This window comes from Medicago sativa, chromosome 6, assembly GCF_051527215.1.
Source record: "Medicago sativa cultivar Bolivia chromosome 6, Bolivia_mono, whole genome shotgun sequence".
Classification (NCBI taxonomy): domain Eukaryota; kingdom Viridiplantae; phylum Streptophyta; class Magnoliopsida; order Fabales; family Fabaceae; genus Medicago; species Medicago sativa.
In genome coordinates this window covers 90,753,488-90,825,576 of record NC_140754.1, presented here as the reverse complement: position 1 = coordinate 90,825,576, position 72,089 = coordinate 90,753,488, and the positions used below count along the sequence as shown (strand labels likewise).

The 72,089-nt window shown below is 34.3% G+C and overlaps 2 protein-coding genes, 3 long non-coding RNA genes and 1 other non-coding gene across 11 annotated transcripts; 2 read left to right on the top strand and 4 right to left on the bottom strand.

The window, feature by feature from the left end:
• Positions 1-12,732: 12,732 nt before the first annotated feature.
• On the bottom strand, positions 12,733-14,379 carry LOC146918141 (uncharacterized). Its single transcript, XM_085722003.1, has one exon. It carries the CDS (start codon positions 14,377-14,379, stop codon positions 12,733-12,735), a length of 1,647 nt encoding a protein of 548 aa, XP_085578129.1.
• A 15,233-nt stretch (positions 14,380-29,612) lies between these two features.
• On the bottom strand, positions 29,613-34,989 carry LOC146918140 (uncharacterized). The gene is made up of 4 exons (XR_015014254.1): positions 34,137-34,989; positions 33,236-33,511; positions 30,629-30,876; positions 29,613-30,471 (listed from the first exon to the last, which is right to left on the bottom strand). It is a non-coding gene; the product is annotated as an uncharacterized LOC146918140 (long non-coding RNA).
• An 8,294-nt stretch (positions 34,990-43,283) lies between these two features.
• Positions 43,284-47,682, bottom strand: LOC146918139 (uncharacterized). The gene is made up of 3 exons (XR_015014253.1): positions 47,297-47,682; positions 46,506-46,609; positions 43,284-43,489 (listed from the first exon to the last, which is right to left on the bottom strand). It is a non-coding gene; the product is annotated as an uncharacterized LOC146918139 (long non-coding RNA).
• An 8,562-nt stretch (positions 47,683-56,244) lies between these two features.
• LOC146918138 (uncharacterized) lies at positions 56,245-59,944 on the top strand. Of its 4 annotated transcripts, XR_015016016.1 has the most exons (7): positions 56,245-56,774; positions 57,651-57,708; positions 57,888-57,937; positions 58,425-58,632; positions 58,868-59,110; positions 59,223-59,377; positions 59,505-59,944. It is a non-coding gene; the product is annotated as an uncharacterized LOC146918138 (long non-coding RNA). The 4 variants fall into 4 exon arrangements; XR_015016017.1 differs by lacking the exon at positions 57,888-57,937 and having other exon boundaries at positions 56,246-56,774; XR_015016018.1 differs by lacking the exon at positions 57,651-57,708 and having other exon boundaries at positions 56,248-56,774.
• Positions 59,945-66,311: 6,367 nt separating this feature from the next.
• On the top strand, positions 66,312-70,355 carry LOC146918136 (uncharacterized). 3 transcript variants are annotated; one of them, XM_085719802.1, is made up of 2 exons: positions 66,312-66,812; positions 67,736-70,355. In XM_085719802.1, exon 2 carries the CDS (start codon positions 67,902-67,904, stop codon positions 70,227-70,229), a length of 2,328 nt encoding a protein of 775 aa, XP_085575928.1. In that variant the 5' UTR covers positions 66,312-66,812; positions 67,736-67,901; the 3' UTR covers positions 70,230-70,355. The 3 variants fall into 3 exon arrangements, with proteins under 3 accessions (XP_085575928.1, XP_085575929.1, XP_085575930.1); XM_085719803.1 differs by having other exon boundaries at positions 67,732-70,355; XM_085719804.1 differs by having other exon boundaries at positions 66,312-66,824.
• On the bottom strand, positions 68,283-68,389 carry LOC146918137 (small nucleolar RNA R71). Its single transcript, XR_015017241.1, has one exon. It is a non-coding gene; the product is annotated as a small nucleolar RNA R71 (small nucleolar RNA).
• Positions 70,356-72,089: the final 1,734 nt, after the last annotated feature.

The following is a 72,089-nucleotide window of genomic DNA, read 5'->3' as shown; positions in this document are numbered from 1 at the left end:
CGAAATAGCTTCACCAACTCAAAGACAGGAGCTAAGGACCCTGAAATATTCTAATTGCCCACACTAATACTAATAATTTCTAATTATAAGATCACCCATAAATTTTTATTCTTTTTCTATGTATTGCCCTTTTTTATATTATCAATATAAGGTTAACAAGGCAATTTAATAGTAGTCACATACAAATTTATTACTCCAACAACTTTTATTAAATTTTATGATTTTTGTAAAAATGATATTGCAAAAAAAGAGTACAGAAATTATAAGTACAGTTTTTGTTATTAATTTTTAGTAATGTTTTAAAATATTGTCATTAGTCGGTACTTACTTCACGATAGATTATAAATGAAAAGCATTATAAATGCGTCAACTTAACTTATAATCTACCGTAAAAGTAACACCGACCAATGGCTAATGATATATAACACTAAAATGAAAGGGACAACTTCACCATATAACATGGGTCCCCATCAGCTATTATAGGAAAATATAAGTACATGTGATGATTTAAATCTAGAGTCCTACTTTATAGGAAAATACTCCTGTATGTTACTTCACATTTCTGATGTGGGACTTATGAGCTAGAGTTATGGTATACACACCTCTTCTTTCTCAGTTTCTCTCCATCAGCTATTACAAGTACAAAGCATAAGTTGTTTATCCTTTGGTACTGGATTTAATACTACAAAAATTGCTCAACTATAATTCATGTGATATACTAATACTATCGTTGATTTAATACATTGATGATATTTTATATAACAATATATTAGAACCTTGCAGAAATTGCAAAACCAATCAATGGATAAGAACCCACAACTGCTGAAATTTGAGTGACAAAAGCTTTACATTCACACAATCTAACTTACAATCTAACTTGTCAATTAATTTTTGCAACTACTGCCATTGGGAATGTTTCAAATTAGATTTTGTTGCAGTAATAGCCTCCCTAACGCTCTTCAATTGTTCATCTACAACTATATACTCGTTCAAGTTTGTTGAGTCTAATCATGTTAAGTATCATGTCGTTATATATGTTGGTTTTATATTTTGTAACTATTTGGAACAGAATGATTTTGGTAACGATGTGGAGGTAATATGGAAGGTGTTGCAAGCATGTCAGAAAGCTTCGGAAGCAGAGAATGTAATTCCTCTGGCAACTCAGGGGAATGCAGATTGTTTCAACACCTGCATGTGAAGTGAAAAGAGAGATTGTCAAGTATTGTTTCTAATTTCTTATCTTGGTCCACAAACTACATCAGAATCAAAATGCACCTATACTATGTTTCCAACTAAGGTACCATAAGAGCTTTAAGAAACTTGGCTAAACCTTAACGTCACTTAATCCAACTTTGTCTCAGATTACTTTTACACGATTCAACCTTCTCTATTTACGATCCTTTCCATTCACCGGCCTGCCATTAGCCCATACACCAACTCCTTGCCATCCAGCGCATTTGATGAGTCCTGGTCCCAAATTATTTGAGATTCTACTATTGCTCCAACATGAAGATACAAAATATCTTACTAACGTGGCCTAGATGAACAAGCAACTTTCATGATTACGATGACTATTATCTTATTGGAGTATTTTGGACAAAGTAACTTTGTAATTTTGAGGATACAAACTGTCTAACGGTTATGCCAAGTATCAAGCTGCTATATTGTATGTTAAATGAATGCCGTTATTTTGCAATTTGTTGCCAAGTTCAGATTGATCAATTATTTTTTGCAAAAGCTATCACATATCACAATTGGAGATTTAAAAAGTACTTGAAATGATGTTAATAAGCTTGTTATTCCATCTAAAATGATAAAACTGTTAAAGAAAATGCTTCATGATATCATTATTATGACACTGGAAATAGTCATTTTCATTAAAATAACAACATTATTAAATAACAATCATGACATCAATCCAATATACAGGTTAATATGCAGGAACAGATTGGATTCATTGCACTCTATGAATGTCAACTGTCAAGAAATTGAAGAATCACTGAAACATTTGGCTTGAGTTAATTGTCAGTTGTTTAGGTTTGACCAATTAGATTCTTTGCTTGAATTGATTTTTTGGAATATCAACTATGACCAAGTAAGAAGAACAGAATTGAACTGGTAAGAGCTTCTGTCAATTATGCTTACTTCTTTGCTGATGAATTCTTTATAAAGATAATTATAGTGATATTGGTTTCTTTTTAGTTATAGTGATTGTATGTGGTGTTAGTGATTGGGGTACAATATTCTTAGCATGTCTTACTTTCTTAGTTTAGCACGTACCAATATGATAATGAATTATAATATGAAGTATTTGTCACATGCCAGTTTCAGTAGAAATAAGGCATGAAATTTATAATTTTATTAAAAAAATTGTCTCATACTATAACCACCTAAATTAAGTCATTCCTTTTCCTTTTTATCTCTGGTATTGATAGTATGAGAAAAAAAATCTGGTTCTTAACACCAAATTCTTTTACTATTCTTTTGGAGTCCAAATGATATGAGTAGAGAACTAGAAAGCTCCTTTCGATCAGGCGATGCTCCAGATAGAAGGGACTTGAAGTCGTGAGATTTCTGTGGTCTTTAGTCTGCTCATTTCATTGATCTAAGGGTGGATTTTTACAGTGAAATGGTTATGATTCCTTCTTGTTTGAAAGCAGAACTCGTCTAACAGTGATCTTCTGCTGATATTGTCTTCACTGCTCGGAGCACAACACACGGTTATCCAGAACGGTCAGGGTCGGAGATTGATCCTCGACTGCTGAAGAAAATAACGTAGGAATCTGAGTAGGCAGAGTTCCATGATACAGCTTGAGTTTTGTGATGTGAAATACCAAATTAGTCTACCAGCGATGTTATAGAATACTGCTCAACTGAAATGCATTGAATTCAGCCATGCCACTGATAAATACCAAATCGGCTTATGCACGTGGCTCATATAAACCACTATTAGATGAACTCCCTTAACCTTCATTTCCTTCAATCAATAGCACATAAAAGAACTAAATGTTAGATGCAAGTTAAAACTTAGAAACTGAAATCCCTGGCCTGAAACGACATAAAAAAATCCTCTGGAAATGATAAAATTGAATCAGAGGACTACATCAGGAGTTATTGGCTGCTACTTATAACTTGCTTTCTTTCCTTTATATCATAAATTTCATATGATGTTGTCCCTTTTGATTTATGTATAATATCTACTGAATCGCACACTGCATAGTTATCAAGTGCACCCTAGAATTGGTGGACCGTTGATTTTTATAGGTAGACCAATGCTATATTGTTCAAACCATTAAATCTACGGCTATACATCTAGGAACGAGAGAGTTGAAAAACTGACAGCTTACGAACGGGAGAGATCCTGGGGGCTCTCCATTGGTTTTAAGTCAAAAGTATGGAAAATGTGGAGTTCATTGAATCTGGATGTTTTTTCTTAGGACTTGGCCATTTTAACCACTAGAAAAATCTTTTTTTCTGATAAAAATTTAATTATGTGAATTGGACTTCAAAGATACTCATAGCTTGACAACCTTTGCTAACATCGGCCACTAGAAAAGATTTGTAGATTCTTATTATTGTATGGTTTATTGATTCTTAAGATATTGAAATCACAAAAATTGATTAATTAAATTAAATTATAATCAATTTTTGGCAAAAACACTATAGAAAATATTAATATACCAAGTGGACAGCACAAGGTATTGAAAATTGCTGTTGACACATGTGCAAAAGCTGATACACACATGTAAATGACTAAAATACCCCTTCGGCAGTTAACTGCCGCAGAAGTAAACCGGCTGCAGTTAACTGCCGCAGAAACTTCTGCAGTTAACTGCAGCAGAAAATGAAAACCCAGAATTCTGCAATTAACTTCATGCTTATTCATGCTTATGCTCATGCTTATGGGTGGCTGGGAATTTTGGTTTGGTCGAAGTGATGGTTTGGGGGGATAGTGCCATCACAAACCGTCTTTACTTCATTAAAGCTTCATTTACTATAGCCGTAAACTCTCCAATTTGAAAGGCACAACTTCAATATCTAGAAAAACAAAGGCCAACCCTTTCTCAGAGCTTATCAGTCCCAGCCAGATCAACTCGTGAAGCGTTGGAACACTAGTTAATTCTAGTAAAAAAAATTGGAAAGAAAAACACTATGAAAGAACTAGTGTGTGGGTGTGACTTAAAAATGTCCCACATTGGAGGGTCACCCCAACTAGTAAGTGTTTATATATGGGTCGTGGGTAAAAAAAAAATGATATATATATATATATATATATATATATATATATATATATATATATATATACTTGAAAATGTTAAATTAATTAATTAATTAATTTAATCATTATCCGTAAGCGCTACGCGTAACAAATAAATTTGTTACGATCCGACCCGATCCAAAACGCTTATCCAGAAACTTCTGGATATATCCAATTAAGAAACAAAACGCGTTTGCTTAAGGATTAAGCAGACTTAATCCCCAATTCACTCGTTTTTTGTTACAAACTCTCCCTATAAAAGGAGAAGTTCGCCCCACTCATTCTTTACACCGAAAAGAATTTCATTGAGTTGTCGGGAATTCTTTTCTTCTCTTCTCCCTCCGACTTGCGATAGCAAGTTTCTTCTGCTTCTACTCCTTTCTGTCCCTTCGGTATTAAGAGTGTTCTTAAGACCATAGTCCCTTGGTCTTGAGTTCATAGTCCCTTCGATAATATATGATTCTTCGGAATATAGAGTACTATTAAGATCATAGTCCCTTTCGTAATACTAATGTCCCGTCGGAATTAAAGAATGATCTTAACAGTATAAATTATTTTAATAATTTTCTATTTAAGGAGAAATGGTGGTATCACCATATTTGAGTGGTCGTAGTGCCATATTGACGTTTTGGAGAAGTTAGAATGGTGGTAACACCATATTTGAGTGGTCTCAACACCATATTTGAGTGGTCTCAACACCATAATAGAATGGTAATAATACCATATTAATTTGAGTGGTCTCAGCACCATAATAGAATGGTAATAATACCATATTAATTTGAATGGTTTCAATATTAAAGAGTGATCTTAGTACCATATTTGAAGGTGTAATTCTTGAACGATTTTTCTACAGTGCAGTAGTTAATCGAACAGTTGTAGCTGGGCTTGTTTTATCCTGGAGGCGGCGTGGTTGATAGTCTACCTTGCACAATTTTGGGCAGTGCCACGAAACGTCTTAAAGAGAGCGACATGGTCGTGACTCAACCTAGTAACAACTTCGGTAGATGATAGAATTTGGAAATTCAAATTTAACAGTTTGGAAATCCAAAAACAACAATTTTCTGACGTTTCGATATGCTATGTCTACCGAAGAAGTTACTTATTGAGGTTAAGTTGTCCCTAAACACATTAAGGATAAATCAAGCTATAGATTTACATCTTTCGACTGAAACGATGAAGTGATTGTTGTTTCAATCAACAACACTAAAAATTTATTTGATGAAAACAATAATTTGTTACAAAACAAATTATTAGTTACAGAACCAAACAAGTTTTGATTGTTACAAAACATGAGAAATACATTTGGAGCTCATAATGCGAGTGTCGCGTATTTTTTGTTACAAAAACAGTAACAAGATAAAATAATTTAGTTTCATTTGTTACAAAAATAGTAACAAAGAATGGAAAATGATAAAGTTTTATTTTTATATAAAACTTAATGTCCCTTACGTGTTATTTTAAAACAATAACAAGAATTGCCATAAATTTAATGGTATACTGGATATTTAGACATGTTGGATGCTCTAAATATTAGAAAGAATCTGAATTTCAGATTTCTATTGAATAAGACTGAGTTGACTCAGACTTAAAGAGAAACTTGTGTACCATGCATTCTTGTGGAAAAAAATTGCACTTTGATGGTATGTTAAAAATTAAATTCTCCTTCTATGTTATTAGTTGTGTGATTTTAATATTTGACATATCAAAATTGATCACGAACAAGTATTTAATTTTAAACTTGAGTAACTTGGACTTAATTCCAAAGTTATATAAGTAGACAATTTTATTTATTGCAGTCAAGATATATGAACCAAAAGTTCATATAAATCAGAATTTAGAGGATATGAATCTCTAAACATAATAAATTATGATATGTGTTAATTTGATGACACATAAATTAGAAATGATAAAATGATATTTTTATCATATTTATTGATGACTGTGAATTTTGGAAAATAAAATTGATGTGCTTGAATGTTCAATTTTTATAACGAAAATTGAAATTTATAGAGTACCCAAGTCTAAGAACAAAAATTCTAATTAAGAATTTTTTTGAAGAAAAGACAATCCAACTTGTCTTATTTTTGAACTTGGGATTGTCTGGACTATATTTAGATCCTAGACCCCATGAGAGTTGAACTCACTAGTAGAGCCTGTGAATATGTATTCATCGGGTATGCGATAAATAACGAAACATATAGGTTTTATGACCTAAATGTTAAAGTGATCATAGAATTTAAAAGATGTCGAATTCTATGTAAACATTTACCCCTTTAACTAAAGAATAGTGGGGGCACTAGTGGGGGCTCTAATGGGAGCACGACATTAGTGGGGGGCAAATTAAATTCCCCTTTAAAAATTAAGAACTAGTGGGGGCACTAAATCTGATCACATTCATGTTATCAGAAATAGTTATGAAAACATCGTACGAAATGTTATAGAACCTCAAGGAGGTAAGAAAGCTAAAATTGCTAAAGAGTATGAACTTGGTTTATACAATGGAAGAAGATCCATTAAGCCTTAAAAAGCTATATCCTTAATGGATGCTGAATTATGGCAAGAAGCAATAAACGATGAAATGGATTTTCTAGAGTCTAACAAAACATGAAACTTAGTTGACTTGACTCATGGTTGCAAAATCAATCGGTTGTATTTGGAATTTCGAAAAGGTAACTAAAACCTGAAGGGACGGTTGATGAATACAAGGATTTCCTTGTAGTCAAAGGTTTTAGACAAAGAGAAAAATATAGACTTCTTCGACATTCATTCACCAGTCACGAAAATCATATCCATAAGAGTACTAATCCCTTTAGCCGCCGTTTATAACTCGATAGTACTCCAAATGGATGTGAAAGTTGCCTTTTTATGGTGAACTAGAAGAACAAATCTATATGGAACAACCTGAAAATTTTGCGATTCATGGACAAGAAAACAAAGTCTGTAAGTTAGATAATTCTTTGTGAGGTCTAAAATAAACTCTTAAGGAATGACATGAAAAATTTGACATTCTAATGCTATCGAATGAGTATAAAGTGAATGAAAGTGACAAATAATATTTGCACGGTCATATGTCTCTATGAAGACGACTTGCTCATATTTGATTTAAAGATTCATGTTATGAATTATGTGAAATCATTGTTTATCAACAACATTGATAAGAAAGACCTAGACAAAAATTGAAGTAATTCTTGGTTTCAAGATTACTAGATCAGAAAAGATAACTTTTTTGATAAATCTCACAAAGTTGAGAAGATCTTAAGGAAATGTAATTATTTCACCGTAAACTTGCAATCATATATTATGATCCAAGTGTAAGAACACTTGAGATGGAGCTAGAAAAAAAAATATACGAGCATCATTGGCAGCACTTAGGTATGCCACTGAATGTATTAGATCCGACATTGTCGATGTCGTGAAACTCTTGTGCATGTTTACTAGTAGACGGATGAGAAGCATTGCCATGCTATAGAAAGAGTCATGAGGTGCCTTAAGAAGACTATGACTCTAAGATTACTTCACTAGGAGTAACATATTATACTTAAATGGTACAAGATATAAAATAGAACATCTTTCAGATGAATATTTAGCGACTAGTGTTCGCACATTGAGCATCACTAGAGGAGTTGTTTGTTAAAACAAATGATATTGACTCAGTCCACTATGGAATGAATCTGAGATGAGAACACTAGAGAAAACTAGTGAAGAAGCAAGTTGGCTAAGATCCTTACTAGCTGAGATCCCTCTATGGGAAAAACCGTTACCTGCTGTGTTAATTCATTGTGATAGTACTGCGGCTATTGCAAAGATTAAGAATCGTTATTACAATGGTAAGAGACGATAGATAAGGCGAAAACATAGCACGATTAGAGAGTGTATCTCTAAATGGAGCGGCTAGAGTTGATTTTGTACGTACGAATGAAAACTTAGCTGATCCTTTGACGAAAGGACTTAATAGAGAGAAAGTCCAAGAAACATCCAGTAGGATGGGACTAATGCCTATAGCCCACAAGTGATGGTAACCCGACCTACATGACTGGAGATCCCAAGAAATAGGTTCAATGGGTAAAAACAAGTCATGAAGTGGTAGAACATGCTATGAGAGAAAGAATATAGAAAGCATGATCCTGCATCGAAAGAAGGATGAGGTAATAGTAACTCTTAATGAGATCTATACTCTATGTTGAGTGGGGTACACAGCTACATGAGCACCCTTGATAGACTCACCTATACGAATGTGGAACTTAGGCCGATCCTATGGAATTTCGAGGCAGAATTCCTAGAGAATTCGTTAAAACCGGGATACACGTGCATGGCCTTAAAACGCACGGGCTTTTAGAATACACCTATGAAAAGGTTTGTGTGTGGATTCTATGTCTGAGATAGAGTTCAATGCTGTAAGCAACTCTTGTTAAATCAGAATACCTTCCACTATGCAAAGGTTCAAGTTGTTGGCGACACCTTTGTATATTAGCAAATCTTATGGAAACAATTTACGTAACCATTTTGAAGTCAAGTGGGGGATTGTTGGAACACTAGTTAATTCTAGTGAAGAAAATTGGAAAGAAAAACACTATGAAAGAACTAGTGTGTGGGTGTGACTTAAAAATGTCTCACATTGGAGGGTCACCCCAACTAGTAAGTGTTTATATATGGGTCGTGGGTTAAAAAAAATGATATATATATATATATTTTTTGTTACTTGAAAATGTAAAATTAATTAATTAATTAATTTAATCATTATCTGTAAGCGCTACGCGTAACAAATAAATTTGTTACGATCCGACCCGATCCAAAACGCTTATCCAGAAACTTCTGGATATATCCAATTAAGAAACAAAACGCGTTTGCTTAAGGATTAAGCAGACTTAATCCCCAAGTCACTCGTTTTTTGTTACAAACTCTCCCTATAAAAGGAGAAGTTCGCCCCACTCATTCTTTACACCGAAAAGAATTTCATTGAGTGGTCGGGAATTCTTTTCTTCTCTTCTCCCTCCGTCTTGCGATAGCGAGTTTCTTCTGCTTCTACTCTTTTCTGTCCCTTCGGTATTAAGAGTGTTCTTAAGACCATAATCCCTTGGTCTTGAGTTCATAGTCCCTTCGATAATATATGATTCTTCGGAATATAGAGTACTATTAAGATCATAGTCCCTTTCGTAATACTAATGTCCCGTTGGAATTAAAGAATGATCTTAACAGTATATAAATTATTTTAATAATTTTCTATTTAAGGAGAAATGGTGGTATCACCATATTTGAGTGGTCGTAGTGCCATATTGATGTTTTGGAGAAGTTAGAATGGTGGTAACACCATATTTGAGTGGTCTCAGCACCATAATAGAATGGTAATAATACCATATTAATTTGAGTGGTCTCAGCACCATAATAGAATGGTAATAATACCATATTAATTTGAATGGTTTCAATATTAAAGAGTGGTCTTAGAACCATATTTGAAGGTGTAATTCTTGAACGATTTTTCTACAGTGCAGTAGTTAATCGAACAGTTGTAGATGGGCTTGTTTTTGAAGTAAATAATATAGTCACAAGGAAGGGGGGGGGGTTTGAATTGTGACCCTTTTAAAATTAAACCTGTCACTTAAAATTTTATTCTAAAGTTGAAAACTTGGAATGGTTAAGTTAACTGACAGACTTCAGAACGTTCTGAAGTGTTAGTCTGAAGAACAGTTTAAACAGTTAAGTTAATTAAATGTGTTTGTGTGTGTGTTGTGTTTACTGAAATTAAAGAGTAAAGAGAAGAGAAGAAGGACACACAGAAATTTATAGTAGTTCACCCAATGTGGGCTAGTCTACTCCTCACAGTTTTGTGAGATTTTCCACTATGATGCTTGAGATAACTTCTCAAATCCTGCACCGTACAACTCTGTTCACCTGAACAATTACACAACCTGTATTCTCTAAGCCTCAGCAGGCTTGCACCTTTCTTGCTAAGTTACCTACTTAGACTTTACACCTTTCTGCTCAACCTAATACTTTAGTACCCCTAAAGCTAGATGAGACTTTGTTTACAATTTGTATGGAGTTTGTATGGAGTTTGAATGATACAGATCAGACAAAAAAGAAATGAAGGAAGAGATTTATCTTTAAAAAGATAAGAGAAATATTGATGTACACTTTGAAGACTTCTTGGAATCTTTGTGATGATCAATGTTTTTGCTAAAGCTTCAAACACTCTTATGTTGTTTTCTTGTATGCTTTGCAAAGGTGTGTGTTATGCTGAGGCCTTGATCTCTTTTTATAGAGTTTCTTGAACCTTTGTAGCCGTTGGAGAGTGTCCACTGGTCTTGTGCCACGTGTCATGGGACCCACCAACTTACACTTGAATTCTGGGCAAAACTGATATACTTCAGAATGTTGTTGTGTTCTTGAGAATACTTCAGAATGTTGTTGTGTTCTTGAGAATTTTCCAGAATATTGTTGTGTTCTTGATGATCTTCATCTGGGTTCATGTGAATTGACGGTCAGATGTGCATCTGGGCTTTTTGCAGATGAATGTCACATGAATTTCTGGGTTGTACTTGAAGATTTGCTTTGTACGACTTCAGAATGTTCCTTGGTCAGATTTTCTTTGCAATCTGCCTTGGAACAAGTGCAGGATCTCATAAAGTGGAGCTGTCACTTTCATTCCATGCTTTAGGGGATTTGGTTTGCTTTGTACAGTACCAACTCCCTTATGTGTCGAAATCTTGTTGAAAAAGATTTGATCTTGCTTTTGTCTTTGCCTTTTTCTTTCCAACAACTATACTGTTCATGTCAGAAAAAGCATGGAGCAGGATCGAACTTTCTGAACTCAGGGGACTTCAGAATGTTCCTTTTTGTTTCACTTAGGATGATTTGTAAGACTTTCATTTGATGTAATCAAATCCTAATAGTGAAACATTTATGAAGTGCAGCTTAGAAAACATCTAGGATGATATTCTTGATGGAATATTCCTGATGTTTTGTACTTCAAATGTTCATAGTCTTGAATGAACGTTGAAGATGCCCTCTTTGACTTTAATCAATTAACTGCCTTTATTCCTTGATTGATATTAGTCATTGTACTTTACTGGGCTTTTATTTAAGTCACGTAGACCTTGCATGTTCTTCATTTTGTTTATGAATATCTGGGCTTGGTTCTTGATGTTCATCATGAACAACCATCTGAACTATGTCCAACCTTCTGAACTCTTTTAACTTTCTGAACTCTGATTGAGTTCTTAAGTCTTTATGTCCTTTGATTCTTTGTTTCTTGGTATGAATTGAAACTTGTTCCTGTCTTAATTAACCACTCAAGAGCACAAGTTAAATACCAACAAATTAATCAAAGTCCATTAATTCCTTAATCATCAAGGTTTGTTATCTTTAAAATTATTTAGGGATTTTGCCTCAACAATCTCCCCCTTTTTGATGATGACAAACCTATGATTTAGGATAATGGATTTTGATTATATATATGAGGAGTTTCAGAGCTGAAAAATTTATTTTGATGCTCCCCCTCATTTTTATAATTCATGCAGTGAGTTTTTAAAAGCTTTATAAAGCTCCCCCTCACTTTTATAATTTATGGCATAAATAAAAACATTCATATTTGAACCAAAATCATATTCATTCTCATTGATATTATGCATTCAGTACAATTTTATGATTCCTATGGTTCAAAAACAAAAAAGAAATTATAAATGCATATGTGATCGAACAAAAGGCAAAAAGGTGAAGTTTTAAGAACTTCAACCAACAAGTTTTGATCACTGACCTATTTAGGGCCTTAACCTAGAAACTTAAAGACATAATTATAATTATCATAATTATCCTAAAGCTTCTCCCCTTTTTGTCATCTGCAAAAAGTTAAGGAGGTACAAGACAAGACCAGAGAACTAAGGGGTGGAATCCCCAGAGTCAGAAGAGGGCTCAGAGTCAAATACACTAGGATCTTCAAAAACAGGAGGGTCCATGGCAAGACCAGGAGCTTGAACATCAATTGTCCATTTAGCTAGCACACAAGCAATCTTATGAGTCTTAGTGGAGACCCTAAGAGCCCTGGCAGCCATTTTCTCAGCTCTGGATGGTTTAGCAGAGGGAGCAGGAACAGATGCTTCAACCTTTTCCTTAGAAGGACCATCTTTGGTGACAAAGGTATCCAGAGATTCAAAGAGGTTGGGAATGTTTGGCAGTTTGCTAGTGTTTTTGTTTGTGACTGGTGGTGGAGAAGGTACCACATTTGGAGTGGGCAGAGGAGAAACAAAAAACTTTCCAACTTCTGATTCCATGGTGGAAGTGGAGAAATTGAGATTCTGATTTTGAGGAGTTTGTTGAGCCATGAGCTGGACTTCAGCAGAAGGTAGTGATCCTGATGCTTGAGGAATGGGGTCAACAGACATTTCATTTTCTTGAGGCAGATTTGGTTCAGCAGTTGCGTTTGTCTGAACATTCTGAACTATGATTGCAGGATTTTCTTGAAGTTCCTGAATCATTTCCTAAGTCTCCTGAAGCACTTCCTCATTGTTATCAAGCTGTGCATCTTGGTACACATTCAAATCAGAGCTGGGATCTTCCACATTTAGATCAAAACCAGCTTGATTTTCTTCTTGCTCAATCTCTTGAGAGTCCATGTTATCATGTCCCTCACTCATCCTTTGAGAGATAAGAATTTCAGCCACATCATGCATGTCTTGGTCATCTTCCTGAGATGCTTCTTCAAGATCATCAGCAACTTTCTGAGCTGTTTTCTCAGTATTTTCTTCAACTCTATCAACTTTCTGTAGTTGATCAGCATGTGAAGCAGTAACATTCTGAACTGCAGCAGCAATGGTTGAATCATTTTTCTGAGGTTCTTCTCCAGGGTTTGTAGCAATCTTGGATGCTTCTTGAGTTGACTCTTCTCCTTTCTCATGAGAGACAATTCCATCTTGGATCTCCCTTTGACCAGCAACTTCATCTTCCTTCAGAGATTCCTTAACATTCTGATCTTCTGCATGCTGTCTGAGAATGTTCTTTGCACATTCTGCAACTCCTTGGAAGAGACTAACAACTGGGGGTTCATCTTCCTTTGGAGGAGAATCAGCCATGTCATCATCAGAGGCTTCATTTTCTTCTTGCCAATGAATACTTGACAAGTTCCTGACTTTTTCAAGTTTTCTCTTCTTTGTTACCTTAACCTTCTGATCTGAGTGCCTTTTCACAGATCCAGTAGTTTCTGAGGCTGTAGGAGTTGGCATGTTTGAGGTGGTTATGTGAAGTTGAGCTAGAGTCTTTGAGGTGAATCTCATGAAGGTGTAGTCACCTTCTTCTCCTTCAAGATCAACTTCATTAGGGATTCTCAAAGCTTTTGAGAGGAATTCCTTGGTAATCTTGATTTCTACTCCCTTGACAGTGGTGATGAGCATCTTTTCTTTCTTCTTATCCTTGATTCTCATTGAGCTATAGAACTCTCTTACTAAATCTTCAAAGGTGAGGTCTTGGAGGGACACAAAGTGGGTCCATTCTTGAGAATCAGTGTATTCTCGTAAGTTCCAGTTTTTCTTCTTAAGATCAGCAAAGTCAAAATATTTTGCTTTGCTTACTGGTCTTTGAGATTGTTTTGCTTCCTTCTCAGCTTTCATCAAGGATGCAATCAGTTTGACATCCTTCCCTTTTCCATGCTTGGGAGGGTCAGCTTCTTTCTCTTCTTCTTCTTCAAATGAAGTGGAATTCTTTTCTGAAGGTTCAGATGCTGGAGGAGTCTCAATCACTTGAGTCTTTCCTTTCTTCTTCTTAAACTCAGCTTTTGAAGCCTTCATGAACTCAGAGAGAGTTTCGTCACTATCATCCTTTTCTACGGAGTCTGTGAGATCTACGTGAGAAACCGTTTTGGTTTTGGAGGATGAGGATCCAGACATAATCCTTGAGGATTTTCTAGTTGCCTTAGGTTTAATAACCTTCTTTTTGGTCTTAAGTTTGGATGATTTGGTGTTTTTGGAAGGTTCAGTGATTGGGATAATTTCGTCTGGAAGGATGGTGTGGACAGGGGTTTCGTTCAGAGGTGATGAGTTTGATTCAGCAGCGGTTTGAGATGGTGGTTGAGAACGAGCAATAGGGGTTGAGTCATCTTCAGACAATGGAGATGTTGTTTTGGTTCGAGCCATTTGGGAACGAAGACAAAGACAGAGTTTTTAGGTTTTTTGGAGAGAGAGGGAAAGAAGGAAATGAAAAAGTTTGAAGTGAGGAGTTAGTGAAAGGAGTAGTTGGATATATAGAAGTGAACGTGTGAGAGTGGAGAAGTGGAAGAAGTTTGATGATGGCAGTTTATATGGGGAAAGAGGAAAAGAAAACGGTACAGAGAGGAGAGAGAAAAAGTAGCCGTTAAATGAGGGAAGTAGAAAAGGTGTAGTTGACCTTTTTACCATTACCTAGTGGTTAAAAACCAAAAAAAGGTTCCTTTTAGGTTAGCATTAAATGCTAGAGATATGGAAGGATCCTAAAAGAAGTAGATAATCATTTTATAAATGAATTATTTAATTTATCAAGAATGTCAGTTCTGAACCTTTTTATCAGATGCGAACATTCTGAACTTGGTTGACCATTCTGAACTTTGCAAACATTCTGAACTTTGCAAACATTCTGATCTTAGTTGAACTTTCTGATTTTGGATCAGAGAGCATCAAGGGGGTTGGTCTATGGCCCTTAGTGTTTACAGTGATCAACCTTTGTTGGGATTTTTCATGATTAACAATTTTTCTTTAATAAAATTGAATCTATCCTCAACTAATGGTTTTGTAAAAATGTCAGCTAGTTGATTTTCAGTATCAACAAAGCTTAATGCAATATCCTTTTTCTGAACATGGTCTCTAATGAAATGATGCTTAATTTCAATATGCTTAGACCTAGAATGTTGAATTGGATTTTTAGAAAGATTAATAGCACTTGTATTGTCACACATAATAGGAACATTTGTGTACCTTAGTGAATAATCTTCCAGCTGATTTCTGATCCACAAAACTTGAGAGCAACAACTTGCTGCAGAGACATACTCAGCTTCAGTTGTGGAGAGTGCAATGGTGTTTTGCTTTCTGCAAGACCATCCAATCAAAGCTTGTCCCAAGAATTGACAGGTTCCACTTGTACTCTTCCTCTCAACTTTGTCTCCAGCATAATCAGCATCACAATAGGCTACAAGATCAAAACTAGAACCTTTTCTATACCAAAGGCCAAGATCAGTAGTACCTACTAGATATCTAAAAATCCTTTTAACTGCAGTTAAATGAGATTCTTTTGCACATGTTTGAAATCTAGCACATAAGCCTACTGCAAACACTATGTCAGGTCTGCTAGCAGTCAAATATAATAATGAGCCTATCATGCCTCTATATTCTTTTTCAGAAACAGATTTTCCATTCTCATCTTTATCTAAACTTGAGGATGGATGCATAGGGGTGACCATGATTTTTGCCTCATTCATTTTATATTTTTTAAGAATGTCTTTGACATACTTTTCTTGACTGATGAAAATTCCATTTGGATGTTGTTTGATTTGTAAACCAAGGAAAAAACCAAGTTCACCCATCATGCTCATCTCAAATTCACTTTGCATGAGATTGGAAAAGTCTTCACACATTTTTATTTTTGTGGCACCAAAAATGATATCATCAACATAAACTTGGACAATGAGTAAGTCTGAGTTATGAGTTTTTCTAAAAAGTGTGGTATCAATTTTTCCTCTTGAAAATCCATTTTCAATTAAGAATGTGCTAAGTCTATCATACCAAGCTCTAGGAGCTTGTTTAAGACCATAAAGTGCTTTGGTTAGTTTAAAAACATGATTTGGTTTTTCTTTATCTATGAAGCCAGGAGGTTGACTTACATAAACCTCTTCATTTAGAAAACCATTTAAAAATGCACTTTTCACATCCATTTGAAAAAGTTTAATGCTTTTATGAGCAGCATATGCAAGAAGTATTCTGATAGCTTCTAACCTTGCTACTGGTGCAAAGGTCTCATCATAGTCAATACCTTCTTGTTGATTGTAGCCTTGAGCAACTAACCTTGCCTTGTTTCTGACAACCTTACCATTTTCATCAAGCTTGTTTCTGAAAACCCATCTTGTTCCAATGATGGTTTTCTCTTGATTATTTGGGACCAGGTTCCAGACTTTGTTCCTTTCAAACTGAGAAAGTTCTTCCTTCATGGCCTCAATCCAAGAGTCATCAATAATAGCTTCATTGATTGACTTGGGTTCCATTTGAGAAATCATTGCCATGTTGATATCTTGGAAGGACAATCTGGTTCTTACACCATCAGTTGTGCTTCCAATGATTTGATCTATAGGATGATCTCCTACCATTCTCCAGCTTCTGGGTGGACTTTGGAGAGTCTGATCCTGAACATTCTGATCATCTTCTTTCTCTACTTGACTGTCAGTATTCTGACTGAGAACATTCTGAAGTTCTGACACTTCTGTGTCTTCACTTTCTTTTGGTTGAGAATGTTCATCATATTCATTAAATATGACATGCATACTAATTTCAACTGTCTGGGTTTTTAGATTGTACACTCTATAACCTTTAGAAGTTGTAGAGTATCCTAAAAAGATAGCTTTATCTGATTTAGGATCAAACTTACCCAATTTTTCTTTATTGTTCAGAATGTAGCAATAGCAGCCAAATATGTGAAAATAAGATATGCTAGGTTTAATGTTTTTTCCAGAGTTCATATGGGGTTTTATTAAGAACTTTTCTTATTGAAACTCTATTCAAAATGTAGCAAGATGTGTTAATGGCTTCTGCCCAAAAGTAATTTTCAACATTTGATTCATTTAACATTGTTCTAGCCATTTCTTGCAAAGTTCTATTTTTTCTTTCAACAACTCCATTTTGTTGTGGAGTTCCTGCACAAGAAAAATTATGTTTAATACCATTTTCATCAAAGAATGTTTTGAAGGATGCATTTTCAAATTCTCCTCCATGATCACTCCTAACTGTGATGATATTAGAACCTTTTTCATTTTGAACTCTTTTGCAAAAGTTTTGAAATGCTTCAAAAGATTCATCTTTGTGTTTTAAAAATAGAACCCATGTAAATCTGGAAAAATCATCAACAATAACAAAACCATATCTTTTGCCATTTAGACTTGCAGTTTGAACTGGACCAAAAAGATCAATGTGAAGAAGCTCTAAAGGTTTCTGAGTTGAAACAAACTCAATGGTTTTGAAACTACTTTTGACTTGTTTTCCTTTAACACAAGCTTCACAGATCTTGTCCTTTTCAAAACTGATCTTTGGCAAACCTCTAACTAGATCAAGTTGAGAAAGTTTAGCAATGGTTTTCATACTTATATGACCAGTTCTTTTATGCCAAATCCATTTATCTTTTTCAAGAGAAATAAAACATGATTCAGCTGGCATATCATTTAAATCTAAGACATATAAGTTCTTTCTTCTTGATCCAGTGAAAAACAACTTGTTAGAGGAGGTCTGTCTTATTTCACATATGTTAGGTTTAAAGATCACTTCAAATCCACTATCACACAATTGACTTATGCTAAGTAGATTGTGTTTCAAACCTTCTACATACTGAACATTTTCTATTTTAGCAGAGTTAGGCTTACCTATAGTACCTTTACCTCTGATCTTACCTTTGTCATTATTTCCAAATGTCACCAGTCCTCCATCCTTCTTTTCAAAGGTCAGAAAACAGTTCCTGTCACCTGTCATATGTCTAGAACAGCCACTATCCAAGTACCATGGCTTTGTTCTTGCACCTTGAGTCAGGACCTACATTTGACAAGACAAAAACTTTAGGTACCCATGTAATGTTGGGTCCTTGAGGGTTAGTTCTTCTAAGAGATCTTTTCTGATTGTAACTTTCTGTCTTGTATGATCAGATTTGTTACAGCAGGAACACATCTTCTTAGCTTTCTCAGCCTTTTGTGAACTTTCTGATCTATTGAGATGAGAACGTTCTGAACTAAGATTAATTTTATTTTTTTTAATAAAATTCTTCTTATGAAAGCATACAGACACATCATGTCCTAATTTATCACAGTAAGAACATTTCAGTTTCATTTCAGCCTTTTGAGGTACAAAACTTATAATAAGATTCTTGTTTGGATCCTTGAATCCTAAACCAGATTTTTCATCACTTTTGCTTTGTGATCCCAAAATGTTTTGAAATGTTTCTGTAGACTTTATGAAACATGTAAGATCATTTTTTAATTCCTCAACTTCCTTTTTCAAAAGAATGTTTTCCTTTTGTACCTCAGAAGGTTTGGAATGAATGTTCTTCTGTTTCTTGTTTAACTCTCTTTGTTGTTCAGACATTTTAAAATGAGAGTCCTGTAAAGTTTGTATAATTTTTCTAGATTCATCATATTTGTTTTGAAGTTCTTCCTTTTCTATTTTTAGTTCAGAAAGTTCCTTGATTAATGATTGACATCTATTAGTTAAGAAGTTAGAATCATATAAAAGACTATCAAGTTTGCTTTCAAGATCTTTATATAGAGGATGAGTTTTATAGACAATTACCTCTTCTTCATCATCTGTTTGAGCCATCAAACTTAAGTTGGCTTCCTCATCTTCTTGTGGTTCTGTTTCTTCCATGTCATCCCAAGTGATCATGGCTTTCTTCTTGAAAAGTGGCTTTCTTTGCACCTTTTTAATGTCAGGGCATTCACTTTTGTAGTGTCCAGTTTTGTTGCATCCAAAACAGGTGACCTGACTCTTGTCAGCTTCTGATCTGGTGTTGTTTGTGTTGGGAAATTTCTTCCTGAGTTGATTTCTTCTCATCATCATTCTTTGTATTCTTTTGGAGATTAGTGCCAGTTCATCTTCAGCTTCTTCTTCATGAACTTCCTCAATTTCTTGTGTTTCTTGCACATCATCTTCAGTTACTGATGAGGTTTGTTGAGAGGCTTTCAAGGCAAGTGACTTGACCTTCTTCACTGGTTTGTCTCCTTGAAGTACAACTTCATGAGCTCTTAGTGAGCCAATGAGATCTTCCAGGTTCATAGATTTTAAATCTTTAGCCTGAGTAATTGCAGTGACCATAGGTCTCCACATACTTGGAAGGCATCTCAATATTTTTCTGATTCTCTCATGAGTGGAATATGCTTTTCCAAGAGATCTCATTTCATTTACTATTGTAGTAAATCTGGCATACATCTCATCAATGGTTTCATTTTCACTCATTTCAAAGACTTCAAACTTTCTGACTCCAATGTCAATTCTAGTTTCTTTGACATGATGTATTCTCAAAGTGTCCCATACCTCTTTGGCATTCTTGCATTCATCAACTCTTTCACTTTCTTCCATGGTTAGTGCACATGATAAAAAGAGTCTAGCTTTAGAGTTTAGTAATACCTGAGCTTTTTCATCAGTTGACCATGCACTCTTGTCTTTGATGGTGTCTTCTTTGGTCTTTGGAACAAAGTCTCCATCTGTGATTACTGACCACATGTCATTGTCTTGAGATCTGAGAAAGAGTTCCATCTTGCCTTTCCAGAAGTAGTAGTTTGATCCATCAAAAAGTGGTGGTCTGTTTGATGATCCTCCTTCAGCTATGTATTTGACTTTAGACATACTTCCTTCCTGAATCTTTTCTCTAACACTTGTTTAAGTGTTCAAACCCTTAGAATCGGGCTCTTGATGCCAATTGAAGTAAATAATATAGTCACAAGGAAGGGGGGGGGGGGGGGGGTTTGAATTGTGACCCTTTTAAAATTAAACCTGTCACTTAAAATTTTATTCTCAAGTTGAAAACTTGGAATGGTTAAGTTAACTGACAGACTTCAGAACGTTCTGAAGTGTTAGTCTGAAGAACAGTTTAAACAGTTAAGTTAATTAAATGTGTTTGTGTGTGTGTTGTGTTTACTGAAATTAAAGAGTAAAGAGAAGAGAAGAAGGACACACAGAAATTTATAGTAGTTCACCCAATGTGGGCTAGTCTACTCCTCACAGTTTTGTGAGATTTTCCACTATGATGCTTGAGATAACTTCTCAAATCCTGCACCGTACAACTCTGTTCACCTGAACAATTACACAACCTGTATTCTCTAAGCCTCAGCAGGCTTGCACCTTTCTTGCTAAGTTACCTACTTAGACTTTACACCTTTCTGCTCAACCTAATACTTTAGTACCCCTAAAGCTAGATGAGACTTTGTTTACAATTTGTATGGAGTTTGTATGGAGTTTGAATGATACAGATCAGACAAAAAAGAAATGAAGGAAGAGATTTATCTTTAAAAAGATAAGAGAAATATTGATGTACACTTTGAAGACTTCTTGGAATCTTTGTGATGATCAATGTTTTTGCTAAAGCTTCAAACACTCTTATGCTGTTTTCTTGTATGCTTTGCAAAGGTGTGTGTTATGATGAGGCCTTGATCTCTTTTTATAGAGTTTCTTGAACCTTTGTAGCCGTTGGAGAGTGTCCACTGGTCTTGTGCCACGTGTCATGGGACCCACCAACTTACACTTGAATTCTGGGCAAAACTGATATACTTCAGAATGTTGTTGTGTTCTTGAGAATACTTCAGAATGTTGTTGTGTTCTTGAGAATTTTCCAGAATATTGTTGTGTTCTTGATGATCTTCATCTGGGTTCATGTGAATTGACGGTCAGATGTGCATCTGGGCTTTTTGCAGATGAATGTCACATGAATTTCTGGGTTGTACTTGAAGATTTGCTTTGTACGACTTCAGAATGTTCCTTGGTCAGATTTTCTTTGCAATCTGCCTTGGAACAAGTGCAGGATCTCATAAAGTGGAGCTGTCACTTTCATTCCATGCTTTAGGGGATTTAGTTTGCTTTGTACAGTACCAACTCCCTTATGTGTCGAAATCTTGTTGAAAAAGATTTGATCTTGCTTTTGTCTTTGCCTTTTTCTTTCCAACAACTATACTGTTCATGTCAGAAAAAGCATGGAGCAGGATCGAACTTTCTGAACTCAGGGGACTTCAGAATGTTCCTTTTTGTTTCACTTAGGATGATTTGTAAGACTTTCATTTGATGTAATCAAATCCTAATAGTGAAACATTTATGAAGTGCAGCTTAGAAAACATCTAGGATGATATTCTTGATGGAATATTCCTGATGTTTTGTACTTCAAATGTTCATAGTCTTGAATGAACGTTGAAGATGCCCTCTTTGACTTTAATCAATTAACTGCCTTTATTCCTTGATTGATATTAGTCATTGTACTTTACTGGGCTTTTATTTAAGTCACGTAGACCTTGCATGTTCTTCATTTTGTTTATGAATATCTGGGCTTGGTTCTTGATGTTCATCATGAACAACCTTCTGAACTCTGTCCAACCTTCTGAACTCTTTTAACTTTCTGAACTCTGATTGAGTTCTTAAGTCTTTATGTCCTTTGATTCTTTGTTTCTTGGTATGAATTGAAACTTGTTCCTGTCTTAATTAACCACTCAAGAGCACAAGTTAAATACCAACAAATTAATCAAAGTCCATTAATTCCTTAATCATCAAGGTTTGTTATCTTTAAAATTATTTAGGGATTTTGCCTCAACAGTTTTATCCTGGAGGCGGCGTGGTTGATAGTCTACCTTGCACAACTTTGGGTAGTGCCACGAAACGTCTTAAAGAGAGCGACCTGGTCGTGACTCAACCTAGTAACAACTTCGGTAGATGATAGAATTTGGAAATTCAATTTTAACAGTTTGGAAATCCAAAAACAACATGAAGTTTATAAGCAGAAAAGCATTGATGGTTGTCTAATTGTTAAGACAAAATTTAAACATGTTCAATCCTCTACTCATCACCATTCAAGCAAGTCCACTAACTTCAAAGGGAAATCAAATGAAGCAAAAACAAGCACTGAAGGTTGTAATAAGAGCAATATTTTTCCTCACTGCCTTTCTTTGTTGTAATTTCTTTACTTCTTACATTGAATTCACTATTCACTAACAAAACCAATTTGGATAAGCTTAAGCAATGTAACTCTAGGGCACTCTCATACACAGAAGGTCCAAAATCAAGCTCTAACGCTCGTGTAAAATCACGCCATTAATGAAATGGGTGGGACATTTTGCATCATTTGGAACCAAGGAACAACCTCTAAATCCAAACATGAATTCTGGGTTTTCATTTTCTGCTGCAGATAACTGCAGAAGTTTTTTCGGCAGTTAACTGCAGCCGGTTTACTTCTGCGGCAGTTAACTGCCAAAGGGGTATTTTAGTCATTTACATGTGTGTCTCAGCTTTTGCACATGTGTCAACAACAATTTTCCAAGGTATTTCGGTCGAAACAGTTACGTTGAATTGTAACGTAGATGAATACTGTTTTATAGGTAAACTTGGTGTGTGATGTGTAAGTTTTTATCGATGTGGGACTCAAGAGTGCTATAAGGTGGGTGGAACTTTCTTTCTCTCGTTTTTCTCTCCAAGAGGTATGTTCTTTTTCATTCTCAATTCAATTCTCTTTTCTAAGTATTATTATTATTATTATCTCAATGGTGGGTCCTTGGATGAAGATGCTTATATAGGTTCATTCATTCAGTATAGAAACTATAAGCCTTTTCATTATCTCATTAGTTTAAGTCATGGCATTTTATATCAAACCAGATCCAAAGTTTCTAGCTGTTTTTTTGGTCTTTGTGTTGAGAATTTGTTAGAATGACGATGATGATTTTTATATTAGGCAATATAAGCTCTCAAAAGTGAATAAGAAACCCTTTTTTATATTTTTTATTAGGCAATATAATAAGCTCTCAAAAGTGAATAAGAAACCCTTTTTAAAAATGTTAAATTTCTTCAAAAAAATCTTATATTTCAACCAAAAAAATGCAGTACAGTAAGATTTTTTTTTTGGTCAGGTCAAGTAGTCTAGTGGCTGGATTCACACACATAATGTGTGAAGAAGTGGGGAATCCGGGGTTCGAACCCCGGCCCCTGCACAAATTATCCCTGGTAGCTACCAACTGAGCTACACTTACGGGACATGCAGTACAGTAAGATAATCAACACTTAGTTGATATTGTAGGAGAAATTGACTTTGAATGGCGCAAGAATGATGAAAATCACACTTGAAGGGGAAAAAATCGCAAGAGCATCAGTTGGAAATATGTGTTTTTGTGTTGCTGTTAAGTGACTTAAGTCATGGAGCATGAGTTAACTCACCCAGCGTGACTTATGTTTTTGGTCCCTATAAAATTGGGAACTTTTAAGTTTAGTCCTTACATAATTTTAATAGTTTTTTTAGTCCATACGAAAATAAATTACTTATAATTTTAGTGCTTTCAAAAATAAAGTTTGTTTAATTATCCTTAAACTCATAAATTTTTGAACGATTTTTTTGAGACAAGTTTAGAACACTATGAAAGGTTTACATACTAAAATTTAGAATTTTCTAACGTGAAACAAATTAAATATGAATTTTTTAAAACATCAAATGTTAAAGATAAAAGTAACAAAATCTGGATATAGAAATCAAATTTTACGATAATTTTTTGCAGATGAATTTTTAGTAATGTTCTTAACACGTCTGTAAAAAATTGTTTAAAAACTTAAGAGTTTAAACATAAATTAAACAAATTTGAACTAACTAGGGACTAATACTGAGCTCAGTGAAAAGAAATTAAGGACTAAAAAAACTATTAAAATTAAGTAAGAACTGAAAATGTCACTATTTTATTAGGACAAAAAACATATTTAACCATTTATATTATCAATATAAGGTTAACATGGCAATTTAATAATGGTCACATACAAATTTATTACTCCAACAACTTAAATTTTATGATTTTTGTAAAAATGATATTGCAATAAGAGAAGGCAAAAAGTATAAGTACAGGTTTTTCTTTCAAAAAAAAAAAGTATAAGTACAGGTTTTGTTAATAATTTTTAGTAATGTTTTAAAATATTGTCATTAATCAGCATTACTTTTCTCCAAAGATTATAAATGAAAAGCATTAAAAATGCATTAACTTAACTTAAAATCTCTGAAGAAAAAAATGCCGATCAATGATATTGCAATAAGAGAGGGCAAAAAGTATAAGTACAGGTTTTGTTAATAATTTTTAGTAATGTTTTAAAATATTTTCATTAATCAACGTTACTTTTCTCCAAAGATTATAAATGAAAAGCATTAAAAATGCATTAACTTAACTTATAATCTCTGAAGAAAAAAATGCCAATCAATGGCTAGTGATAAATAACACTAAAATCAAAGGGACAACTTCCTCACCATATTACATGGGTCCCCACCCTCGATGTGTGTTGGATAAAATCTAGACTCCTATTTTATAGGAAAATATTCTTGTATGTTACTTCACATTTCCGATGTGGGGCTTATGAACTAGAGTTCCTTCTCTGTTTCTCTCCCTCAGCTATTACAAGTGCAAATCATAAGATATTCTACAAAACTAGATAATTTATAATTTATGCTCCTTGTTTGTTTTTAACTTTTTATAACTATTATTACCGAAGGAGTGAAAGTGAACTGATAGAGAAACTTGTTCAGAACATTTTGACAAAACTAGATATCTCATTCTTGTCTATTACTGAATATATCTGATTGGATTGGAATCCCGTGTGCATCAAACTACTGAATTTATTGATGATCAATCAAGCAAAGTTTGTATGATAGGATATGGATATGGGGAATGTGTGGCTCCAGGAAAACAACAACAACAAAAGCTATATACGATTAAATCCATAATAAATTTAAGGGTAGAACAAGTTTCATTGAAAGTATTCGAGAAGTTTGTGATAATAAATAATAACAGTAAAGCGATTATTCAATTACAACACCAACTTCAGATCCACTGAAAATAAAGGATAAGATACATAACATTGAATAGGGTAAAACTAAGATCGAGTGAAGACTACAGGGACAACGGGCTTTCACCGTACTCGAGTGAAGACTACATTACATTGCAAACTGTATTGATTATTAGAACTAGAGATGAATGCCTTCTCAAATCACTTAGTGCTGACCATGTTTTCACAATGGGAGAAATGGCCGAAAACCACTCACTTGAACTTTTCAGTTGGCATGCTTTGGTCAACCAAGTCCTAGAGACGATTTTAGTGAACTCTCTAAAAAAAATTATGCTTATTGCGGAAACTCCTTGGTTGTTACTTATCTGAGAGGACAAAACAAGAATGGAGAAGTGCATTATCGAAGTTAGAGAAAATTTCTAACGATCAAGTGCAACAGAAACTGATAATCAGCTTCGATGCTTTAGAAGATTATACGTCAAAGGATATATTTCTTAACATATGTTGTTTCTTCATTAGGAATAACAGAGCTGATGTTACAGAGAAACCTACATGGCTATGGACTTCATGCTGATATTAGAATACATGTTCATAGAGCGCAGCCTCGTACAAGTTGAAAAGAATAACAAGCTTCAAATGCATGATTTGCTACCAGACATGGGAAGTGAAATTGTCGTTGAAAGTTCGGCCAAAGAGCCTGCAAAGTCCTACAACTATTGTTACAACACTTTATTTCGCATGACTCTGATATAGTTCAAAAGGTTCAAGTTTTTATTTTATTTTTACTAAAGGTTCAACAAGTTTTTTATTTTCTTGACATAGTTCTAGGACTTATTTTCATTAAGTTAGGCAAACATTATATATGGTACTATGTTTACAACATTATAAAAAGATTTTTTTACAAATTTTAAAAAAAATTAACACTATTAAGAAAAAATTATTCCATAAATAAATCCTTTTTCTTATTTACATATAACACTTGAGTCATTTATCTTTTTATTTTTCCGTTTAGGTCCTTTATCTTTTAAGACACTGACTATTTAGTCCTTTATAATTAAAAGAACAATGAACTGGCTTACCACATCAAATTAATATTCTTAATTTTATTTTTAAATGATTTTTTCAATTATAAAAATGAAACCAAAAACAAATAAATACAATCTTCTTCAAATCATCATCTTCACTCTTGATCTTCTTGTTCAAACCCATAAAAAATAATTACTCAGATTAATAGAAATGATGAACTATCATTTCTTTTCCTATTGTGGCTGTTCATCTGCTACAATTTTGTGCCAAGGATTTGAGTTTTCTCATCACCATACCCATGTTTTTCTGATGAAGAAGAATTTTTGGTTTATTAATATGACTTTGATTTAAGTGGAAAGAGATAATGTACCAAGGTTTTTTTTTTTTTGTGGTTTCTCTATGTATTCTTTTTCTTTTAAAAGGAAAATTGATGAAGATATGTAATATTGGTGTTTCCTGCATTTTTATTAGAGCCAATACAATTTGAAGAATTTTATTAGGTTTGATGAAAAAGAGGATGATGAAGATTGAATATCAAGAGGAATGTAATGAACATTTGAAGAAAATAATTTAGTTTTTTTAGGATAGATTTTTTTCAACGAAATTTTTTATTAAAAGGATAAGAAGATAATGAACCCAAGTAAGAAAAATAAGATAAAGTAATTTTGTTTAAAATTAATTATAAATAATTTTTTTAAATGACAAATAACAAGTTGAATTAAGAGAATTAAATATTAAACTAAGGATAGATTTTTCATCAACACTTAAATGCAAAAGATACAATTTTAAAAAAATTTAGTTTTTTTAATTATATACACAATCATTATTGCAATATTTGTTGGCCTTTACAATACAAAACAATTATTTAAAAGTGTAATAACTTGTAATATCCAACAAAAACCGCAACAATGAGCGATATAAAACTAAGAACAAAGGGATAACTTCATCATATAACATGGGTCCCTTTCTTCAATGTGTAAATAGTTAGATCCACACTCTTATTTTATAAGAAAATATTCCTCTATGTTATTTCACACTTCCGATGTGGGACTTCTAAACTAAAGTTATTTATGGTATACAAGTGCAAAGCAAAAGTTGTTTGTCCTTCAGTGGTTTAGAACATTATTCGACGGTTATCTATATCATTTGACTGGTTTGTCCTATATTAAGCTAAGCTAAATTTCATTACTCAATATGTATATCATGGTTTTATTAGTTTTAATTCTATATAAATTGCTAGTTTATACTGCACTTAGCATGTTTTAAATCAGATTTTTCTGTTGTGAATTTAGAATATTATTCATACGTTCTTTGTGCAAGCAAAGTTGTATACATAGTTTATACTGACTTAACAATCACTTCATTGAGATGCTACCATACCGCCACTGCTGCTGAAACGAACGGCTCGAAATAACTACCACTGCTACAGAATATGGTTCTGATCAATGGATAAGAACCAACAGCTGCTCCAATTTGAGTAACAAAAGCTTTACATTCACAAAATATAACTTGTCAAATAATTTTTAAAACTACTACAATTGGGAATGTTTCAAATTAGATTTTGCTGCAGTAAGCCTTCCTAACACTCTTCAACTGTATTACGGCAAATTTGTTGAGTCCAGTCTTGTTAAGTATCATGTCGTTATGTTGGTTTTATATTTTGTAACTATTTGGAACAAAATAATCTTGGATCAGCTGTTTCAACACTAGCATGTGACGTGAAACGAGATATTGTTATCTTTAAGAAGGAAGAAAATAGAGCTGAGAGAGAATGTTCAACTTTAAGAAGGAAGAAAATAGAGCTGAGAGAGAATGTTCAAAAAGGATTAGTATTGTTTCCTATTTCTTATCTTGGTCCAGACTACGTCAGAATCAGAATGTACCTATACTATGTTTCCAACTATGGCACCACACAAGCAGTGGCGGATCTTAGTATAGACCCATGGGAGCCATGGCATCCCCTGGGTTTTCAATATATACTATATTAGGCGTCTTGTAGCAATTAGTTTCGACTGTCGCAGTGGAAAGGTAGTGTAAAAACCCCCCCAGAGGTCGCGAGTTCAACACCCACGCCTCTTCTTTTTTACATATTTCTCTTGTATTTTTACATAGCTTATTCAAAAAAAATCATGTTTAGGGGGATTCGAACATGCATCCTCCCACTGCTTTCAAAGCACTTAAACCATTAGGCCAGGAAATGATCTTTTTAACTTTCTGAAGCCGTTTAATATATTTCATAATTTTTTGGCACCCCCAACAAAATTTCTCAAGATCCGCCACTGCACACAAGCTTTAAGAAACTTAATGTCACATAATCCAACAATTTGTCTCTGCTTCTCTATACTTTTACACGAAACAACATTCTCTATATACGATCCTTTCCATTCACCGGCCTGCCATTAGACCATACCCCAACGCGTTACCATCCAGCGCATTTGATGAGTCATGGTCCCAAATTATTTGAGATGCTACTATTGCTCCAACATGAGGATACAAAATATCCGACTATTATCTTGTCAGAGAAATTTTAAGAAGTAACTTTGTAACTTTGAGGATACAAAATGTCTAACTTTGTAATTTTATAATGAACGGTTATGCCGTCATTTTGCAATTTGTTGCCAAGTTCAGATTGATCAATTATTTTTTGCAAAAGCAATCAAATATGATTATATGACTGTTAAAGAAAAAGTACTTGAAATGATGTTAATAAGCTTGTTATTCCATCTAAAATGCTAAAACTGTTAAAGAAAATGCTTCATGATATCATTATTACGACATTGGAAGTAGGCATTTGCATTAAAATAACAACATTACTAAATAACAATCATGAGCAAAAGTTGATTTACATTAGACATCAGAACCGATCATACTGTCTATCAATGTCCACTGTCAAGAAATTGAAGAAGCACTGAAACATTTAGCCAATTGATTCTGGTTTGGCCAGAATGATGCTGCTGGAACCTTTTATTTGAAACTTTAGTTCTCCTTTTGTTTTATGTTTTTGTTTTTCAGTTGTTTCCTTGTTTTTTCTAGCCTTTGTAACCAAAAAAGATCTTCCAAGTAATAAATTGTAAAAGATTAGGAAGTAATTTAAAAATTAGCATCAATCCAACATAATTTTCATCACTGTAATACACATACACCTTAAATCATAAATTATGATATCTGAGTTAATATAAACACTTCCACATATACAATGAACAATATGAACACAAAGATCAAGTCAGTTATCAAAGTCAATTCAGATCAGGCATATGACTTGCTAGACAGAAGAAAAAAATCATTAAGAACTTGTGTTATCATGTGATTTATGTACATGTGTTGATTCAATTACTATGTTTTAATAACTTATAACTTTTTACCACTTGTACATCAGAACAGTATGTCTTCTAACAATTGATACATCTTCCAATCAAAAGAACCTTCTAAAACAAGTGAGTGTATGTTGCTAACTTATTCCTTAGTGTTTTTACACCCACCTAAAAACATTATGAGACTATTAATTATAGAACCAAAATAAAATTCATAAATAATTTAGGAGACCAAATATTCAATTTAGCCAAAAAAATAAAGGGCCTCTAGAATAACAAGTCAAATTAAGATAATTAAGCATTAAACTAAGGACTGTACCAAAAATATAATAAAATTTAATTTTTAGTTGGTTTAATTATATACAATCATTATTGCAGTCATCCTTTTGCATTACAATACAAGCATTTACATAATAATGCAATCACTTGTAATCGCAAAGAACAACCACAACAATGACCGTTATTAAACAGTCAAATCATGAGGACAACAACAATATGAGATTGAGTCCCCAACTATGAATTAATAAGTGATATATTATATACTCTTATTTTATAGGTAAACCTCCGTGCCTGTTTCAACACATACTCGATGTGGGACTAGTTGTGGTATACTACATGCCCTGAAGAGAAAAACCAAAGTTTTCAGTCTAAACTCATCCATAAGGTTGCAAGAAAAGATGAAACTCCAATATTTAAAGGAAATACTAATCCAATTCCAAATCCAACAAGAAGCAGGAAGGTTTATCTCTCACACACACATTTATTTCATACACTTTTTCAAATTTGAAGTGGTAGTCACATGTAATAATTTAGTTAGCTGTACCATTTTTTTATGATAGTTAGCAGGTGATGGAGCAAGTTGTGTGGCCTATAGGTAAAGTGATTAACAATGCAAATTTAAAGCAATTCCTATCGGTAGAAAATTGTAGCAATGTTTATACAAATATGAATTGTCAAAATATTCAGATATAAATCAGAATTCTGATTCAAATAGTTGTTAAATATAGGCATAAGTGTCTCACATGTTCTCTCTAGTAAGATGATTCATTCAAGTTTCAATTATTTTACCTCAGTCCTCTGTTTTACGCCTTTGCTGGTAGAGATTCATTAACTGTAGAAGTGTGTACCAATCCATGAATTTTAGAGTGTGTGGAGAAGACAGATGAAGCTGTAGAAGTGTAGAAAAAGAGAGGGTTATATGAACATGTGATGATTCATGTCACACTTTGTTTATGGTCTTTATCTAAGCACTTTGCTTATAGTTCATGACTTCATGTCAGTAATATTTATTTTGAAAGCAAAACGAGTAGGTTTCGTACTCTTACCTTAGGGTTTGTAATACCATGAGCATTTTCTCAATTCATTCTGCATTCACATTGATCTTGCAAAGATGTCATCTGCTTCTCCATTGTTTGTAATGTGATTTATGTTCACCCATGGCTGTTCGTGCTGATTGAGCTTTTGATTTTTCTAAGATTTCGTTTCACTGAGGTATGTGATTCACCATTGTGTTGCTTCTTCGCGGTAAGGATCTAAACTGAAGCCATATAATATATTAAAAATGTTGCATAAACTGCAAAGAAAAATTGAAGACATGTTAGGGCTGCATAAAACTTAACAGAACAAAAACGATCAGTCAAGCTTATTTAAAGGTTTGTCCATGATATTAAGCATTTTTCGGCATTTTAGCCCATGTCTATATAGATAATGAAAGGTTAAATATTTTTCATTCTTTTTAGGTTTATCTAAATTTTACCAAGTTTTTTTTTTTTTTTTTTTATGGTTTCAAGATCCATGTATTCTTTCTTTAAATTATGGATTGAAGATGAATTTTAAAAGGAAAATTGATGAAGATATGTAATGTTGGTGTTTCCTGCATTTTTATTATAGCCAATACAATTTGAAGACTTTTATAGGTTTGATGAAAAAGTGGATGATGAAGATTGAATATCAAGAGGAATGTGATGAAGATTTGTAGAAAATAATTTAGTTTTTCTAGGTTAGATTTTTTTTCAATGAAAGTATTTATTTAAAGGGTAAGAAGATAGAGAACCCAAGTAAGAAAAGAAAAAGATAAAGTAATGTTGTTTAAAATTAATTATAAATAATTTTTTTGAAATTACAAATAACAAGTTGAATTAAGAGAATTAAATATTAAACTAAGGACATATTTTTCATCAACACTTAAATGCAAAAGATACAATTTTAAAAATTTTAAGTTTTTTTAATTATATACAATCATTATTGCGGCCATTGCAGTTATTACAATACAAAACATTTATTTAAAAATGTAACCATTTGTAATATCCAACAAAAACCGCAACAATGAGTGATATAAAACTAAGAACAAAGGGATAACTTCATTATATAACATGGGTCCCTTTCTTCAATGTGTAAAAAGTAAGATCCACACTCCTATTTTATAAGAAAATATTCCTCTATGTTATTTCACACTTCCGATGTGGGACTTCTAAACTAAAGTTATGGTATACAAGTGCAAAGCAAAAGTTGTTTGTCCTTCAGTGGTTTAGAACATTATTCGAAGGTTATCTATATCATTTGACTGGTTTGTCCATATTATGCTAAGCTAAATTTCATTACTCAATATGTATATCATACTTTTATTAGTTTTAATTCTATGTAAATTGCTAGTTTATACTGCACTTGGCATGCTTTAAATCATATTTTTCTGTTGTGGATTTAGAATATTATTCATAGCTTCTTTGTACAAGCAAAGTTGTATACATAGTTTATACTAACTTAACAACTACTTCATTCAGATGCTAACATACCGCCAATGCTACTGAAACGAACTGCTCGAAATAACTTCACCAGCTCAAAGACAGGAGCTAAGGACCCTGAAATATTCTAAGAAAATCGACTCCCTAACTAGTCAAATAATTTTTGCAACTACTGCAATTGGGAATGTTTCAAATTAGATTTTGCTGCAGTAATAGCCTCCCTAGCGCTCTTCAATAGTTCACATCTACAACTATAAACTCGTTCAAATTTGTTGAGTCTAATCATGTTAAGTACCATATCGTTATGTTGGTCTTTATATTTTGTGAATTTCAGCAGGTTACAACTAAGGTACGAAAAAAGTTTTAAAATTTTTTGACCAAACCATAATGTCAGAGATTGTTGGTTTGACAGAACCATCATAAATGAGCGGGATAGAGCATCGGCTGCTAAATTGTCTCGGTCGGGTATATATTCATTCACAAATTAAAAGCCAATGAACTTGTGAACCCACCCTTGTTGCTCAGGTGTTTGAATAGTTTGGTCCGGGAGTGACTTCAGACTCTTCTGATCCGAATTTTGCCAAAGCTTCGGTGATGGCAAAAAGTTCCCTAACATAGGCCAACTTGTGTTGCATGCTAGAGGTCAGTTTCTACAAAAAAGAAAGCTATAGGGTGTCGATTCTAACTCAAGATAGTTCCTATACTGGAGCCAGGAACATACATCTCCAACACAAAGACTTGAGAAAAATCTGGCAAAGATGGAATCGATGCTCGCGTAATGGCCTGCTATAAACATGAAACGCTGTAGTAGCTTCAGAACTCCACGCAAATATCCTTCTTTAGTAAGATGGTGAGGGGAAAGGCAAATGATGCATAATGCTTCTCAAATCGACTATAATAATTGGTCAATCCCAAAAACTCGTGGAGCTACTTGATATCGATATGTAAAAGCCATCCAGACACTGCCTTAACCTTGGATTCATCCTTTTAAACCCCTTGACCAGAGACAGTATGTCCAAAGTAATCAACCTTGGTGATGCCAAAAGAACACTTCGACGTTTTGGCATATAAACATTGGATGCGCAGTAAACCTCTAGTAAATGAACAACATGAGCAGACCAAGATGGACTAAAAATCAGTATATCATCACAAACACACTAGGACATATTTGTGCAGAAGGTGCTTGAATACCTGATTCATGAGACTTTGAAACGTAGTCGGGGAATTGGTGAGGTCAAAAGGCATGATTAGCCATTTGTAAAGCCCATGATGAGTACAGAAAGAGGTTGTGTCTGTCCTCCGGTGTCACAAGGATCTGGTGAACCATAACGCAAGTCCAGCTTCGAAAATGACAAACAAGGGAGAGAACAAAAGGGCTTGTAGTCAACATTTCAGCCACCATCAACTCTATTTGTGCTTCTTGGCTTTGAGGATAACGGTACGGTTTAACCTTGGCTGGATTACTATCTGCCAACAGAGGAATAGAATAAGGTTTGAGTGAAGCTACTACCACTGATCCGAGGTTTGATTTCTTAGATATGTGACTTTCAATTTATGATTACAATTTGAATTGATTTTCTATCAAATTTGAAGAATTTAGAACTTTTCTATGCTTCATTCACTGATTCCCCATCTGGCCATCAAATCCAACCACACCTTAGAAAAATAACAACACTAAAAAAATTAAGGCAATGTTTTCTCTTTCTCACCACAACCTCCAAAACAATTCAGCTACTTACTGCCTATGATTCCTCTTCTAAATAAGTTAACCTTTGGTGAAAACATCGTAAAAAGGTGTTTTTAAAAAAATATTGAATACATAGTATCAATCTTGCTTAAAAATTTGAAAATGTTATTTGGAGGGAGTGGAAGTTGTAGATCTTACATGATTTGGATCATCTGGAGGAAGGGCAGTTGTTGAAACCTCATACATGATATATCACCTTTTTGAATTGTATCGTATGATATCGAGAATTGTAGTAGCTAAATAATGCTCTCAAAATTAATACTCTACTGAGCATAATCTACCTAATATCATCTTGCTGGAATAAAGTCTAACGATATTTTCTTAAGCAAGAGAAAGGAATCATACTTTAATACTTTTAGCAGGTCATGCGCACCCTTGGCCCCGTCGGATGCTTGGATTCACTCGGTATTTCACATTGCAAAACTCAATCCGTATCATGGAACTTTGCCTACTCAGATTCCTCCGCTCTTTTCTTCAGCATACGAGGATCAATCTCCGATCCTGACCGTTCTGGATAACCGTGTGTTGTGCTATGAGATAGGAAGACGACATCAGCACCCAGTGGAAAGGGTTGTCAGAAGAAGATCCTATTAGATGAGATCCGCTTTCTTAGGAGAAGGATTCATAACAACTTCACTGTAAAAATACTCAATGAAATGAGCAGACCACAAACTCAGACAGATTATCAAGACCAGAAATAACAAAAAAGAAAAAGGATGACTAAATTTATATGGTTATAGTATGAGAAAAATACTCATTAACCTGCAAGTAAACAAGACACGTAATAAGCGCTTATGTGCTCCAGAGATCACAGTTAATTGAGGAAGTTAGAAATTAAAGGTAATGGGAAACAACAGTAAAACTAATACTCCCTCCGTTTCAAAATGAGTGTCGTTTTAGGTGTTTACACACATACTAAGAAATGCAATGATTAAAAGAAAGATAATGATTATTTTACCAAATTATCCTTATTAACTATTGGTTAGTTTTAAAAGTAATATTTTGGAAGTAATGTGCAGAGTATTAATTGGAGGGTACAATTGAAAAGAAAAAGTTATTATTGCATTGGAAACTGAAAGTTTCATTTTGAAACAATTTTTTTTGGCTAAAACGACACTCATTTTGAAACAGAAGGAGTACTACTTTTTTTTTGGTTACAAAGGCAAATAGTAAAACTAATACTACTAACATTGCAACATCATCAAACATTGCTAAATGCCCCACATCGAATGTTTGTACACAACATATAGGAAGATATACCTATAAATTAAAATAAAATAAAGGTGTATACCTTTTTACAAATATCTTACCTCCCAAATATCTTTGGTGGATATATCTGGTCATTGTTTGGTTGTTTTTGTAGGAGATTATAAGTGATTTCATTATAAATGCTTTTGCATTTCTAGTCACTTGTAATCTCCAGTAAAACACAATTACATAATGATATGATATTAAGATTTAGTTAAATTATTTAAAAAAGCGAAAAATACATTTATCTTAAACACGAATTATATTCATCTTCCTTCTTATTTTAATACTAGTACGGTGTCAAGCAAAAGAACGATATTTCTTTACTTTTAAAATAAAGGCTTAATTGCACTTTTGCCCCCTATCTTTTATCAATTGTGCGATTTTGCACCCCATCCTTTTAAATGAGCGATTTTGCACCCTCTCTTTTGCCCCCTTTCTGATTTGATGGTCCCTCTTGTGTTTCAATGATGATGTGTCTAATTTTGATGAGGTGTCTTCAATAAATGTTGTCCATGTGTGTAAATTGAATTTTGAAAAAAAATAAAAAATGAAATAAGGAGAGAGGAGGGTGTGGTTAATTACGGATTGCACCCCAACATCACCTACAACATGATTAACATGACCACCTGCACCATGGTTGCTGTAGTAGCCATCACCTCCGCCTCCACGTCCTCTGTTGTTATAATTGTTCCTTGGATGATAATTTTCAGGCTGATCATGATTGATTGTATTCCATATACACCTGATGATTGGTCAGCTCATGTTGGACTGGTACCGCCTCGGCTGCAATTTCTACTTCTACTTCATCATGCCAAAATTATGCATACCTTCTAAAACTCTCCTTTAGGATCCGACCGATCATATCCTTGTCCTTGAGAATTTGCAGTTCCTTTAGTCTACATTTGGACAATATTTATTGAAATAAAAAATTAAATAAGGGAGAATCCATGGAAAAGATCAGAAGTTAGAGAATTAGGGATTCTAATTTAGGCGGTGTGGTAGAAAATGTGTGGGGGCATATGAGAAGGGGCACGTGACCTCTCTCCTTATTTTATTTTTTATTTTTTTTTTTAAAATTCAATTTACACACATGGACATCATTTAATGAAGACACGTCATTAAAATTGGACACATCATCATTGAAACACAAGAGGGACCATTAAACCATAAAAGGGACAAAAGAGAGAGTGCAAAATCGCTCATTTAAAAGGATGGGGTGCAAAATCGCACAATTGGCAAAAGATAGGGGGCAAAAATGCAATTAAGCCTAAAATAAATGAAAAATATTATTCTTTTTTTTTTTCCTTCTTTTTTTAACTCAAAACTTAAATTTGATCCAAATTAAAATCACGAATCCATCCAAAAACACTGAAAATCACATTGCAGGAGTTTTGCGGTATCATATATTTTCATGACATTCCAAAATGCTAATTATTTATAGAAATAATGTATATAAAAGCTATCTCTTTGTTTTATGTCTCAGAGAGGAAGTTTATTGTTATAGTTGAAACAAATGAAAAACACAAATGACGAACACCATTCAAGACATAGAGACCTACCACAAAGAATAAACTTTTGAATACATGTGAGATTCTCAAGTCATTCCTACTCTTAATTATGTAAAATTTGATATATTTAGAAGGACTAAAAACATATTTAACCTTAATTTAGCTTGTTGAATAGAATTGGCTTAGATGTATTTTATCATGTAGTCTAACCATCTAATTGACCCTTCTTATTAGGATAGAAAACTAGTAGAAAGCTGCCAGCTAATTAACAAGAAAACTAATCTTTGAAGCTTATCTTCCCCCAACCTTATCCAAATAAAAAAAAAAAAAAAAACACAAAGTTGATTTGTCTAATATAGATGGAGGTGAAAGGTAGTTATATTTTGTATTCTATGGGTTCAATTGTTGCATACTTGCCGTGAATTATGGTACAAGGTAATTGTAAATTACCAAACTGAAAATGCTGTGAATATGATCTAATGGATATTCTTTCAAAAACAAAATTATCTAATGGATATATATAAGTAGAAGAACATTTTTTTTTTGAAGAAATATGTACAAGAATATATATTAAGCACATAAAACATATATAAGTTGGAATTTATATTTGAGTAGTAAACTAACATGTTATTCCAGACATTAACAATATTAGACAGTGACTCGTTTTGTACAAGTCGAAAATTGTTTCAAATTGCAAGTCATTTAGTAATACGATTATGCCCTTAATTTTCTATTATTTTATATTTTTTCAAATATTTAATTTATCTTTCTCCATTTTTATCTCATGGAAATAATGAAAGTAATTTACAAGTATTCTCTTACAAATACCGAGGCTACATAAGTGATTTAAACAAAAAAAATAAAAAAATTGGGGTTGTTTAAGTGATTTGATTTTTGCATGATTTAAAGGACATGGATATTAAATGTTAACACTTAAAATCCAAATCCCTACAAATTGTAAAAATCAATCACCAAAAATTAGCAAATCCGAACAGTTTGTTTTATTGAATGTAAGTATACAAGGTCTTTGTTATATGTAAATCTTTCTTTAGATTGTTGCAACACTTTCTATGTGGGATTGTTTTAACTCTGGATTGCTATAAGTTACTTCTTCCTTCTACTACTCAGTTTTTGCATCTCTCCATGTAACTAACTTACAATCTATTACGACCTTCCCAACTATACATTCTCTAATTTCGTTTGTAAATTGCTAAGTTTTTGGAAAGAAATCATTGATCATTCATTGGCTTCGCTTTTGTGTTATTATTCAAGAGGTTTATACTTTTTCATTATCAATTCTCTTTTCTTAGCATTATTATCACAAAGGTGGGTCCTTACAAATTTAACATGTGATTTGGATGAAATTGCTCACTTGATTATTGCACTATATAACAAGTAATAGCACCTATGTAAATTATATGGTTTAGTGCAAGTAAATGTTAGAATTTCTTCTAATATTTTGTGGGCTACAATCAATTGTTGATTTTGGTTTTAATAAAAACGGACTGATGTTGTGATATATTTGATGATGCTTAGACCCTAATAAAAGTGATCAATAGATAATGGGCTTTTGGGCACTTAATCTGATTTGTGTAGAAACATAGTGTAGGCCCAAACACTAGGCCATGATGGGTGGTACCTAGGGTTGAACGGTTATAAATAGAGAGGTTAGGTCCCCTTTGCCATCGTTCTGCTCATTAGTGGTTTGCCCGATTGAAAACCCTAAGTCTGGAGCATGTGAAAGACAAAGGAAGACTTTGTCCCAAATCTCGGCGACTTCGGTAATCTCAAATCTCGGCGACTTCGATAATCATGATTTCTAAGTAAGTGTGTTCTAATTTCATATGATAACTCGATCTTGATGAATTAATTCTTTTACAGTAAAACCTTTATTTGGGATTCATGTAAAGTGGATATAGTTTGATTTGTTGTCCTTCATCCATACCTTCATATCTTTTACAGTAAAATATTTGCTTGCAATTTCTTATGTAAACCCCTATAAATGTATTGCAAATTTTTTTTCGCCTATGCTTTATAAAAATCCTGGCTCCGCCACTGCTAGTGAGTATATACTTCTTGTAGCTGACTTGAAAACGTTTTCAGAAGGGAATTATAGATACCAAATTGATCAATGTCATACTGTCCCTAGCTAATTTCAGCATGTCTAGTATGGACTCTTTTAAGTAGTTTTTGTTGGAACATGTGTGGAAATTGAGTAAAAAGACTAAACACAAATTCCCATGTTGGGTAGAACTAGTGTTGTGTGAATTGAAAAAAGTGGAAGTCCCACTTCGGATGGAACACACACATTAGTAGTGTTTATATAGTGGGGGTGTACCTCTAATAGGGGTACATAATTATGTGAACAAAGTAAGCACTAGAGAAAAAATATATATTGATATATATTTTATTATTTGGAAATGATAAATTAAATAATTAATTTAATCATTATTAGAAAGTGCTTTCTTAGTCCCCAAGTTTTGCTAAAATATTTTGGAACGCAATCTAGAATGTTTTGGAACACAATCTAAAATATTTGGGTAGACAATCTAATATATTTTTGTACTCAATAAAATATATTTTGGTACTCAATTGAGATATTTTTGTACTAGATCTAATATGTGAATTACTTAATCACAAAGTAATGTATTACTTGTTCCCAAAGTTTCTCACTTATTAGTTGTGAATTTTCTCTATAAATAGAGAGCTCACATAGTGCATTCTACACACCGAAATTCACAGTTGATGCTTCCTGTGTCTTTCCTCTCTTCTCCCTCCTTCGACTTGTGTTGACAAGTCCTTCTCCTTTTTCTACTCCTTTTTGTCCCTTCGGAATTCAGAGTGTTCTTAAGACCATATAGTCCCTTTTCGGTATATTGTCCCTTCGGAATCAAGAATGGTCTTAAGAGCATAGTCCCTTCAATTATTGATGTCCTTTTAAAATAAAGAATATTTTAAGATCATAGTCCCTTTTCGGTATAATAAGAATGATCTCAAACATATATATTCTTCTTCAATTCATGGAGAAGTTAGATGTTAGAATGGTCGTAACACCATATTTGAGTGGTTGAAATACCATATTGATATTTGGAGAAGCTAAAAATTAGAATGGTGGTTACACCATATTTGAGTGGTCTCACCACCATAATTGAGTGGTTACATTACCATATTGGTTTCAGTATTAAAAGAGTGGTCTTAGTACCATATTGAAGGTGTAATTCTCGAACGGTTTTCTACAGTGCAGTAGTTAACCGCACAATTGTATCTAGGCTTGTTTTATCATGGAGGGGGCGTGGTTGATAGTCTGCCTTGCACAATTTTGGATAGTGCCACAAAACGTCTTAAAGTGAGCGACCTGGTCGTGACTCACCTAGTAACAACTTCGTAGATAATAAAATTCAGAAATCCAAATACAACAGTTTGGAAATCCAAAAACAACAGTTTCCATTATTGCCAAGCCAAATATATTATATTGTGGGTTAAATAAGTTTTTCATCCTTATAAGTATAACAAATTTTGATTTTAATCCCTAAAAAATAAAATGATAAAATGATAGAGAGATAACCTTAGCTAGTTAACCTTAAAGTCAATGTTGGTACTGGATTATCTCCTCGATTTTTGAAGGCCAAGAAGATGTCAATAGCGGAAAAGTCTATGAAACATTCAATATTAGGAAATTAGGCAAACACAAAAATTTTATGCAATGGATTCGTGATCAATTCTCTTGCAATGATGTTTAGCATTTCTGTTATGAAGTGCACTGATGGTAAAATGATGGTAAGTGATGGAATAGATACTATTAGTTTTCACTTGATCCATTTTTAAATAATCCAAACAATACATTCAATCTCATACCACTTTATTCCATCACATTCTATCAATCCAAACATTCAATTGTGGAAAGGTCAGAATAATATTCAATATCAAGAATTAAGACAATCCTAAAAATTATTAAAACACATTAATTGCTGAAATTGATCTACTTTCTAAATACATTTCCATTACTTGACATGTTAAAATTGATCCATTTTCTAAATACTTTTTCATTTTTCATTTTCTTTTATGCTTCTTAACACATTGCTTATTGTTTTCTTCGATGACTTCCAACCTAAAATTGAATTTCTATCACAATATCAATATTTATTACATCAAAATTAAAAGGTTAACCTTCTTAATATAGATTGTATTCTATGGGTTCAATTGTTGCATGCCTTTTGTGAATCATGGTACAATGTAACTGTAGATGACAAAATTGAAAATGATGTACACACATGATCTTATATATTAAGCACATAAGACATAAGGTGTAATTTCGTATTTGAGCAGTACGATATATATTATTCATAAACTAACTTGATATTCCAAACACTTAAAATGTTAGGCAGTGACTCATTGTGTACTACAATTTATGAAATTAAAAGACAATTTTAGCATGGTGTTATGCACGATTACCTAAACAGTTACTTCAATTTGGAATGAATGAATGACTTAGATATTTGGCAAATTTTCAATGTTATTTTTGTGATAAGAATGTATGGATGAATGAATGTATGGATGAGTGCATGAGTAAATGTTAATTTTAAGGCATGGACGACGGTTCGTGTATGTAGTGCCCAAAATGTACACATAAATCTGAGGCTCGATACATTTTTCTTTTTTGGTTTAGTTATATATGTCTTTGATATTGGTGGAATGAAAGGAATGTACCCAGGGTTTTTTTATGGGTTCTAGATCTATGTATTCTTTCCTCAATTTATGGGTTGAAGATGAATGTTAAGAGGAAAGTTCATGAAGATATGTAATGTTGGTGTTTCCTGGGTTTTAATTTGAGGCAATACAATTTGAAGAATTGAGATATTGATTGAATTTTATGAGTTTGATGAAAAAGAGGATGATGAAGATTGAATACCAAGATGAATGTGATGAAGATTAGAAGAAAATAATTTATTTTTTCTGGGTTAGATCTTTTTCAATGAAAATGTTTATTTAAAGGATAGGAAAATAAGGATCCAAGTGAGAAAAAAAAGAAGATAAAGAACCTCTTGAATAATTTTGTTTAAAATTAGTTAAACACAAAGTTTTTAAATAACAAATTGAATTCAGAGTATTAAATATTAGTCTAAAGACCATAAAAAAAACATTTCTAAAAGGAAGGACTGTAAATTTGTTTATCAACAATTAAAGTGCAAAAGATACTATTATAAAATTTTACGTTTAATTTAATTATATACAGTCATTATTGAGGGATGATTGGAATTACAAAACAAGACATTCATTTAAAAATGCAATCAATTTGTAATTCCAAACAACCTCAATAATGATCCTCTAAATTTTGGGGACAACAACAAAATGAGATTGGGTCCCCAACCATGAGTAATTAAGTGATATACACCCTTATTTTATAGGTAAAATTTTGTGCCTATTTTAACACATACTCGATGTGGGACTTGTTGTAGTATACTACATGCTTGAAGAGAAAAATCAAAGTTTCAAGATAAGAAGAAGCTTCAATACTAATCCAATTCCAAATCCAACAAGCTGCAAGAAGATCCATCTCTCTCATGTTTTAACACATTTATTTCACTTATATATAAGCAGACATAAGTGTCTCACATGTTTAGATTATAAGGAGGGTTTGATGGTTCCTTTCAACTCAAATTTAGAACATAACCAATTATAGGCGTTACAAGAACTTTGTGGATTTTTTTAAGATTCCTCCTCCATCTTATCTTAAAATAACAAAAAGGTTAGCATATTTCATCTTTCACTTCTCTCTATCTTTTAGAATTTGACATTTCTTCAAAATTGCTTGCCCTGGACAATCCAATACTGTAAGAGATTGTGGAGTTCATGGTGAGACACACACACTCAATTGAATATTAAAATTATCGATAACTAGTGATAATAATATTCTTTTCTTTTTCATATGTATTCAGGGCTTTTGTAGTACAGAAATTATAGTGATCTGGGTCTCTTAGTGTTATTAAGAATTTAGTCATTCCTTTTCTTTTCTATTTCAGGCATTGATAGTATGAGACAAAATCTGGTTCTTAACACCAAATTCCTTTTCAATTCTTTTGGAGTCCAATTTATTAGAGTAACTAGAAAGCTCCTTTCGATTAGGAGATGCTCCAGATAGAAGAGACTTAAAGTCGTGAGATTTCTCTGGTTTTTAGTCTGCTCATTTCATTTATCTATAAGGGTCACTACTACAAAATACCCCCTTTAATAGCACTTATTTTGGCTCTTAATAGCGCTTCTCAAGCGCTAAGAAAGCCCCCGCTATAAAAGGTCAGGAGCCTATAATAGCGCTTTCCAAACGCTATTAAATAGCTATGTTTCGATAGCGCTTTCAGAAAAGCGCTAATAAAGCCTTATTTTATGCTATTTTTAGACAGATGTTTCTTAGCGTTTTCCGAAAAGCGCTATCTTAATTACCCCTTTTATTAGCGCTTTCAGAAAAGCGCTAATAAAGCCTTATTTTATGCTATTTTAGACAGATGTTTCTTAGCGTTTTCCGAAAAGCGCTATCTTAATTACCCCTTTTATTAGCGCTTTCAGAAAAGCGCTAATAAAAGTCCCTATTATTTTTAAATTTCATCCACAACTAAAAGCATCTGTCAACCAGACAAAAAATATATAAAATCAGAAACACTAGTAATCCATTAATATAAATAAACAATAATGTGACGAACGATAACAAACCTAAAGTAACTTAATTACACATGATATCTAATGTACACTTACATAAAAATGCAAAGTTCGTGCACAATACGTATGTATGAACGATAACAAACCTAAAGTAACTAACAAAACCTTGGTTTTTTTTCTCCAATTTTCCATACAAATTGGAACCTCCCGACGAACGATGACTCCAATGCAGCTGACAAAACCTTGGCTTTCTTCCCCAACTGGTTGACCTCGAGAATTCTAACGAACCTGAAGTAAGATTGCAAGGTAGACAAAATGATTTCAGCAATGCATTTGAAACAACTGATTGAGATCAGGGAAGAAGCGCACATGCACTCGCATTTGAAACAAATATTGAAAATTTGAGAATAATACCAAAGGTGAAGAACGGAAGCAACATGTTTGGTAAGGAAAGTGTGTCAGAGAGATCATATAATTACAAAGATTAAAAACTAAGTAAAGATTGATATTAAAAGTGTTTTATATTTATAAAAAGTTATTATGATTGGTATCCTAAATTCCTAATTGACTTGGATTCCATGAGTATTAACACGGCTGCATTGTCTCAATTTGAATTTTCAATAATGGAATTTTAATTACCTTTTAAACTGTACTACAATCTAATTAATAGTACTTTTAAAAAATTTGAAATAGGTTGACAAAAAAATTACTATTAAGACACCTCTTTTTGAGAACCAAGAGTAAGAAAGATGTCTCTTCCAAAAGTCCCTCTTTTTGGACTTGTTAAACAATTCTTTTTTAGCACTTAATAAGATTGTTTAGATATGATTGTAAAAAAAAATAAAAAATAGATTGTTAAGATATGCTTAAGGCATTACTTTAAATTCATATTAATAGTGATAACTTAACCTGTCTAACTTCAACCATAAAGTCCCTCGCTCTCACTATCTCCTTTATAGTATTGGAAAATCAAATCAAAGAAAAAGCCTATGCTTTTCTCTAAAACACTTTTTCTAAAAGAAAAATAATATATATATATATATATATATATATATATATATATATATATATATATATATATATATAAAGGAGTACCTAAGTGGCATTCTCTCTTTACTTCCCATAACTTTGAGCTCATTCACTATTGGAAAAAAAAGAAAATAAACAAACAAGTAAAGAAAAACCATTGAGCAGTCACTTCTTCACCTAAATAAAGAGCAATATTAACCTTTGAGCAGTAACTTCTATCTTTAGTATACTGTCTTTTTCTGTTTGTCTTCAATATCGTGTCTAAGTTTAGGTTTTTTCCTTTCATTTTTTTTTAAAATTGACTTTAAAATTATTAGAGAATCACATGCTTACTTTTATTTTTTTGAATATCAAATATATTCAGCACTAGGCACACAAGTAGTGCAACCTAGGCGCAAAACAGAACCAACAGAAATACAAACAACAGCCAACGAAAACAACCAAGGCCAAAACCCCAAAAACTACCTCCTAAAACGCAGCAACAAGCTGTCAGCGGCCAGCATAAAACCAAATAACAGAAAACACAAACAGCCCTCAACAGAGCAAGAAAAAACCAAATTGAATGCCCCCTATCTCCTAAGACATTCACCCGAATCCCAACACTCAAAGAACAAACTCGGATATCAATATAATAGTGAAGAAGACACTAAGTTTCGACTAGAAAAAGAAATACTCCGTTTATTTGTTAAAATAAGAAGAAATAAGAGAAGGAGAAAAGAGAAAGAAGAACAAATCAGAGAAAAACGTGCCTATGTATTAGTTTCATTTTTTTAGAAAAGCATGATATGCATATAGCATATTATGATATAGATTATTCATCCAAGAGATAAGACTAAATCAACTCAGTATGGCTCTTAAAAATTCATTTCTATTATATTACTTATAATTTACAAGTAATTTTACTTGGTCATTTTAATAATAGCAAAACATCACATCTAATCTAATTGTGGTTCATTTTAGTACACATGCACGCCTTTCAATTTAGTGACCCTTCCATGTGTTTTTTCACACATTATAAAATCCATATATAATTTGCCATATACTCATTTTGGCACTCAACATTTCAATTCACGTGCAACAAAATTAACCAAACGTCATTTTAGAACTATTACCAGCAAACTAAGAGCAACTATTATGAACAGATGAAATTTCAGCTAGTTGCAGAAACCAGTTAATAAGTGTCTTAATAAGTGTCTCAGAGTATATAACTTGTAAGTTCAACAAAGGTATACTTCTTTCTCCACCAAAGTGTACCAACAAATGCACAAATACTGTGTTTGTCAGGTATATCATACCATTGTTCTCTGTTTGTGAGCTCACATTAAATATTGAGTGAATATAACAAGAGTACGTAGTGATAATAACATCGGTACGACAAGAACAACAACGCTGGTGACGTGAACAACAAGAAAACTGAAAAATAACAGGAAAACTGAACTATAACAATATTAATGGGGAGAACGATGCTTCAAAAACTGGCGAGAAACAGCGAAGACAATGTTAACAAAATCGCATGCACGTCGATGGTAACGATGATGAGTGATGATGGAATACGATTAGAAACAGTGACACCATGAGTGAAGGTGAAGATTAGTGGGGGTGAAGATGAATAGGGAAGGAGATGAGTAACTATTGAGAGAACGATGCAAGGTTTCCCTGGAGAGAATATGCAAGGTTTCTTGTTAATGGTGACTTGACACAATGTAACGCAGGGGAGGTATCTGATACTTGGAATATTAGAGGGGAGGTTAGTTGCATTTGGCTAAAACTTAGGGGAAGTTGTTATAATTTTACCTTAAATTAATTTAAACTGACAACCCTCATTCCAGATCAAATAGATTCCACATAGATACAAAATTGCAAAAAAATCAAAGGACAAGAAAGATGAACATAAACAAAGACATGAATCAAGGTCTTATGAATGAAAATATAAGAGGACAAAAACAAACTGCTAAATACTAACCTCTTATGTCTATATTTTTGCTTCAAAAAACTATAACATATATCCAGTTTTTCATACAACTTAAAGAAATCTACAACTCAGACTTAGAAAAGATGTATTTAAAGATAGGGTCCAACTGCTGGGCATAGTTTGGTTCAAAGATCTATAGTTTTAGCCATCTCTCTCTCACACACACATGCACACTGAATAAACCCAAAAGCATAAAAGAACTGGTATCCTCACAAAAAATACAATATTATCTCAAACAACGAAAGCATAAAAGAACATTTAGTTACTTGAGTAAAAATTGTGAATGACAGAGAAAAGAGGTACCAATAATCAGACATCAGGACATCAAAATCCACTCTCGGCCAAGTAATGCTTCTCCAACTCTACCCGTATTGAGGCCAAGTAATGCTCCTCCAACTCACCCGTATCTAAAACAGTAAATAAAAACAAGTAATTACTATTCAGCTAAATCAAGCTTTTATTTACACATTAACAATGAAAGAACGAAAAATCAACTTGAATTCAATTTCACTCACATAATCACAAGACATGTACAAATCGAGCCAGGTTTTGGTATTTGATAATATAAACAAACGTTAAAATTTTCACAAAACCAGATAACAACAATTAGTTTTGAAAACCAAATCGAGACAAACAACACAACAATGTTTTTTTCAAGCGGAAATTATTAAGCAAAACACAATACCACAAGTTGTGAGAAGTGGGAAAAAGAGGAACCACAAGGGCAAAACAAAAAACACAAGCAACACAGTGGGACACACACTCCCAGAGAAGCACAAACACTGCCTAACAGTGGCTAAACGGCACACAGAACCTAGCTCCAAAAGTAAAATAGAACAAAACCATACCACCAAGCAACGAAAACAGAGCCACCAAAAACACAGGCAACGACACAAATTCCCTTAAAAGCATAAATCAATTATTAACCTTTTTCTACAAATAACAATACCCAAAAGCAAAAATAAATAAAAAAAATCTAAAATCCATACGCTGATTTGAAGCAAACAACATAAACAAAAGGGATTCAATTAGAAAAAACAACAAGAAACATAAGATTACAAACTCAATTACTGAAACATAAAATGATAACTTACTGATTTCTTACTTTCAACGAATCTTAGGGATGAAGAGTTTCAATAGATTTCTGGGTTAAATGGAATCTTAGGGTTTCAATTGATTTTAAGGACAGTTCGACGAGATAAAGATGGGTTCGAAGAGTTCCACCGGATCGAAGAGATGGAGAGATGAGGGATTCAATCGATGGGCTAGACAGAGAGCTGACGGTGAGATGGTTGGTGAGGTTGACAAAGGTTTGTGAGACGGAGCTGGGTTCAGAGAAGGTTCGATGGGTATTGGGTAGGTGGTGAGTTGGGTGAGTTGTTGTGAGTGAGTGGCTGAAGACGGAGAGAGAAGAGTTGGACTTGGACGTGTAATGCTTGTGTGTGATTGTGTTTTGTGAGTGAGTGGGGTTTTGCTGAGAGAAAACTAAAAAATATATTTCTTTTTTTTTAATTGTTAGTGGCCCACAATAGCATTTTTGCTAAAGCGCTAAAGAAGGGAAGTTAAATAATAGCGTTTCTCTCAAAACGCTAAAGAAGGATGGCTAAATAATAGCGTTTTTGAAAAAGCGCTATCTAACCCAAATTTTGAGTCGCTTATTTATAGCGCTCGATCAAAAGTGCTATTAGAGGTCTGTATGCTGCCTTTTTAATAGCATTTTAGCAAAAGCGCTATTAAAGTTGCGCTATAAAAACCCAAAATTGTAGTAGTGGGTGGATTTTTACAGTGAAATGGTTATGACTCATTCTTGTATGATAGCAGATCTCGTCTAACATTATTCTTCTTCAGACAATCAATCCACCCCACTGGATCAGCAGCTGATATCGTCTTCCTTGCTTGGAGCACATCACACTTTTACCCAGAACAGTCAGGGTTGGAGATTGATCCTCGTCTAATGAAGAAAAGAGCGGAGTAATTTGAGTAGGCGGAGTTCCATGATACAGCTTGAGCTTCGTGATGTGAAATACCAGGTGAATCCAAGCATCCGACGGTAAGACAAGTTCATAGGCCACGGGGCCAAGGGCGTGAATGACCTGATAAAAAAAGTTGAAGTATGATTGCCTTCTCTTGCTTAAGAAAATATCATTAGACATTATTCGAGCAAGATGATATGAGGTAGATTATGCTCAGTAGAGTATTAATTTTGAGAGCATTAGTTAGCTACTACAATTCTCGATATCAACATCTGCCCTTCCTCCAGATGATCCAAATCATGTAAGATCTACAACTTCCACTCCTTCCAAATCACGTCTTCAGATTTTTAAGTAAGATTGATAATATGTATTCAATTTCTTTTAAAAAGCACATTTTTACCATGTTTTCATATTTAGCTACTAACCTACAATGAAATGATTCTGAGGCAACCATATAGCTCTTAGGGCTATATGGAAACATAATTCACTTTCAGCAGGAATAAAAAATCTTTGATCATCAGTCAAATAATTTTGAGATAAATGACTGAACCAAATTAATATTTTAGAGTTGTCAGTGAGCAATCTTCGTTAAATTGTTAGTTGTAAATCTGATTTTTAATCCTACAAGTCACAAATCAGAAATGGCATTGGACTTAGTAACACATTGTGTTACAGTACCTCAACTTCTTCATTAAATTGTTAGATGTAAATTTTACTTGTGATGTAAGGGAGACCTTTATTTGGGATTCATGTAGAGTGGATATAGTTTTGTTTGATATCTTGCACCAATAAGTTGATATTTACTTTAAATGAGGTCTTATTTTGGATTTGTGTAGATTGGATACAACATTGTTTCGTTTCCCGAACACATACTTAACAACTTTAATATCCTTATTTGTTTATGATATCAATGATTGGATGCAACGTAAAAATAACGTTTGGAGTTCAAAATAAAGGAGATCAACATGGTTTAGTGATATAAACAAGAACAAAGGACCGTAAAAATGAAATTATATTTACGAAAGGAAGGACCATAAGATTTTTATCAACAATAAAAGTGAAAAAGATATTCTTTTGAAAATTTTAAGCTAGTTTAATTATATACAATCATTATGCTGTTTATCGTCGCCGCCGATTACAAAGTGTTTATTTAAAAATAAAATCACTTGTAATCGCTAGCAACAACAACCGCAAAATGACCTGTTATAAAACATATAAATCTTAGGGACAACAAATGTATGAAATTGGAGTCCCCAACTATGACTTAATTGGTGATATACACTCTTAATTTATAGGTAAATCTTCATGACTGTGTTAACACATACTCGATGTGGGACTAGTTGTGGTATACTACATGTCTTAAGAGAATAACAAAAGTTCAAATCTAAACTCATGCAAAGGTTACAAGAGATGCAAAAACTCCAATATCTGAAGCAAATGCTAATCTAATTCCAAATCCAGCAAGTTTCAGGAAGGTCTATTTCTCTGACACACATTTATTTCACTTATATATAGGCATAAGTGTCTCCAAAGTTCTCTCTAGTTAGTGTGTACCTCAGTCCTCTGTTTGCTTGTAGCAATTCATATCTTTTGTGGTAATCCTGAATATGGAAAAAAGGGAAATTAATTAAGTAGGAGAATTTGCCACTAAAACCAGTTTGTAATGAACTAATTCTCCCCCTTCTCACCAATGGTTTAGAAACATCCCCTTATTTGTGACAATAGATTGCAAATTTGTTTCAGTTTTTTGTCTTGGTAAATTCCAGTTTGTAATGAACTAATACTCCACTTTGTGATGATGACCCATATGTTCATCACAGCCCATCATAGATTGGTATGGAGGATCTTAAAGTGAGTTCCCTTACAGACCATAACAGAGGAGTGTCGTGATGGACTTGATTCGGAATGTGATGAACAGCATGACATATATAGAGTGAAAAAGAATACCTATTATGCATATTAATAATGAAGATGCACTGGTGTAGAAATTGAGCAAGGATGAAATATATACATGTCCCTCGGCCTATAGATTCACTATGGAGTTCCGCATAGATTCATCACACCTGCGGATCCCTGGAGATTGGACTTTGTTGTGGAGTATGTAAATTGCACACAAGGTTAAAGTATTCCTATGGTGGATAACGAGGGGATGCCATCCAACATGGGAAAAATTGGTTCAGAGAGAAGTCATTTGCACATCAAGTTGTCCGTACTACGATGTTTTTATTGAGGATGACTGGCATTGCTTTATCCGATGCACAAGGGCATGTGCAGTTTGGGAGAAAAAATATTATGGCATTATGGAAATGGAATTATGAAAAACATTAGAATGGTTGACTGACATATCAGAGGACCAGTGTTAATATATAGAAATGGAATGTCAACATGTAGTTCATAATGTACTATGGGAGTGAGTCCATCAATGAATTTGGTGTCATCATTAACTAATGTAGATCCATTCTCAACACCAGAAGAAAAAAAATATAAAGCTTGAAAGAACCTTTTTATAGCCGTCTTTTTCAAGGTGTTCGCCATAGTGACATTTTTTATTGGTCAAGATGCCATTGCATATGTTCTAAGCTAAATATGTGCAAGTTAAGCGACATCAATTTTTTACAACATTTTTCCTATAAAGACGTAGATTTGAACGTTATTAGTTCGTGATTTAGATACTAATATATTGGATTCTTCTACTTAAACTTCAGAGTTCCAACTTGCTTGTCATGGCTGTACGGCGCTAGCTAAAAGCCACCATTGACAGATCACAAAACACATTTCATTGTCTGACATTAGCAATAAAGTGGCTAAGAATAAATTTTCAATTCCATTGTCCGACATTAACAAGAAGTACATTTCATTGATGAACCTATCGCTCTTCCAATTTGCTTGTCATAGGTTCATCAAATTTCAAAGCACATTTCATTTCAGAGTCAAAGTTAACAACAATTTCATGTTTAGATCTTGTTTCTCCTAGGAAGGTTCCCATTGTTACGCCACAGTCATAGCGCACCGAAGTTAGATTTTCAATCATATAGACATGTAAGGTTTGGTTATCTTGAAATTTTAGATTAGTTGAAGTTTTAAGGGAGATAAAGTTCTCTAGGTAGTCCACTATTTATCTTACATATAATTTTAAAGTAGATCCTACTGTTGATAATGTCACAAAATGTTTTTATGTATAAATAAGCATATATTAAGGAGCATCACCAATCACAAGGGATGAAGGTATGTATTAAATATATATAAATACTCTTGTTCTTCAAAGATGGAAGAGCAAAGGAGAGTGAATTAAATTGATCTACTAGATGTACACATATTTTAATTCTCAATTTAGACTTTTCATAAAAATAAGTATGTATTAAAACCCTTCAATCAATTTTCAATGGGTTTGTCTAAAGTGTACATGTTAAAGGAATTAAAAGCAACAATTTTTTCTTGATAAACAACTCTTATTTATTAAAAAATATATACTTAAGGTCAAGTTCTAATAAAAAAATTACTATTTTGAATCTTTTAACATGTGTAAATTTACATATCATAGAAAAACCATTTTTTAAAAGACAATATAAGCTCCTACAAATATTTAATTTTTAATTAAGTCAATAAAAGTTTTTGTATATAATACATCAACTCTTATTAACCCAAATATATCTTATAAATATAACAAGAGGAGTATATATCCCATCATTAGTCTCTGTGAGCTTAGCTTGATTGGCAGGGACATTGCATAATTTATGCAAGGGCAGGGGTTCGAACCCTTGACACCCCCTTCTCCACATTTATAATATGTGAGCTCCAGCCACTAGGCTACCTGACAAAAAAATATGTATATCTCATCATTATGCGGACGAAAACACAATAAGAAGTTCCAAGTGACAAGAAATTAAATGCATTAAAAAATGCAATCACTTATAGCCTCCAACTGTGTCACCTCCGGACAATGGGTAGTGATATATTAAGGGGAACAACCACAATGTAAAACTTGGAGTTCACTCGCATTGTTTTATAGGTAACTTTTTGTGTCTATTAGTTACAGAGTTTTGATGTGGGACTGCTGACTCTAGAATAATGGTATCCATATTCTCATTTTCTAAAACTGTTTGCTAGAATTTTCACTCTTCTCTTCTAGACTTTGATTTCTTAGATATGTGGCTATTCATTTATGATTACAAATTGAATCATTTTATAAAATCTTTTGTTAATATTGCCGACCTCACCGTCTAGTGGCATGAGGCAAGAGAATTATTGATAATATTTTTATTAGGATGTTGTAATCTTTATTTGTTTAAACATCTACATTTTTTCAAAAAAATAATAATGTGTGGTTGTCATTTTTACTTCGTAAATTTTCGTTAGAGACCACTTCACTTCACACTATTTAGCAGCTCTCAAATTAAAATAACAAGACACCATAACTATGTTCTTAAAAGTTCTAATCACTAATTTTCTAATTTTTACCCCGGCCGTTGTATGGTTTGCAAAGTCTTATTGTTGTGTACATATTACGAAGTCATAAATCATCCGATAATGAATTCCCTAAAAGATATCACTACACCAAGTTCGGTATCGTCATTGTTAATTCCATTAAACTGATCCACAACTTTATTTGCATCTAGATCTAAATCACATTTGTAAGTTGTAAATCATGAATCCAGTTAATGGTGTGGAGTAACCCTAACGCCACTCCAAACGTGTGGAGCATAAGGGGTATGCCATAACGTTTGTGCTAACACAAACCTGCCCTCATAATCCCGAATACACATTGCTACACTAAATTAAGTGGAAGAAGATGAGAAGGAAGCATCCACATTACACTTAAATGTGGTCTTTGGAGCGAGCGCTATTTCTTCCTTCCGTAAGTGTTATAAGAGACTCGTCTATGGTTTATTTGTTTGAGTTTACTAACACGTTTCTCTAAGTTCATGGTCGTCCTAATCAAGTTGGAGGTCCGGCTAAAATATTACAAATGGACCCCTGTTTACATATTAACTGTTTGAAGAAAAAAAATATCATTCTTTAAAGTAACTCATACCAAGCATGACTTTTACCTAAGTGGAAATAGACATTTATCTATGAATCATACATAATTGATTGTAAGATTGTTTATTTTTTGTTATACGAATAATATTGGTGTCTGCAACCCACTGGGGTTAGCCTAGTGGTATTGACTTGGGATCTGGGAGTGTGCTCCTCCTCGAGATCTCAGGTTTGATTCTTTCAAGTGTCAATTTAGGTGGGTTACTTTAGCTTCTGCAAAAAAAAAAAAAAAAAAACAAACATTGGTGTCTTCAATGTGTTGGATTCTGATATATAAATTGCTCTGAATAGGGGATTTTGTCAAATCAACTTTGTTTTTTAAATGGATTCATTTTCTAGTTAATTAGGTGGCAGATTCTTCTATTAGTTTGCCTAAAAATTTTAGTGTTGCTCAATTAGATACGATAACGACCAAATATTATTCTACGAAAGGTGGTCGGACATAGATCAAATGACACTATAATGTTTTATTATATACTATACTTATATTCCTTACTACATTATCTATTGGTCTTTTTATTGTATAGGTGGAAGGTTTATCCTTTTTTCAATGTTTGGGATTCTTGTAGACTAGATATAGTTTTGTTTGTTGTCCAGATTTCATAACTTGATTTCTTGTAGACATTTATTCTTACTCTAAATGAGGCCTTATTTTAGATTTGTGTAGATTGGATACAGTTTTGTTTGGTGTCCTGCATTTATACAGTTTTGTTTGGTGTCCTGCACCGATACTTAACAATTTTAATATAGTTTTGTTCGATAGTTTTTGGAGGGCTGTTCAAAATCAGATTCCTTCAAAGGTTACATTGTTTAGAATAGGAATCGTAGGCAGTGAGGAACTGCATTGGGTTGAAGGTTGTGGCAAGCAAGAGAAAATAGCACATTTATTTTTTGACCATTTGGATGGAGATTGAGGTTGTTTAGCATAACAATTGTAGTTCTCATCTTGATTCTCTCTCTTCAATAGTCCAAGGTAGGAGAGATAATCAACTGAATCTAAGAACGATTTGACTTCCTTGTCTATGGAGTATTTGGATAAAAGTTTTTTGACTGATGCTATTTTGGAACATGTTAAAATGTTTTTCTGTTTTAGATATTGAAAATCGCAGTGGTTGACTAACCCTATAGTTTGTTTAGGAGTTGGCGTTGAATCAGAAGACTAGGGGACGTTTTGTGTAAATATCTCAATTGTGACTCAGGCTTGCATTGTAGTCAGGGATAGTTAAAATCATTACTTCTGAAGTGGGAGGAAGGGAATGCAACGTCTTGAAGTATTTGGAATGGCTCTGTTATGATAATTCAACATATCTCGTGTATTTTTCTTCTGGAGAATAAACAACGAGTTTAGTGTTGGTGCGTTGTCCTTGTGTAGTCAGTCAGTTGCTTAGTTTGTTCCGGAGTGCAGGAGCCCTTGATTCTTGTTTTGTTGTGGAGGGCCTGAAACGGTTTTGCAGCGCAATGTAGTGGGGGCACTGCCTTTGAAGAATTGGAGATTCATCATATTCATAACTGATCACTGATTTTTCATTTGAACATTTGGGAAGCTCTTACTTTGCACGACCTTGATGTAATCCAACGGTTCAACATAATTATAACACTTACTTTGTGATGATGACCCATATTTTCATAGCCCACCAAAGATTGGTATGGAGGATCTTTAAGTGTGCTCCCTTATAAACCATAACAGAGGAGTGTCGTGGATGGACTTTATTCGAAATATGATGAACCAGCATGACATATATAGAGTGAAAAGAATACCTATCATGAAGATTAATAATGAAGATGCACTGGTGTAGAAATTCACCAAGGATAGAAAATATACAACTCGGTCGACCTTGGCCTATGGATTCACTATGGAATCCCTCATAGATTCATCATACCTGCGGATCCCTGGTGATTGGACTTTGTTGTGGAGTATGCAAATTCCACACTAGGTTAAAGTATTCCTGGTGATTGGACTTTGTTGTGGAGTATGTCAATTCCACACAAGGTTAAAGTATTGCTGTGGAGTATGTCAATTGCACATCAAGTTGTTCGTACTGCGAAGTTTTGATTGAGGATGACTGGCATTGTATTCTTCATATGCACAAGGGCACATGCAGTTTGGGAGCAAAAACATTATGGCATTATGGAATGCATGTTCCGCATGAAGCTTAATGTATAGCAACTATGGTAAGCATTTGAATGGTAAGCTGACATAATTGGTTAATATTTTAATATTCCCGTGAACTTTTACAATAGGGATGTTAATATGTAGTTAAACATAATTTTATTCCAATCTTCAAAAATTTATTCTCCCTCTAGTTTGAAAGGATAGCACATGTTCATCAAAGGCAAAACCATAACCATCTTCAAACATATTTGGTGGAGCATATTTCGGAGCGATTTGGTCAAGAGAATAATGAAAATTAATGTTTTATTTTATATTTCGGTTAAAATGTAATTTGTTGCTTTTTTTTTTTGACAAAAATTTGTTGCTTATTATTGTTATGTATTATTTTGAATTTCAATAAAAACATAGTTTTTATGTATTATTGTTGTGTATTTCGTATGTTATTTAATTTTAATATCATATATTATTGATTATTTACAACTTGGTTTGGTAAAATTTATTGAAATAATTTTTCTACAACTTCAAATATTAATATTTTTTAAAATTTTAATTAAAATATTTAAGTTAATATTAATTCAAAATCAAAACTAATTACAAATATAAAAAATGACACATGGGGTCCAATTTTAGTTCTTTATAAAAACACACGATTAAAGTAAAAACTACTTAAATCAACTATAAATTTCTTAAGTCCTACTTCATAACTTGGCCCACAAAAAGTAACTTAGTTCACCCACTTTAGTTCACCCTAACAAAAATGCTTAAAGTAAAGATTTTAGTATTAATAATTTTAAATTATATTTTAATATATTGCCATTTCTCGGAAATGAATATACAAGTAAATTACAAGAAATGAGAAGCATTAAAAATGCATCAATCATACTTACTTTAAAAGCTAATTAGGTCAAGCAATTGCTTAACCCTAATTGCTTTTGTGATTTCCCTCTCAAACATATAATTAGGCGTGTTGTACAAGCTATGATACCTTCTTTTTGGCATTAAATGGTTTTTTCAAATCATCACACCTAATTTATTTAATTTAATGTATATACGGCTATATCTATCAACACTACAGACTACAGTAATTATTACTCTGTTTCAAAAAGTAATTATCACTTATTACTTTCAAAGACTCTTTTGTAATTTCCGAAAACATTTCCTTGATGGCTTTGATCTACTGCATCACACGGTTTTGGGAAAAGATATTTCTCTTCGGTAACATAGATGATTCACACAAATTTCCATCCTCTCTCCACACAAACTTCATCTCTTCTCTTCTTCTTCACCCTCATCGCTTCAACTTTCGGCACCTCACCGGAAACTACTTTGAGAACTGTGACAGTGAACGGTGCCTGAAGAAAATCCCAAATTAAATACAAATCTCAAAATTATCGGCATCTCCATATGGTGGTTTCAATCTGTGGCAACACATTGAATTTTTCTCTCCAGGTACTCTATCTAATCTAACAACCCATTTTGTTTTTTTAATTAAGAGTAATTCATTTGTTTTATTTTTAGTTGTATTCTATTTTTTAAATTTCAGTATAAAATTTTTGGGTTTGATTATGTTTCTGTTTCATTTCAGTTAATGTTAAATTGCTTAATTTTTTGTATTTTGTTTTAATGGTTAAACAATGATGTTGTCGAGAATAAAAAAGTTGTAAAAAGAATGGTGGGGTTCCATCTAATCAAGAAAAATTATTAAGCAATTTTGAAACTATGGATAAAGCTATGTATTTGGATAGAAACACTCGAAGAGGGATGCCAGTTGAAGAGGGATATAAGATTTGCTTGAGTTAAGTTGCATTTGAAAATATGGTTTTCAAAATCCATTTCATGATTATTTTGTTTCTTTTTGCTTTCTTTTACATTTTGAAAGTTCATTTTTACATTTTTTTTAACCTTCATCATTTTACATTTCATGATTGTTAAGACTTTTAATTAGTTTGAAGACTTTACAAATCACAATGATTAGGTGAGAACATGATCATAACACTCTCCACCAGTCACCGCCTCTGAGGTAGAGGATTAGTTTGTTTCCCTGTTTCAGCTTTGAGATCAAGACCCTGTTTGAATTTTTGCTTTTGCTCTCTTGATTTTTCATTTTTTCTCGGTTCTCTTGATAACTTTAGTTTTCCTATTTGGTGTGTTGAAATTTGTTAGTTGTTATACTTTGTTTTGGTCATCAATGATGAATTTTTCCCAGAAATACATATTTGCGACTAAATTTGTTTTGGCATGATTTGCGTGTTACACAGTGGTAATTTCTTTTAAGGGTCATTTCTTGCAAGTAGGAAATTAAACATTTTGCCTCAAATGTAACAGATGTTATGGTGGATGTGAAAGTCGATACAAAATCTATTGTAAGTATACGATAATATAGGTACTGATACTTCTCTTAATCTTTTGATTAGTAATTTTTCAGTATTCCAAACTTCATGAAAATTATAACTGGTTTCTTAAGACTAAATTTAAGGATGAAGTGTTTGTATTTGCTCTGGAAAATATTTCAAGTGCTACCTTACCTTTAATTATCTATCTTTGTTGATTTCATAAATGCAGGACTATCCTAGAATTTAATCCATACCATCAATGATGATATAGCTTTTCAAGTAAGCTCTTTAGTCAATAAAAGGGACGACATTCCCTTAGTTATGTTGAAATTTGTTGTTTGCATATTATCATTGATAGTTGATTCCCTTGACTATGATATGTTACTAGCATATAGTTACAAATTGCAAGTTGATGATCAAAATATATGATATGATTAAATTAAATTAAATTTAAAAGATGTGAATTTTGTGTGTGTAATATGTGGTAGACATATTGTCTCTTTGTGGTTAAAGAAGTTACTGGTAATAATTAGTAACAGTAACATCAATGAAATGATTTTACTTGGGCAGTAGCTGAGTGAAAATATCCATTCAAGACGTGGAGTGTGGCTGCCTATATTTGACAATTTTTTACCCTTCTAAAACCTATAATATTGATGAGGTTCAGCTTCCTGTGAAGTATCCTTTTCATATGATTAGCATGATATATACAATGGATTAACTTTGGCATTCTTATGACGCATCTGATTTTGGTATATTATGTCAGCTGGATCTGCAATATCTTCATCCTCATGGGTTAATGGATTCCAGTATTTGCCTGAATACATCCCCTCAATTGAAGCTTTCCACTGTTGTCAGAAGCAAATATATATCTATGGGTCATGAGGTTGGATTCAATACAACCTCTGCTTCATTCTCAAAATTTAATGCTGGAATTGCCTTCAATAATTAGATTTCTCTGCAACACTTATGTTGTAAGTGTTTTATTACCATACTTTCCTATCATAATGCATATTATAAAAGAAAATTGTTAAAAGAAAGTTGATCTTTTTAATGCTCTGGTGCCAACTATTCAAAAGATGATTGAAGAAGGCTCAACTTATGTGGTCTAAAAATTTATGGCCAGATTCAGTGATGCATTATATAGGTTCACACCTCATAACTATAGGTTAACCTTTTTGGTGTTAATTTTGATTTTAAATGATGCAGGTGCTATGAAAGTGTCTAATGCATATTATGGCACAAGCTTATTTTGAATGGCGAGAAGTTAAGGATTATTAAGCAAAGTATGAAGATATGCTTTAGTTTTTTTACAAGTTAGATAGTGGTTGAGGGTCAAGCTTCATCAACACAAGGTGTGAATCAAATGTCCGGTACTATCACGATGTCATTTTTGATGAATTATTGAACACAAAAAGAATGAAGACATAATATTTGATAGAATCCTCTGAGGTAAAATATAATAACCGTAATTCTTTAGTTTCTAGATAATCAGTGATAGGCCTCTACTGTAATTCATGTATTGTATCTATCAATTGTACTCAACGAATGTTATTTTTTTCAGGAATTCTTTCGTACTGTGGCAGCAAGAATTATTGAGATAGAAACTGGTGTAGATTGGTACTATGTTGTATGTACTAAATGTGCCTCCACTCTTACGGTTGTTGAAGGAAAATTAGTTTGCCGAAGATGCAAAATAAAATGCAATGCAATTCCAAGGTCAGATTTATAGCTAATATCTTCATACATGATATTATTTTTTTGAAGTATCTTCATACATGATAATTATTTGAATTATTTATTATACTACTGTATATGTTTAATAATTGATTTTTATTATACTTAGGTTCAAAGTACAAGTCGTTGTGATGGATGAATCTGGATCTACAACTTTCATGTTATTTGATCAGATTATCCCTGAACATTTAGGTAGAAATGTTTGGGAATATAGATTTTGATGAGCAAGAAAGGGTAAAGATGAATCTACTTAGCTAAACATAAATAGAGGAACTAAATTAGCAGCTTGAGTAACTTAAACTTGCTTTATTTGCTGTCGAATATAAATGATGCTTACCTAGCATATCTTAATTATTTTTGTTACACTATTAATAAGGCTACCGATGATGTTGATATAATACAACAAATTTTTTTTTGAGAGCATAATACAACAATTTGTAACCATGCACAAATTAAAGTAGTTATAATTTTGATGTTTTTATTTTTCCGAAAGTTTATAGTTAACTGGATTATCTATTAATTTATTAATATTAACATTTGTGTAATGAAGAGGAAGTGCCTGAATATAGCAATGCTTTGACTGAATTGGCGCATGACAATCAATTAGTACCAACAACATCTTCACCTATATATCACTTGATACTCCAAATGTTTAATTTATCTCAAGTAATAATGATCCCCTTGCATATATTGTTGAAAACACTTACCCAAATCTATTAGAAAACATGCCTCATATAGCTTATTTCCAAAATAGATCTATATTAGCTCTAAAAAAGTCAATTGTTGACCAAATCAATGATTATTTGAGAAAAAATTTATTTGAGTTATGATTCGCCGTATTCACATAACATGGATGTTAATGCGGTTGATGATGTTCGCACTCCTGAATTTATCAACATATAATTACAACTTTAGGATTATGCAATGGAATAAGACTAATAATAACTAAGATGGGGAAATATGTGCTAGAATGAAAGATGATCTTCAGAAGTAATAATCCCTTACAATTTATACCGAGTTTATCTCTTACAATTTCTGTTACCAGTTTCATTCGCAATGACTATTAATAAGAGTCGAGGACAATCTCTTAAAAATATTGGAATAGAATTTCCGACGTCTGTGTTTTCACATGATCAGATATATGTTGCAATTTGAAGAGTTACTTCAAGAGATGAGTTGAAGATATTTATCACAGATGAAAATGACGAATTTATGGTGACTTCAAATATCGTGCATAGAGAAGTCTCTCATAATGTATGATAATTAATGTCGGTTTTCAAACTATATTTTTGTATTACAATATAACTTATTCGTGACTATTTTAGCTGGTAGGACCCGTGCGGAGCACGGGTCGATGGTCTAGTTAACTTATAATCTACAAATATACCATCACCGAAGAATGGCTAGTGATATATCATATCATCACTACAAAAAAATTATTATGGAAAAACCTCATGTGTATATCTTCCTATCTTAAATGGTGGACTCTTGTTTTATATGTATGTCTTTCTATCTCTCTTGTACAAACACTCGATGTGGGACTTTTGTTTTGGCAATGTTAGTATTACTTTTGCTTTCTTTCCCAATTCCTTTCATCAATTTAGCTAATGTAAGTGCTATAGTTGCTCCAAACTGCACCGCACAATAATGATAAGATACAAACAGGCATATTATATACACAAACAAATCAAACAACATAACAATACAATTAAATCAAGTTTCTTTTGAGTACACATCAGTTGGTAGCACAAACAAAGTAGAGGTACATGATGACATTCTGATATAGACTAAAATTATTTTGAGAAAGAACTTACCCAAAACAACTTGATATCTTACATGATTTGGATCATTAGAAGGAAGGGGAAGATGTTAAACCTTATATATGATATCACCTTATTGAATAATCTGATATCAAGAGTTGTAGCAGTTAAATATTTCTCTCATGAATCATTTCTGAGCATAATCTATCTCATATCATCATGCTGGAATCATACTTCAATACTTTTATCAGGCTGTGCGCATCGTTTACCCCATGGTTTATGTACTTGCCTTCCAGTCAGATGCTTGGATTCACCGGGCATTTCACATTTCAAATCTCAACTCAACTCAGCTCCTCCGTTTGTCAGCATCATGATCAATCTCCATCTCCTGGCCGTTATGGGTAACCGTGTGTTCTGCTCCGAGCAAGGAACATGACATCACCCGCTGATCCAATGGAGCGGGTTGTCAGCAGATATATAAGCCGGTTGGGAAGACACTGCTGAGTTCACTAAGTCCTTGCCTCAATTCAACCTGGTTGTAGTCCAATCCAGCAACACATACACAAATCAAAACAATAAGGGAATTGATCATTGAGTCCAATGCAGGAAAAGAGAAGAGAGTCCATGTAAGAGTTAACTTAAAATCAGGTTCAGAAATCAGGAGCAACGTGCCACGATCATAAGCAACGTGCCACGATGGAGAGCAACGTGCCACGATTGGAAGCAACGTGCCACGATGGGTTGAAAGCAGATCCTGATGCAAGCACTGGAAAAATCGTGCCACGATGGAATCGTAACGTGGCACGATGGTACGCTGAAGGAAATAAAGAAAACGTATTTTCAATGCAGATTTGTTCCATATTTTAAGGGTTACTTTTACTATAAATATAAACCTTGTATCAGATGAAAAATAGAGTAGAAAACAGGGTTTAGAAGCCAACATAAAAACTAGGGTTTATAGAGAATTCTCTTGGCAACAACACTAGGGTTGGGTTTGTTTTCTATTCACCTTGAACAAAACACTATTAGGATTGAGTCTCTTGGTCACGGGAAGAGGCTGGGACTTTGGGTAGAATTAGGTTTGAAGACTGATTCTTGTAACCCTCTGACATCTCTTTGTAAAGAAACTCATATCATTATAGTGGAACGGAGAGCTGCTCTCTCCCCCAGAGTAGGTCATCATTAGACCGAACTGGGTAAACAGATTCTTGTGTTCTCTCTCTCTCTCTCTCCTCTCTTGCTATTTTATTTTTGTTTGATTTATTTTTGTCATCCGCTTCAATTGATTGCTTGGTATTAATTTGCTCCATACATCAAGTTTATTATTGGTGTGGTTTTCACAACGAATCCGCAACAATTGGCGCCCACCGTGGGGCAAAGGTCAAATCAATAACCAGGTATCATGGGTTCGAAGTGGGATATTGAAAAGTTTACCAGTAGTAACGACTTCGGGTTGTGGAAGGTAAAGATGAGGGCAATTCTAATTCAACAAAAGTGTGTTGAAGCATTGAAGGGAGAAGCACAGATGCCTGCGCATCTGACACACCTGTAGAGAAGACGGAGATGAATGATAAAGCGGTCAGTGCTATCATTTTGTGTCTTGGTGATAAGGTGTTGAGAGAGGTATCAAGGGAGACTAATGCTGTGTCTATGTGGAATAAACTTGATTCATTGTATATGACCAAGTCCTTGACACATAGACAATGTCTGAAACAACAACTCTACTTTTACCGAATGGTGGAGTCAAAACCTATAATGGAGCAACTGACGGAGTTCAATAAGATTATTGATGATTTGGCGAACATAGATGTAAATCTGGAAGATGAGGATAAAGCCTTACACCTACTGTGTGCTTTACCTAGGTCCTTTGAGAATTTCAAGGATATTATGCTTTATGGCAAAGAGGGCACTATCACTTTGGAGGAAGTTCAAGCAGCTTTGAGAACCAAAGAGTTAACCAAGTTCAAAGAGTTGAAGGTTGATGATAGTGGAGAAGGCTTGAATGTCTCAAGGGGGAGAAGTGAAAACAGAGGAAAGGGGAAATGCAAGAATTCCAGGTCAAAGTCTAGGTCAAAGGGTGGTGATAATAAAAACAAGTACAAATGTTTTATTTGTCACAACTATGGTCACTTCAAGAAGGATTGTCCGGAGAGAAAGGGCAATGGAAGTGGAAATCCATCCGTTCAGATTGCAAGTGAAGAGGAAGGTTATGAGAGTGCTGGAGCACTAACTGTGACAAGTTGGGAACCTGAAAAGGGCTGGGTCTTGGACTCTGGATGCTCTTATCACATCTGTCCGAGAAAGGAGTACTTTGAAACTTTGGAGCTGAAAGAAGGTGGAGTTGTTCGCCTTGGTAATAATAAGGCTTGTAAAATTCAAGGTATGGGTACTATCCGTCTCAAAATGTCTGATGACCGTGATTTCCTTTTGAAGGATGTGAGGTATATTCCTGAACTTAAGAGAAATTTAATATCTATAAGCATGTTTGATGGTCTGGGATATTGTACTAGAATTGAACGTGGTATGATGAGAATTTCTCATGGTGCATTAGTTATAGCTAAAGGGTCTAAAATACATGGTTTATATATTTTAGATGGTTCCACTGTTATAGGTCATGCATCGGTTGCTAGTGTAGACACTCTGGACATAACTAAACTGTGGCATTTGAGGTTAGGTCATGTCAGTGAGAGGGGTTTAGTTGAACTAGCTAAACAAGGTTTGCTAGGGAATGAAAAATTGAACAAACTAGATTTCTGTGATAATTGCACTTTAGGCAAACAACACAAGGTGAAGTTTGGGGTAGGTGTGCATAAATCTAGTAGGCCTTTTAAGTATGTTCATTCGGATCTTTGGGGTCCAGCATCAGTTAAAACTCATGGGGGAGGTTCATATTTCATGTCTATTATTGATGATTTTTCTAGAAGGGTATGGGTTTACATTCTGAAGAATAAAGGTGATGCTTTTGAAAAATTTAAAGAATGGCATACACTTGTAGAAAATCATATTGGAACTAAACTGAAAGTGTTGAGAACTGACAATGGCCTGGAGTTTGTTTCAGAGCAGTTTAATGAGTTTTGCAGGAAACGAGGTATAAAGAGGCATAGAACCGTGGCATACACACCTCAACAGAATGGTCTTGCTGAAAGAATGAACAAGACCTTGTTGGAGCGTGTGAGGTGTATGCTGTTGGGAGATGGACTGTCCAAGAGTTTCTGGGGAGAAGCTGTTAGTACTGCAACATATTTGATTAACAGATGTCCATCAACAGGGATAGATCTCAAGACACCTATGGAGGTTTGGAGTGGGAGACCGGCAGACTACTCTAATTTGAAAGTCTTTGGAGCTTTAGCATTTGCTCATGTGAGACAGGACAAACTTGATGCTAGAGCTGTGAAGTGTATTTTCATGGGTTATCCTGAAGGTGTGAAAGGTTACAAACTATGGAAGATGGAACCTGGAGGATCAAAATTTATTATAAGCAGGGATGTTACTTTTGATGAGACCCGCATGGGGATGAAGTGTAAAGACCTGGATACAAGCTCAGAAACGGGGATAGAGAAAATTCAGTTTGAGGTGGAGCCTACCACTGATGAAAGGGAAGAGGAGGATGAGACTCCAGTACCTGATGAGAGTGAAGGCCAAGAAACAATTGATCCTGACTATCAGCTAGCAAGAGATAGGATAAGGAGAAAAATTAATCCACCTGATAGATACGGTTATGCTGACCTCATATCTTATGCTTTGAATGCAGCTGAAGAATTGCAAGACTCAGAACCAAAGAACTTCAGGGAAGCATTAGAAAGCAACGAAAACAAGGACTGGCTGAAGGCAATGAATGAGGAAATACTTTCATTGGAAAAGAACCAGACTTGGAAACTTGTTTCATTACCTAAGAATCAAAGGGTAGTGGGAAGCAAGTGGGTGTTTAAGAAGAAAGAAGGTATACCAGGGGTCGAAACACCAAGGTATAAGGCAAGACTTGTAGCAAAGGGTTTTACTCAGGTGGAAGGGATTGATTACAATGAAATCTTTTCACCGGTGGTAAAACATTGTTCTATAAGGGTACTTATGGCGATTGTTAACATGTATGATCTTGAGTTAGAACAAATGGATGTGAAGACCGCATTTCTACATGGAGAGTTGGAAGAAACTATCTATATGCAACAACCAGAAGGTTTCGTGGAAGATAATACAAAAGTGTGTTTGTTGAAGAAATCTTTGTATGGGTTGAAGCAAAGTCCAAGGCAGTGGTATCGTTGGTTTGATGAGTTCCTTATAAAGGCTGGTTTTGTGAGAAGCAACTATGATAGTTGTGTTTACATGATGAGGAGGAATGAGAAAGTCATTCTCTACCTTCTCCTTTATGTAGATGATATTCTTATGGCAAGTTCTGACATGCAAGAGATTCAGAAGCTCAAGAAAAGATTGAATGATGAATTTGAGATGAAAGATCTTGGTAATGCAAAGAGGATACTTGGTATGGATATCATAAGGGACCGAAACAAAGGTGAGTTGTTCTTATCTCAACAAGGTTACTTGAGGAAAGTGGTGGAGCGGTTCAGAATGAAAGATTCTAAAGTCGTTGGCACTCCTCTTGGTCATCACACAAAGTTGTCAATAAAGCAGTGTCCTCAATCCGATGAAGAGAAAATCAAGATGGAGGGTACTCCCTATGCAAGTGGGGTTGGAAGCATCATGTATGGTATGGTTTGTAGTAGACCGGACTTATCCTATGCAATAAGTGTGATAAGTCGGTTTATGGCAAATCCGGGTCAAGTGCACTGGCAAGCTTTGAAGTGGGTTCTGAGATATTTGAATGGGACTTTGAAAGGTGGTCTGAAGTATACAAGGTCACAGCCAGGAAGGGATGCTTTGGAAGGATATGTGGATGCGGACTATGCAGGTAATGTAGACACTAGAAAATCTCTATCAGGTTTTGTGTTTACTTTGTTCGGTACAGCGGTAACTTGGAAGACAAATCAACAATCAGTTGTAGCCCTTTCAACAACTCAAGCAGAGTACATAGCCCTTGTTGAAGGGGTCAAGGAATCCATATGGTTGAAAGGTATGATTGGAGAAATGGGGATTAGTCAAGGGTGTGTGAAGATATATTGTGATAGCCAAACTGCCATTCATTTGGCAAATCATCAGGTCTATTGATGACTGTCTGTCATTGCATGTTTTTAGTTGTTATTTGTATTGTTTTTGTAACATAAAGAGAGACAACTACCTATAATTCATGGCTAAATCAGAGGAAATTGGGAACAAGTGCTCAAAGAGGATAAAAGAAGAAAAGTGCCTAAAAGTGCAAGCCATCGTGCCACGAAGCCTTTCATCGTGCCACGATGCTAGGTCAAAATTAATGCTGTCCTCACTGGAACAATCGTGGCACGATGACTCCCCAACGTGCCACGATGGTGCGTTCTGCCAACCTGTGAGTGCGATCGATCTACTGACAAGCGTGCATCTGATGTCTAATCGTGCCACGATGACTCACCAACGTGGCACGATGGTACAGTCTGTTGGCCACCAAAATGTGTCTATAAAAGAGAAGCTTGGGCAAAGGTTTTAAACACAGAAGTTTTATGGGATTTTAAGCATAGAGGAACAAGGAAACGAAGGTGCAAGCTCTTAGAGTCATACCAACTCTCAAGTTGGTAAGAATTTATGTATGCTTCTATCATTTATGCTTATGATAGTTCAGTTATGAGTAGCTAAACTATAGTTTGATTGAGCCATGATGATGCTATTGTAATATATGAATCAGTAGTTGTACTCTCTCTATTATCAATATTAATCAGTCTTTATTCAGTTTTACTTGTGTTTAATGCCTTTCTAAAGTAATTGTTGGAGGACCACTAACCATAACTACTTCAATTATGATTAAGAACTGATTTTGGGAACCAAATGACCACTAACCCTGGCTTTTGATCTTGATCTAGTAACTCTGTTTAACTCAACATTAGGAGCCCAGAGATGGGAAATTGAGGGTTATGACACATAAGTTAACGTTCTATAATTGCTTCCTAATGTTATTGCTGCCACGTAGACTCGTGATAGAGTAGGCGATTCTAGCTTAGGGATGGGTGTTGATGCGCGAGAGTGATCAACACTATTTTGTTAACTTGTCGTAAAGAAAGATTAATAGTTGAGAAGTAGAGAGAGGACAATTATCTCATATATAGCAATAGCGGATTCTACGGCTTAATCATTCATCTCTATATAATTTCTGTCGCAATTTACTTTACCGTTTGTTACAATCAACAATCAACTGCCTAGGGCAACCTTATAAACTTTTACATCCTAACGAATAACGAACTTGTTAAGTTGAAGTTAAATACAGTCCTCGTGGATCGATATTTTACTACTTCGATAGACGTTGGTACACTTGCCAATTATCTATCAAGTTTTTGGCGCCGTTGCCGGGGACTGTTGAATCATTTCAACAAGGCAATATCGTTATTGATTAGGATTTCTGCAATTTATTTTTCTGTCATTTAATTTCTGTCATAAATTTTCTGTTATTGTTATCTTGTTTTGAGCAGTGCTACTGAGGTATTTTGTTAGTTATGCGAGGTAGAAGGGGTGCAGACGATTTGCAATTCAATCCTGAAATTGAAAAGGCTGCGAAAGCCAATCGGAAAGCTGTCCGTTTGTCCAAATCTGTTCCACCAGCTGCGCGAGAGCAGTTACCAAGTGCTGCCATCTTTGAAACTGAAACAATTACTTCCCCTGATCCTATTGTCATGGGAGAACCACCTAGACCAAAGTTGGGGGATTATGGGTTAGCATTACACCGAGGTCAATTGACTCATACCTTTCAACCTGCTAACCCAGTTGCGTTTGATATCAAATCCACTGTCTTGAATGGGTTGAGGGATAAACAGTTCGATGGGTCAGAAACTATGAGCCCTCATGAACACTTAAGTCGTTTCGCCGAAACGTGCGAGTTTTGTGTGCCCCCTGCCACCGTGACTGAGAGTCAAAAGAAACTTAGGCTATTCCCATTCACATTGACCGGTAGAGCCAAAGATTGGTTACTAACCATCCCTAATGGAACCATCGACAATTGGAGGGAGTTAGAACTTAGGTTCCTAGCAAAATATTTCCCTATGTCCAAGTTTTGGGATAAAAGGATGGAGATATCAATTTTCAAACAAGGAGAAAGTGAATCACTCTATGATGCTTGGGAGCGATTCAATTTGCTTCTTAAAAGATGCCCCAACCATGAGTTAACCGAAAAACAGTATCTCCAAATCTTCACTGAAGGGTTAACCTACAACAATAGGATGTTCCTAGATGCATCAGCTGGGGGTAGTTTGAAAAGCAAAACTGATCATGAGGTTTTAGAGTTGATAGAAACCATGGCTAGCAATGAGTATCGTGCTGATGCTAAGAAGAAAGAAAGAGGAGTGTTTGGGGTGAGTGACCAAACTGCTATCTTAGCCAACCAAGCCGCAATGAACAAGCAACTAGAGACTCTCACCAAAGAGCTTCATAGTTATACTCTAGCCAACAAACAACATGTGGCTGCTGTAAGGTGTGATTTATGTGGAGAAGGGCATCCGAATGGAGACTGCCTACCTGAAGAATCATTTGAGGAAGCTAATTACATGGGAAGCTACCAAAGATCCAATCAATACTACAATTCAGGTATCAACAGGCACCCTAATCTGAGCTATTCAAATAACAACACTTTGAATCCTTTGCTGCCCAATCCTCAACAACAACAGCAGCAACGAAAGCCATCAGCTCTAGAGGAGACAATGATCAACTTCATGAAGATGACTCAAGGCAATTTTGAAGAAATGAAGAAGAGTCAAGAAGCTGAAAGAAAGAACAACGAAGCTGAAAGAAAGATGCTTGAAACTCAGCTGGGACAATTAGCAAAGCAACTGTCCGAACAAAACAAAGTAGGATTCTCAGGTAACACAACCGAGAACCCTAAGAATGAATCTTGCAATGCTATTGAATTGAGAAGCAGAAAGGTGTTGCCACCTATTGTCCAAAAGAAGGTTGAGGAAGTAGTAGTGGAAGAAGAAAAAAATGGTGAAGTTGAAAAGAATGATGAGGAGGTAGTTGAAAAGAAAAATGAACAAGGAGAAGTTGAAAATGAAAGGAAGAGAAAAATGGAGGAAGAAAAAAATGAGAAGTTGATAGATGAAGACTACATCTTGAGGAGAACAAAGAGCCAGATATTGAAGGATGGGGATAAGCCTCAAATTATTCCATCATATGTTAAGCTTCCTTATCCTCATTTGGCCAAAAAGAAGAAGAAGGAAGATGGTCAGTTCAAAAAGTTCATGGATATCTTTTCACAGCTCCAGGTTAATATCCCTTTCATTGAAGCACTTGATCAAATGCCAATATATGCCAAGTTCATGAAGGAGTTGTTAACTGGTAGAAGAAAGCCCAAAGATGATGAAAACATTTCTCTCTCTGAGAATTGTAGTGCTATTCTTCAAAAGAAACTTCCACCAAAGTTGAAAGATCCCGGTGCCTTTACTATTCCTTGCTCCATTGGGCCAATAAACATCGGAAGAGCTTTATGTGATCTAGGGGCAAGTATCAACTTGATGCCTCTATCAATGATGAAGAAACTTGGATGTGGTGAACCGAAGCCAACAAGGATGACTCTCACACTAGCTGATAGATCAATCTCTCATCCTTTTGGTATACTTGAAGATGTACTAGTCAAGGTCAATGAACTAGTATTCCCGGGTGATTTCGTGATCTTGGACATGGCTGAAGATGAAGAGATGCCCCTCATTCTCGGAAGACCTTTTCTTGCAACGGGTCGTGCTTTGATTAACATTGAAATGGGACAGCTTGTGTTGTGTTTCCATAGCAAACAAGTTGTGTTTAACATCTTTGAAGCAATGAAGCATCGACTTGAAAACCCTAGTTGTTACCAGATGAATGATGTGGAAGAATTTATTGAAGATAATCCAGTCAAGGAAGGTATAGGGCAACAAAAGGAGAAAGATCAGAAGGTGCATCCTCCCAACATAGAAGACATGTTTTCAAGTGGCCATCCAAGAGACAAAGAGGGAGTGGTGTTCGATTATCCCTAGAAGTCATCATACGTCAAGCTATTGACGTTAAAGAAGCGCTGGATGGGAGGCAACCCATCGGATTTTCATCCACTCAGGTATGTTTTATTTGTTCTTTTTGCTTTTATTTTGAAAACAAAACAAAAACAGCAAAAATGTGATTTTGAAAAGAAGAAAAAATGTTCAAATTCATGCCCATCGTGGCACGATGCAATTTCAACGTGGCACGATGGGATACCAAGCAACAAGATGTGCACACTGGATTATTCGTGGCACGATGGTATTCCCATCGTGGCACGATTATCTGCCCAGATTTTATGATCGTGGCACGTTGTGTATAATCGTGGCACGTTGGTAGCAGTTTCAAAATTTTTGACCGTTACAAAACCACCATCGTGGCACGATGACCCCGTATCGTGGCACGATGGACGCTCCTCTATATATGCAACCAACCCATTTCTCCCATTTTTCATCATTCACCTTAACCAAACTCTGCCCAAATTTCGTCCATTCATCTTCCATCTCTCAACTTCATCCCTAAATCACCAAAACTTCACCCCAATCATTCATTCAAACATCCTTAACCATCAATTTCATATAACCTTCATATTTTCTCACAAATTCAACCCCACCCACTTTTCACAAAACCTAACCCTTTTTCAAACCCAATCTCACACAAAGCCCACAAATGGCCTCATCATCTCACAAACGTGCTAGGGGAACCAAAAAGACTCAACAAACCCAACCATCCCAACAACCCGAGTATGCGAAGTTTAAGGATGAAGCACATTCGGAAAGATTTGAATACATCAAAGGTTTCAAATTTTCGGGTGAAAGGAAGTTTGACTTTCTCAATCTTCAACGTTACCCGCAAATTGAAACAACAATGAAGGCTCTTGGGTGGATGAAGTTGAACAATTTGGTCACAAAGGAGAGTAACCGAACAATTGCTCTAGAATTTTTCGCAAATGCTTTTGGGAGAAAGGACAATAGATCTTTTGTTCGAGGGAAGAAGATTGATTACAGTCCTCGAGCCATCAATGCATTGCTAGGGCTGCAAGCTCCAAGAGATTGTCATGTGGAGTTTAGAAGACAAAAGAACACCAACAACTTTCCATCTGATGATGTTCTTCAGCAAATTCTGTATGAAATTGGTGAAATAGGTGCTGACTATGTGAGGTCCAAGGCCACTGGAATTCCAACCCGGATGGATGTGGTGGATCTCAAGCCACTCTATAAGGCTTGGGCTTCATTTATCCATTCTAATGTGGAGAGTGTTTCTGCTACTTCTGAGTTGCCTATGGATAGGTTATTCATATTGGAGGCTATTATCTTTGGATATGGGATCAATGTGGGAAGATTGATCAATATAAGCATTCAAGAAATGGCAGATTGTGAATCATCAGTCACTTTGGGGCATTGTTGTTTGATCAATGCTTTGTGCAAAAAGGAGGGTGTTCCGGAAGAACTCGGAGACATCATTTTCAAATCCAAAGGAGTGATCAATGACACTGCCATGGTGAAGTTCGAGAAGAAGAAGGGCCGTGAAGGACAACAAGGGCACCAAGCTGACGAAGGACCATCTCAGGCACAACCAATGCAGGAGGACATGCCTCAATATCCACCTCTACACCCGATGATGCTCGATTATATATGTGGTATGGCCAACTGGGCCCAAGACACTTCATCACAGCTGTATGTGGACAGTCCATTCTTTGGTGCAGAGCTTTCCCTTGCTGCTGATCAGCAACGTCAGAGACCTCTTCAGAGCAATGCCTATCAACGCTTTGGAACGGAGGAAACCATGGAGAACTACTTCATAGAGCAGAGGAGACGTGCTGGTGAGAGGGAAGGTCGTGTTCGTGCCGACTTTGCAGGAGG

Bases quoted from the DNA above. Each gene is read 5' to 3' on its own strand.
- LOC146918141 (XM_085722003.1), bottom strand. From the start codon at position 14,379: ATGGCTCGAACCAAAACAACATCTCCATTGTCTGAAGATGACTCAACC.
- LOC146918136 (XM_085719802.1), top strand. From the start codon at position 67,902: ATGGGAGAACCACCTAGACCAAAGTTGGGGGATTATGGGTTAGCATTA.